The sequence below is a fragment of the Chlorocebus sabaeus genome, chromosome 20 (genome assembly GCF_047675955.1).
Source record: "Chlorocebus sabaeus isolate Y175 chromosome 20, mChlSab1.0.hap1, whole genome shotgun sequence".
Taxonomy (NCBI): domain Eukaryota; kingdom Metazoa; phylum Chordata; class Mammalia; order Primates; family Cercopithecidae; genus Chlorocebus; species Chlorocebus sabaeus.
The window spans coordinates 113,220,048-113,280,995 of record NC_132923.1 but is presented as its reverse complement, the minus strand read 5'-3'; the positions used below and the strand labels follow the sequence as shown (position 1 = coordinate 113,280,995).

The 60,948-nt window shown below is 48.7% G+C and overlaps 4 protein-coding genes across 13 annotated transcripts in view; 1 reads left to right on the top strand and 3 right to left on the bottom strand.

Annotated features, from left to right (window-relative positions):
• Window positions 1–336: 336 nt before the first annotated feature.
• On the top strand, window positions 337–4,759 carry LYPLA2 (lysophospholipase 2). Of its 2 annotated transcripts, none has more exons than XM_007980068.3 (10): window positions 337–465; window positions 1,871–1,974; window positions 2,219–2,250; window positions 2,374–2,439; window positions 2,925–2,972; window positions 3,082–3,152; window positions 3,286–3,359; window positions 3,445–3,546; window positions 3,647–3,820; window positions 3,901–4,759. In XM_007980068.3, exons 2-10 carry the CDS (start codon window positions 1,897–1,899, stop codon window positions 3,949–3,951), a joined length of 696 nt encoding a protein of 231 aa, XP_007978259.1. In that variant the 5' UTR covers window positions 337–465; window positions 1,871–1,896; the 3' UTR covers window positions 3,952–4,759. The 2 variants fall into 2 exon arrangements, with proteins under 2 accessions (XP_007978259.1, XP_007978260.1); XM_007980069.3 differs by lacking the exon at window positions 337–465 and adding an exon at window positions 1,177–1,241.
• A 57-nt stretch (window positions 4,760–4,816) lies between these two features.
• On the bottom strand, window positions 4,817–10,192 carry GALE (UDP-galactose-4-epimerase). 7 transcript variants are annotated; one of them, XM_007980063.3, is made up of 12 exons: window positions 9,860–9,948; window positions 8,487–8,578; window positions 8,037–8,162; window positions 7,768–7,883; window positions 7,269–7,382; window positions 6,872–7,048; window positions 6,247–6,360; window positions 6,091–6,157; window positions 5,912–5,997; window positions 5,724–5,801; window positions 5,369–5,483; window positions 4,817–5,225 (listed from the first exon to the last, which is right to left on the bottom strand). In XM_007980063.3, the coding sequence occupies exons 3-12, from the start codon at window positions 8,155–8,157 to the stop codon at window positions 5,167–5,169; spliced, it is 1,047 nt and encodes a 348-aa protein (XP_007978254.3). In that variant the 5' UTR covers window positions 8,158–8,162; window positions 8,487–8,578; window positions 9,860–9,948; the 3' UTR covers window positions 4,817–5,166. The 7 variants fall into 7 exon arrangements, with proteins under 7 accessions (XP_007978254.3, XP_072863804.1, XP_072863808.1 ...); XM_073007703.1 differs by lacking the exon at window positions 9,860–9,948 and adding an exon at window positions 9,535–9,640; XM_073007707.1 differs by lacking the exon at window positions 8,487–8,578 and having other exon boundaries at window positions 9,860–10,192.
• An 840-nt stretch (window positions 10,193–11,032) lies between these two features.
• On the bottom strand, window positions 11,033–35,057 carry HMGCL (3-hydroxy-3-methylglutaryl-CoA lyase). 3 transcript variants are annotated; one of them, XM_007980057.3, is made up of 9 exons: window positions 34,924–35,057; window positions 29,108–29,191; window positions 25,844–25,951; window positions 25,049–25,144; window positions 22,547–22,695; window positions 19,448–19,511; window positions 16,984–17,172; window positions 13,279–13,404; window positions 11,033–11,716 (listed from the first exon to the last, which is right to left on the bottom strand). In XM_007980057.3, the coding sequence occupies exons 1-9, from the start codon at window positions 34,981–34,983 to the stop codon at window positions 11,615–11,617; spliced, it is 978 nt and encodes a 325-aa protein (XP_007978248.2). In that variant the 5' UTR covers window positions 34,984–35,057; the 3' UTR covers window positions 11,033–11,614. The 3 variants fall into 3 exon arrangements, with proteins under 3 accessions (XP_007978248.2, XP_072863809.1, XP_007978252.2); XM_073007708.1 differs by lacking the exon at window positions 34,924–35,057 and adding an exon at window positions 34,396–34,490; XM_007980061.3 differs by lacking the exon at window positions 25,844–25,951 and having other exon boundaries at window positions 34,924–35,050.
• Window positions 35,058–58,949: 23,892 nt separating this feature from the next.
• The window catches only part of FUCA1 (alpha-L-fucosidase 1), a 22,247-nt gene continuing 20,248 nt past the window's right edge, over window positions 58,950–60,948 (bottom strand). The window contains exons 7-8 of the mRNA XM_037995800.2: window positions 59,927–60,026; window positions 58,950–59,708 (exon numbers count right to left, since the gene is read on the bottom strand). Coding sequence (XP_037851728.1) covers window positions 59,568–59,708; window positions 59,927–60,026 — 241 coding nt within the window. The 3' untranslated portion in view covers window positions 58,950–59,567. The remainder of the gene's footprint in view (window positions 59,709–59,926; window positions 60,027–60,948) is intronic.

The following is a 60,948-nucleotide window of genomic DNA, read 5'->3' as shown; positions in this document are numbered from 1 at the left end:
GATCCTGGAATAGGGCATGAAAGCCAGTGGCAGACACCCGAGACCTTAAGAAGTGTGTCCCATAGGGATGGCAAGGTGGTAAAGTTTATGCGAACAATAGTGTGAGGGATGCCTCTCCTTCCGGCAGCCCTCCTCCAGGAGGCGCATGGGTGGTGGTAGCAAGTGGGAGTCTTAGGTGCCCTGTCTCGATTCTACAAGGTGGGAGCGGGAGAGAACCCAGCGACTGCACGACTGAATGACAGGGAGTGGCCCCACTGCCTCCAACATGGCAGCTTCTATCCAGCGAAGCCGAGTCCCCGCTTCCGGGTTCCGTACTGCCGGCCAGGCTACTTCCGGCAGCGCGATGGCTGGGTTCCCGGGACTCGAACGGAAGTTCCGGCGGGGGCGGCGGAGGGGGAAGAGTGTGTGTCTGCGGGAGAAAGAGGAGAATTGCCCAAGCGGCCTCGGAAGCCCCAGGGAGTGGAGGTAGCCAGCCGGCGGCTGCGGAGGAAGGGCATGTGGGGGAGGTCGGCTTTGGGAGGGTCCCGGAGAGCGGGGAGGGGGACCGCGATAGGGGAGGATGGGGGTGGGGAGTGAGGTGCGAAGGCGCTGTCCAGTCTTGGGGACTTCGGGAGTGGAGTGGGGCTAGGCAAGGGGGTGTCTGGGTATAATGGGACAGACTTCGGGGTTGAAAGTAGAAGAACCCATTGGGGGGCGGAGGCTTCCCCAGAGTCAAAGGTACAAAACCCCATTGTGGGCAGGTGCGAGTCCCGGGTCGGGGTAGAAAATGTTACTGGGGAGGGTGACCCTTGGTCAGAACAGAAGTTCCCATTGTGGGGAGCAGGAGATCCTGGGTCAGGGTGGAAGTTCTCAAGGTGTAGAAGGAGACAGATCAGGGGGAAGGCACCCCTCCAAGGAGGGAGCCTGTGCGGGAGGTGCAAGTCCCCACGGTGGAGAAGGAAGGGAATCGCAGCTCAGGGCGGGAGGTGCGTTCCCCAGTGGGAAGAGGAGCCCCGGGTCACAGGTGAATGATCCCATTGTGGGGAGCTGCCCTCAGGGGCCAGACATGGAAGGTGAGGGCAGTTGGGAGGGGTGGGCAGGCACTTGGAGGCAGGTAGTGGAAGCTTCCGGTGAGTTTGGAGGACGCCGGCGAGTTTGGAGGATGGGGAGGGGCCAGCCAGCCTGACATTCTTTTGTGTGTTTGGGAGTCCCAGAGCGTGGTCAAGCCGGGGCTCGTTTGCAGTCAGTGGCAGCAGCAGCAGGTAGCTCCGTTTAGGGGGGCGTGGAGCACCAGTTTGGGGTTGGGTGGAGTTCTTAACGCTATCTGGGGACATGGGCAGCCCCCTGGGGGTCTGGGAATGGATGGGCCAGAAACTGCTGTAAAGGCTGGATGGGGGTTGGGTCGGGGGAGGTTGAGATGGGGGTTGGAGGCGGCACTGAGTAGGGGATGGAAGCTCCTTTCCCTGGCATTTTTCTATTTCCCATAGGGCCGGGAGCTGGGGAGGCAGGGACCCAGGGATGATTGGAGAGGAGGGGAAGGCACTGACCCCTGAGGAGTTAGAGAGGGAATGAAGCAGGCGTGCCGCTGCCTCCCCTCTGCCCCCTGCCCTACAGTCCCTGTGCCCTGCCTCTGCCTGTCTCCAGCAAGCTCAGATCCTGTGGTTGGGCCAGAACCAGAGACACATGTTCTGGGCCACTAGGGTGGCTGCCTCTGCCTTTCAACCGTGGAACTGAGGCAGAATTCCTTCCCCTGTGCCCTGGGACTTCTTGCCTATTTGTGCCCAAGACAGAACCTGGGTGCTGTGTGGGGCTGATGGCCTGGTGGCCTCTTGGGCCAGGAGTGTGTCCTGTGCCTGGTTTTGCTCTTGACCGCCACCCCTGATGTGCGCAGGCCCCCGCCGTGGAGCCGTGTGGTGTATGTGTGGTAACACCATGTCTGTGCCCCTGCTCACCGATGCTGCCACCGTGTCTGGAGCTGAGCGGGAAACGGCCGCGGTAAGGGTCCCCTTTCACGCACAGCCAGACACTGTGGGAGCAGCTGGAGGACCAGCTGGAGGGGGTGTGGGAAAAATGGAGGTGGCAGTGATGAACAGGGAGTATCCTGAGGCCAGGAGGCTCAGGGTAGTAACCTGTTTGCTACCTGGGTTCCTCCAGATCCTTGGGGGGTGGGGGAGGGGTGGGCAGAAGTTGGAGAACCTAGAAGGAACCTTCCTGTCTCCCCATTTCCATCCTTTTCCAGGTTATTTTTTTACATGGACTTGGAGACACAGGGTAAGTGACTGAGGAGGGGTGCTTCTTAAGGAGGGGGCCTGGGCCCAGCAGCGGACTGGAGAGGCCTGCACGTCCCCTTCTCTTCCTACCACATCGGAGCCTTTTCTCCTGTCCCCCCTACAGGCACAGCTGGGCTGACGCCCTCTCCACCATCCGACTCCCTCACGTCAAGTACATCTGTCCCCATGCGTGAGTGTCACCCCAGCAAGGGAGGGGCTGAGGCTGGGGATCATCTGGGGGTGGTCCTGGCATCCCAGGCCTGTTCTCTCCTGTCAGCTGCATCTTGGGCCTTGGGCTCAGGGCAGTCAGAAGTGGCATTTTCAGCCTTAGCTCCTGTGGAGCCCCCAGGAGTGGGGTCCAGCACCAACCCCCACCTCTAGGGCCTCCTAGACCTGAGCTCTCCTAGAACCCACACCTCCCTTTGCCCCTTCCCCAAGTACTCACTGACTACCTGGGACCCCGTCACACCAAGCGCTGGGCTCTGCTTCTCCATCGCTGGCGCTTTGCTCCAACCACAGCCTCCAGCCCCACGTGGCAGGTTGCCTGGCAACACCTTAAACACAGGCCCTGCCTGCTGGGAGGGCCCCCAGGGGCGGCGCGGCCCCACTCTGGGCTGTGGGCTGTGGCCTCATCGTTCCTCCTGAGCATGCTGGGCCCTCTGGCTGTCTCCCCAGGCCTAGGATCCCTGTGACCCTCAACATGAAGATGGTGATGCCTTCCTGGTGAGTGGGAGCAGGGCTAGGCAGGGGGATGAGGACACTTGGGCTGAGGGAGCTACAGGAGGCTGGCCAGCCAGGGTTTTCTATAGCTGCCTGTGCCTCTACTCCCCAGGTTTGACCTGATGGGACTGAGTCCAGATGCCCCAGAGGATGAGGCTGGCATCAAGAAGGCAGCAGAGAACAGTAAGACCCCAGCCCCTCCTCTGCCTCCTCCTTCCCCTGCCCCCCAGGAAAGCTCTGGGCGGTTCCTCAGCCTGGCTCCATTCTTGGGCCCCTTGGCAGCTTCCCCCCACCTACTCATGCCCCCTCCCCCCAGTCAAGGCCTTGATTGAGCATGAAATGAAGAATGGGATTCCTGCCAATCGAATCGTCCTGGGAGGCTTTTCACAGGTGAGGGGAGAGGGGTGGGGGTGTGGGGGGTAGGGGTGGCAGGTGAGTGAGCTGTGCCGTCACGATTCCTCTCTTCTCCCTCCAGGGCGGGGCCCTCTCCCTCTACACGGCCCTCACTTGCCCCCACCCTCTGGCTGGCATCGTGGCGTTGAGCTGTTGGCTGCCTCTGCACCGGGCCTTCCCCCAGGTGAATGTCCCCACTGACCCCCCACCCTTTGGGTCTGCATCCTCGTGGCTTGGGGACTGCTGCAGCACTAGCTTTGCCCTGAGTCCTTTCCGGCCCCCAGGCAGCTAATGGCAGTGCCAAGGACCTGGCCATCCTCCAGTGCCATGGGGAGCTGGACCCCATGGTGCCTGTACGGTTTGGGGCCCTGACGGCTGAGAAGCTCCGGTCTGTTGTCACACCTGCCAGGGTCCAGTTCAAGACATACCCGGGTGTCATGCACAGCTCCTGTCCTCAGGTCAGTGGGGGACCATTTCCCACTCCCACTTCTCTGCCTCCAGCCAGGAACCTCTCGTGATCCCCTCTTAATCCCCTCAGGAGATGGCAGCTGTTAAGGAATTTCTTGAGAAGCTGCTGCCTCCTGTCTAACTAGTCGCTGGCCCCAGTGTGGTGCCCCAGCTCATGGGGGACTCAGCAAGCAAGCCTGGCACCATCTTGGATCTGAGCCGGTCGAGCCCCTGTCCCCACCCTTCCTGACCTGTCCTTCTCCCACAGGCCTCTGGGGCAGGTGGCAAGGCCTGGCCTGGCCTTCCTTCCTGGCCTCAGCCACCTGGCTCTGTCTGCAGCAGGGGCAGGCTGCTTTCTTATCCCATTTCCCTGGAGGCGGGCCCCCCTGGCAGCAGTATTGGAGGGGCTACAGGCAGCTGGAGAAAGGGGCCCAGCCGCTGACCCACTCACTCAGGACCTCACTCACTAGCCCCGCTTTGGGCCCCCTCCTGTGACCTCAGGGTTTGGCCCATGGGGCCCTCCCAGGCCCCTGCCCCACCTGATTCTGCCCAGATAATCGTGTGTCTCCTGCCTCCACTCAGCTGCTTCTCAGTCATGAATGTGGCCATGGCCCCGGGGTCCCCTTGCTGCTGTGGGCTCCCTGTCCCTGGGCAGGAGTGCTGGTGAGGAGGTGGAGCCTTTTGAGGGGGGCCTTCCCTCAGCTGTTTCCCCACACTGGGGGGCTGGGCCCTGCCTCCCGGTTACCCTCCTTCCCTGCAGGCCTGGAGCCTGTAGGGCTGGACTGAGGTTCAGGTCTCCCCCCAGCTGTCTCACCCCCACTTTGTCCCCACTCTAGAGCAGGGAGGCAGTGGGGGAGGAGTTGTGTCTCGTCTTCTGTCTCCATGTGGTTTTTGGGTGTTTTTCTTGTGTCCTGGATTCCGATAAAATTAAAGAAATTGCTTCCTCAGTGCTCAGGCCTGGCTGACTCTATTCCAGGGGTGGATAGTGACCATCTGTGAGAACCTGCCCCAGTGTAAGAAAACTTGTTTTTATTTTTAAATACTTTGGAAAGCTCTTTCAGAGCAGTATAAATGAGTGCCTGGGAGGAGGAGGTTTTGTTCCAGAGCCTTGCCCCCTCACTCGCTCTTGGTGGTCCTGATGAACTCTTGGACCGTGTGGAAGACAAGAGTTAGAGACCTCGGCCTCCTGGTCAGTGGAGCCCTTGGCCTCATGCCTGGTGAGATGAGCGGGCCCAGCTGGGGTTTGAGGTAGGGGAGGCCGTGGCTTGGCCCCAGCAGCTCTAGGGCCCTGGGTTCCTGCCAGAGGCTAGAGAGCAGGCAGCTGCTGCTTTTCCTGGTCCTTGGTAGGGGAGGGTCCTCAGGCCTGCGCGCCAAAGCCTGAAGGATTCTGCTTCTGCCAGCGCCACAGATCCTCACCTGCAACACGGCGAGGTGTGTGCTCAGGGCCCACGGTGGAATGCAGAGCCTCCCCCCACTCCACAGCCTGCCCTGGGTGGTCATGCCCAGATCTGATCAGCCCCTCCCTGGCCCCTAACTGCAGGGGTCCAGCCAGCACTCACACATCCTGTCCAGTCCTAAGGCTGCTGTCCACCCCAGCTCCTCATGGGCCAGGCTGGGGTTGGCGTAACAGGCTGCCACATCACCTTCCCGCCGTGCCACCACCTTGTACGGGATCTGCAAGACAGGAGGTAGTTGGAGCTTAGCTGAGCCGGCCCTGGCCCAGCTGCCGGCCAGGTCTTTAAGACGCGGAAGTGCAGAGCAGCGGCTCGCCCGCAGGCACCTGGTGCTGGGTGCTAGGCAGGCTGAGGAGACTGGGCAGTGCCAGGTGCCCACAGGAGAGGTGAGCGGGAAGGGCCAAAGCTGTTGTGCTGCTGAGAGCTGGGTGGGGTGAGGTGGGTGGGGCAGGGGGCCTACCTTCTTCCCAGAGGCCTTCTCCATAGCTTGGACCATCTGCAGCACTGAATAGCCTGTGCCCGTGCCCAGGTTGTAGATCTGCCCCGCAGAGAACAGGGTTTATGGAAGGAGCTGGACTGACCACCCCTCTGGGCCTCTCTGCCTGGATCTGGTCCCTCCCCTCCCTCATTTTTCCCTTTTCTTCCTACCCGGCAGCCACACTGCTCTTTCAGCTTCCTCAAGGCTGCAATGTGGCCCTTGGCCAGATCCACGACATGGATGTAATCCCGGACGCCTGCAGAGAAGGGAGTGTGTTGGATGGGGAGTCTGTTCCCCCTGACTCTCCCTCCTGGCTCCCACTCCTAGGTCCCCCTGGTCCTAGGCTCACCTGTGCCATCCTCTGTGTCATAGTCATTGCCAAAGACATTCAGGGCCTCCCGTCGCCCGATCGCCACCTGGAGGTTGAGATCAGGTCAGTTCCTCTCAGATCCCAGGCACCAACTATAACCCCAGGGTCACTCCTGTCCCTTCCCTTCTGCCTTACCTGGGAGATGTAAGGCATGAGGTTGTTGGGTACGCCCTGAGGATCCTCACCAATGCAGCCAGAGGCATGGGCACCTGTGGGGTTGAAATAGCGCAGCAGCACTGCGTTCCAGGTCTGTGGGATGTGGGTCAGGCGGTGAGGCCAGAGGCACAAGCAGTGTGTCCCAACTGAACCCAGAGCCCTCCCTATGCCTATTCTGTGGCCCAGGCTGGAGTGTAGTGGCCTGATGTGGCCCACTGCAACCTCTGCCTTCCAGATTCAAGCAATTCTTATGCCTCAGCCTCCCGAATAGCTGGGACCACAGGCACACACCACCATGCCGGGCTAATGTTTGTATTTTTAGTAGAGATGGGGTTTTACCATGTTGTCCAGGCTAATCTCAAACTTCTGACCTCAGGTGATCTGCCCACCTGGGCCTCCCAAAATGCTGAGATTACAGGCATGAGCCACCGCGCCTGGCCAGTTGCCTATTCTTTATCTTTAGAAACAAGCAGGGGATGGGGCCCTCCACTGTGACTGCCTGAGCCTTAGCTTCCTCCTTAGCAGGGGTGTTCAGAATCCCACCCTCAGGTTCAGGGTAGGCCATCAATCAGTGGAGCCAGGGCGCTATCAAGGGGGCCCTCACCTTGTCTGCCTGGCACAGGTCCCGGATCATTTCCTCGATGAAGAACTTGGACTTGCCGTAAGGGTTGGTACAGCCACCTGTGGGGTGGGCCTCGTCCAGGGGCAGGTACTGGGGGTTCCCGTACACAGTGGCTGAGCTGCTGAACACCAGGTTCTTCACCCCATGGGCCTTCATGATCTGGCCATGGAGAGGTGGCGTCAGTGGCCTCCACCTCACACATTACTCCCACCCTGTTACTCCTCCACAGGAGAATGGGGCTGAGGTGGGGAAACAAACTGGGAGGTAAAGACCTGAGTCCAGGATGATAGAGCTTGGGCTCTGTGTTTGGCACTGCCTGCCAGGCTGGGGCCCAGCTGGGCACCCTCCTAATATCTGTGCCCTGTCCCATGCCTCTCACCTCCAGAAGCTGGATGGTCCCAGTCAGGTTAACTCTGTAATAATCCAGAGGCTTCTGCACCGACTCGCCCACAGCCTTGAGCCCCGCAAAGTGGATGACCGCCACAAAGCTGTGCTGCAGGGGCGACATGGCCAGAGATTGCTCTACTGGCCTTAGGCCTTGGCAATGCCCCCGGCCTGCCTGCCTGCGCCTACCTTTTTTTTCTTTTTTTGACAGTCTTGCTCTGTTGCCCAGGCTGGAGTGCAGTAGTGCCATCTCAGCGCACTGCAACCTCCATCTCCTGGGCTCAAGCCATCCTCCCACGCCAGCCTCCGGAGTAGCTGGGACCACAGGTATGGGCTACCACACCCAGCTAATTTTTGTATTTTTCTGTAGAGATGGGATTTCACCGTGTTGAGCAAGCTGATCTTGAACACCTGGGCTCAAGTGATCTCCTCACCTCGGCCTTCCAAAGTGCTGGAATTACAGGCGTGAGCCACCATGCCCAGCCTGCACCCACCTTTTTGAAGAGACGCTGTAGGGCTCCCTGGTCCAAAATGTCCATCTCCTCAAACTCCACAGAGCGGCCTGCCAGCTCCTGGACCCGCCGCAGGCTCTCAGGCAGGGAGCCCCCTCCTGGTAGGGTACATGTAGGCCACATCATCATGACATGGGGTGCTGTGTTCCCAGGGACTAGCCAGACACACATTCCCCACCCGGTGGTGGAGGTGGAATCCAGAGTTTTGCTTCTGCCATCCCAAGTAGTCCCAGCCCCACTGCCCTGCTCACCACGGAAGGCGTTATGGAAGTTGTCGATGACCACGGGCAAGTAGCCGGCCTCCAGCAGCTCCAGCACCGTGTGGCTGCCAATGTAGCCAGCACCACCTGTTACCAGCACCTTCTCTGCCATGGCACCTGGCCCAGGATACAGAGTCTCAGAGGTGGCTTGGGCTGCCCGCTCAGAGCTTCCTTCCCACTGGAATCCTGTCCCCTACATTCACTTTGGAAGGGGACAGCAGTGTGCCCTAGGTACCAGGCTGGCTCAGAAGTCAGCCCTGGGGCAAGTCTGGATACTATCACTTTCTGGCCTTAGGCTTTGGAAATTAGCCTATTGGCCTCAGTTTCTACCTCTGTAAAACGGAGCTAATAACTGTATAAACATCATGAGGCAGTGTGAGGGTTCAGTGAGGTGATCTTAAGGGCCCACCACAGCAGAGCTGGGGAGACTGACACAGGCACCTTATTTTCTAGTTCCACTTGTCTTGAAGTTGGAAAGATGGAATCTGAGGATCCACACTTCCTTCTCCAAGGTGACTGAGGAGTGGAGAGTCCTGGGCAGAAGGAAAATAGCAGCAGGATTGGAACTCCAGGGTCCCTGGAAGGGGTTCTGTCTGCTCAGACCCAGGCCTGTCCAATGCCTCCACCTTCGCTAGGTGTAAATTGGCACCTGGGCTCAGTGACTAATACCTCCTGCTCTAGGCGGCCCCCACCCCCTTTCCCTCAAGGGTCAGCTAGGAGGAAGCAGGAAATAGATCACATGGCCTCAAGGATGAGGTCTTTGCCAGGCAGGCTGAGGCCAGCTCAAGGGCAACCACACCGTGGTTGGTCCTGGAGTGGGCCCCACCCAACCCTCGCTCAGTCTCTGCCCATGCCAGGGCCAGCCCGGTCACTCCTGGCTCGGAGTTAGGAATCCCGCCCAACTTAGGCCTCTCTGGGTAGGCCGTGTAGACGTGGACTTGGCCAGGTGCGCACCTCCACCCTGAACAAACTTCAGGCAGAACGGGTGGGACGGGGAGGAAGCCCCAGACACTGAGGCCTTTCATTCCCAGCGACCGGGCCAGCTGCCGCCTTCCTCCACACTGCCTCTATCCCCTTCTGGGCTCACGCAGCTCCAACCCACTTGACCAAGAGCCCTCTGCGTGCCAGGCTCTGTACCAGGCACTTTTGCATGATTTTCCTGAATTCCCCCAGCATCTCGGTGAGGCAGGTGTTATCACTGGCATTTTACAGATACAAACACTAGGGTCAGAGAGGTGAAACAGTTTCCCTTCGGTCCCACAGCTGGCGACAGCGGGCTGGAATCTGGATCGCCAGGCTTGCAGCCTGGCCCCCTCCCCAGGCGGCTCGCCCTTCCCCCACCGCTCCCCGCTGGACTCTGCCCGCGGCGCGGAAGCCGCCCCCGCCCCCGCCCTGCGCCCGGCGCGGACCCCGAAAGTGGTGGCAGAGAGGCACTGGGAGGCAGGAAAGCTGGTCTGAGCCCGGCGGCGCCCCCGACCCGCGCAGTGACCTTGCTCTGCCGTCGCCCCGTCGGTTTTCCCAGTCAGTCTGCTGGAGGAAAGGGGAGCCGGGCCATGGGCACTCTAGGGCGGCTGGGTCTCAGGCTGGGCTTTGGGCCGTGGCGCGGAGCGGCGCCAAGCTAGGAGTCCCCAGGCCGGGAATGAATGAACCCCGGCCGCCCCACCCCAGGCAGCGGGGAACTGGGACAGAGGGGGCAGGCTTGCCCCGTAAGGACTCTGCCAGGAACGCGACCCGCCCCTCGGAAACTCCCTCGCTCCCCGCGGACTCCCCAGCCCCTCGCGAGCCCACCCGGCCCTCCATTCCGCCTCCCGAACCTGCTCGGGTTCCCGCGCCCCGCACTGGCTCCAGAGGCACCGCCTCCTGCGCCCGAGCGGCTGGCCCTTTAAGTGCTGACGGCCCACCCCGACCTCGCTCCTCCACGCCCCCAAGGAAACGTGTCACTCGGGTTACGGCCACTACGGGGACGCCGGGAGGACAAAAGACCTCTGCGCTGTTACTGCAACTGCGAGCCGCACGCCCACGGAAGGCGGAAGTGGGCGGTGCCACACCGCGAGGGGCGCAGCCAGTGCCAGGTCCCGGGAGCGGTTGGGTCCCTGCCGGTGCCCCGGGTCCCCAGGCCAGCTTGTTCCAACCCCTGGAAGAGGGCCGCGCTTCCGAGGGGGCAGGGGGCAGAGGGTAGGGGGCCCACGCCTGCGCCCCACTCTGACCCGTAGGTTTTCAAACTTGCCGGTGTCTACCAGACCCTGAATTCAAAATCTTGAACTACCCGATCCCACGGGACTAAGGCAGGAGAGGGTCACAGGGGGCCGTGGTGCCGGAAGTCCAGTCTGCAAATAAACCAAGGAGCTGGAGGAAGCTGTCGGGCCACACTAGCGGTTCCAGCGCCCTTGGCTCTCAGCCCTCACCGCGGCCCACACCTGCCGGGAATGCTCTGCACTCTGCCTGCCACGACGGCAGGTTAGAAAATGATTTTGTTTGTTTACAATGAAAAGTAGTAGAGCTAAAGAATAATATGCACAAAATGTGACATCCTGCGTGATGAAACCAGAGCAAAGGAGCCCTAAATGCAGGAGCGCACAGGTGTCCCCGCAGCCGAGAATCAGCGCCTGACCGCAGAGCCGGGGAACCGACAGGTGAGCGCTCCCGGGCCTGAGAACGCCAGGGAGAGGCCGGGCCACCGAGGTCCAAAGCAGCAAGTGTGCCCTCGGGGAAGCTTGTGCAATAGCCCCAGTCACAGAGGCAAAGCTCAGAAACAACCCTGTCGGGTGTTCTGGCCAGCAACTGCTGCAAGCAGCCTCCTGAGTAAGCCCAAAGCCACTGATTTCCAGTCACTATGGATTTGGGGCTCAGGTGGGGAAACAGGGAGGAAATGCAAAGATTAATAAACTAGTTCATAGTCTCCATTTTCCTCTCAGAGTGCAACATGGTAAAGTATTTTCCTCCCCCACGCTCATGTATACACACAGCTGCACAACCGAATGCCGGAATGATTCTGTGCCATTCAACCTTTAATTACATAAGCTGTTTTCAAAAATCACATTCAGCGTGGAGATTTTCCAGAGATGCTGGAGTTGGCAGATGGCCAGCACGAAGCTCTCCACTTTCCACAAATGGTCTCTGCCAGCTTGGGAAGAAGCCCCATGACCTGTGTCCTGAGAAGTCAGAGAGCAAGGGCCCCAAGGCCATGGCAGGGTGGAGCTGTGTAGAGGGCGGCCAGGTGGCCAGCTCACAGATTCCATCCAGAGAGGAGACTCAAGGATCATGCCAAGTAGGGAATGGGGTTCCCACATGTCCTCAGGGATTCAACTCCTGGGCCAGGGTCCATAATGAAGGGAGACTTCAGCCCTCAAAGCCTCTTGCTCCTACTCAGGTCTGGGCAGGAGGTCCTGCTGCCAAGCAGCTCCTCCTGCCCCTCGCCTGCTTTCTGCCAGGAGAGACCTCTGTGTAGAGCCGGCTATGAGGTACCTGCACCATTTAATCTCATTCTCATTTCTGTGTTCCCATCCATGAATCATCTGTGTGTGCACCTATTTCCATACCATCCCCAGGGCTTCAGGTGGGCAAGGGGCTCAGAGTTTACAGGTAGCCTGAGCCACTTTGGAGCTAGTTTTTCTGTTCAGGGCTTGACAGATAAAGTTCCCAGCTTCCAGAAGCTTCTGGAGATTCACACCCTTTGGGAAACAAGTTAGAGGATATGGTAAGTCATGGGCATAGCCCTCAACACCAGGGAAAACATCAGCATGGATAGACAACTGTAGTACTGAAAAAGTAAAGGTGAAGATAAACAGGCTTTTTCCTTGACAGCGGGGCACCAGCTGCCTGTGAGTTCCTGTCTCTCTGGCACCTGGATTATTCCTCTGACTCCCCCTCATGTAAGATGCCCAATCTGTATAATGGTTTGTAGTGCCACTACCAGGGCACAGATCTCATCAGTCTTGTTCAGTACTCCCTCTTCAGGGCCCAGCACAGGGCCTGGCCCACAGAGGTAAAAAACTGATACTCAAGTGAGGATTGTGAGGCAGAGAGGGAGGGATAAAAACACTAACTGAAAGGGCCAGGCAAAAACCCTCTGTTCATACAGTAGCTCATATTTGCTGAAATGCACTCGGTGTTCAGCTCTGTGCTAAGCATTCTACATAAGGTTTCTTTTTATTTTTTTATTTTTTGGAGACAGAGTTTTGCTCATGTCGCCCAGGCTGGAGTGCAATGGCGCGCTCTCAGCTCACTGCAACCTCTGCCTCCCGGGTTCAAGTGATTCTTCTGCCTCAGCGTCCCAAGTAGCTGGGGTTACAGATGCCCGCCACTACACCCAGCTAATTTTTGTATTTTTAGTAGAGAAGGGGTTTCACCATGTTGGCCAAGCTGGTCTCCAACTCCTGACCTCAGGTGATCTGCCCACCCTGGCCTCCCAAAGTGCTGAGATTACAGGTGTAAGCCACCATGCCCAGCAATTTTTCTATTATTAGTAGAGACAGGGTTTCACCATGTTGGCCAGGCTGGTCTCGAACTCTTGACCTCAGATGATCCACCCGCCTTGGCTTCCCAAAGTGCTGGGATTACAGGTGTGAGCCACCGCGCCTGGCCCTCTACATATATCTTCTTACTTAATCCTCACAATGGCTCCATGAAATAGATAGCATTATTATTCCCATATTTTAGGTTCAGAGAGATGAAATGATTTGTCTGAGGTCTCATAGCCTGTGAGTGGCAGGAGTAGGCTTTAAACGAAGTTCCATCTGATCCTCAAGCACAGATGCTAGTCTGCTTCTGTCCCACCACTGGGGCCCTGGTGGACTCTGGTAGATCCCTGGTGAGCTGTTTAACGCTACTGTCCGCGTTTTACAGAGAACAAAACAAAGCCAAGAGAGAACTGACTCATTTCAGGTCATGAACCTGACCCTTCCCAGGGCCCCTTCCATGTTCCCTGGTGTCTCCTAGGACTGAACTGTCAAAGTCACCGTGACACTCCAGCCTTCTTGTGCCCATGCGTGTGGCCTCACTCAACCCTACCCTCACAAACATTAAAACACAAACTCCTGGGCTCAAGTGACCTGCCTCAGCCTCGCAAAGTGCTGAGATTATAGGCACGAGCCACTGTGCCTGGCTAACCCTTTCCCTCTTTACTCCTCCGCACTTTAACAACCCCAGATACCCCCATCTGCTTTTGTTCTCAGCTTCAGGCCAAGCCCTGGTCAGTTCATGGCTGTTGCCACCAGGGGGTGGGCGGGCTTACCGTGTGAATGCCCAGGCCCTCTAGCATGTAGACCAGGTCCTCCGTGGCCAAGTTTCCTGATGCCCCCTGTGCATAGGGACAGCCTCCAAGTCCTGCCACAGAAGAGTCCACGACACTGACTCCCATCTGGAAACATAAGGATGGTGAAACACGGTTGGCACTGGGGACAAGAGCCCACAGAGCTGGGCCTTGCAAACCTCCCAAGCGTCTGTTGCCTGAAATTCTAGAGTCATTCTTTGCTTTGGCTTATGATTCTGTTGACACAAAAATCCCACAGAGACAGTGCTTCTCCCTTTAGTTTCTGTTACACTGTTTCCTCTGCCAGCAGTATCTTTCCTTTCATGGTGGACTCTCACCCTTTAGGTTCCAGTCTGAAAGCTACCTGCTCAGGGAGACCTTTTCTGATCACCAGCCTAACCCCCTCCCAATGCTGAGATTTCAGACCTCTGTTGTTTACTGTGGTTCATTTATTACTCCCCGCTTACCCCCTACCACCTCCAGGCTGGTCTCACTCAGTCAGGGCCTTGTCACATGAGGCCCACATCCCATCTTCCCAGGTCAGTCACCTCCCACTCTCCCAAATGACTATTTCACCTTCTCCTCTCTTGTTAAACCTCTGTCACCCCCTTCCCCATCCTCATTCTCATCTGCTGCTTTATGGAAATGGATGCAATCAAAAGAGATGTCTCCATTGACTCCCACCGTCACATCTACCCACCTGCCTACATCTGGGCCTACAGAACCACTGTCTCTCATGTTGCCTGAGATGGACCCTGAGCTCCTAGCCAAGGCCAACCTCTCCACCTTGGCATGAGGCCCATTCCCACCTGCTTCAGGATGTGCTCCAGTAAATCTATCTCTCCCTCTCTCCCGCAACCTGTTACTCCCCTCCACTGGGTCATCCTCAGACAGCCTGCGATCTCTCCCATCTTTTACAAACCTTTTTGGAACCCTCTAACCTCCCATTTCTTTCCCCCCATTCAAAGCAAAGTCCCTCAAAAGAGCTGTTCCCATTTAACATCTACCATTCCCACTTGAACCCATTTGAAACAGGTTTACATCCTCCACTGAAACAGCTCTAGTCAAGGCCACTGGTGGCCTCCATGTAGCTAAGTACAAAGGTCAAGTGTCTTCATCTTTGCACTTGACTAGCTGCATCATCTTGGACACCTTCTCTGTGTGGCTTCCAGGGCTCCACATCCCTTGGTTTTCCTCCTAGTGCTCTGGCCTCTCCTGATGCCTCGATCCAGTCTTTGCTGGCTCTTCCTCACCTCCCTGATCTTGGTTGGAGCCCTTACTGCTAACTCCTCAGACAGCTTCTCTATCTCCACTCCCTCCCAGTTAATTGCACCCAGGTTAACACACCTGCCTATAGATGTCTCGAGCTTCACAGATCAGAACACGAACTGCTGAGATCCGGTCACGCACCTCCGCCCTCCAGGTCTCCTTGCCATGTCTCTCACCTGGATTGCTGTAGGCTCCAAACTGGTTTTTCTGCCTCTATAGTGTATTCTCTACACAACAGCCAGAAGAGCCTCTTTTTTTTTTTTTTTTTTTTGATAAGGAGTCTTGCTCTGTTGCCCAGGCTGGAGTGCACTGGCACTATCTCAGCTCACTGCAAATCACTGCAACCTCCACCTCCCAGGCTCAAGTGATTCTCATGACTCAGCCTCCCAAATAGCTGGGATTACAGGCCCCCACTACCACACCTGGCTAATTTTTATATTTTTAGTTGAGATGGGGTTTCACCATGTTGGCCGGGTGGTCTCAAACTCCTGACCTCAAGTGATTCACCTGCCTCAGCCTCCCAAAGTGCTGGGATTATGGGTGTGAGCCACCGCGCCTGGCCGAGGAGCCTCTCAAAGGGAACATTCAGATCATCTCCCTCCCCGCCCCTGCCCAAGACTCTGTTAGCTTCCCAGCTCAGTCTGAAAGAGTCAAAGTCCTACAAGGCCCCCGATCTGGCCTTCCTCTAACCCTGACATCTCTGCCCCCTTCTCCTCGGTCACACTGCTCCTGCCACATGCCTCCTCCTGATCCCTGAACATGGCAAGCACACTCCTGCCTCAGGGGCTCTGTGCCTGCTTTCTGGGTGGGGCTCCCTTCCCTCCCCCTCCCCGCTAGGGGTCCGCAGGGCTCACTCCCTCGCTTCCCTCAGGTCTCTCTCAAATGCTTCCTTCTGAGTGAGGCCACTCTACAGAAAGGCCTGGCACTGCCTTAACCTGCTTCATTTTTCTCCACAGTGCTTATGAGCACCTGGCCTGCTGTATGTTTATGTGTTTGTTTATTATCTGCCTCATCGTACTAGAGCGTCAGCCTCATGAGGTCAGAGACTCTGTTTTGGTCGCAGCTGAATCCTTAATGCTAAGAACAGTGCCGAGCACACTAGGCACCGTCAGGTGAGGTTTTAATAGGTGAATAACTGGTCTGACAATGTGTTATTTACACGCCTGTAATCTTCCATCCGTCTTCCCCACCCACCATGACATGAGCTCCCAGAGGGCAGAGATTGGGTTTTGTTACTATTATTTAAGTCAGCACTTAACCTGGCACATCGATCCATATTTCTGAAATAACTGATGGAAGAGGGAGGTCAGAGGAAGCTGCTGCCAGACATCATACAGCTCAACCTGTTCCCTGATAAATTTTCAAAAACGGGATTCTGAGACATCATTGCCATGAAACAGAGAAGCACAGAGGAGCAGGAGTGTCCCGAGCCTAGTCAGGATGAAGTTTTGCCTCAGACTTACCTGTGCAGAATTCCCCTTTACCTGCCTGGCAAGGTCTAGGAGGGGAAGTCACTCTTCCTGACTGCCTGGCCGGGAAACCCATGAGCTAAAGGAAAGCCCAGGAGCCAGGGCGCAGTGTCACAGTAAGCAGAGAAATGAGGAGACCACAGAGCTATGAACCTTAACCTTGACAGCCACAACTCTGAGGAAACCGGCCCAGAATGTAACAGACTCACCTGGCTTAGACACGAACCTCTAGGGGATAATTGAGAGGAAAAAAAAAGTGTCTGGGACTGCCATCACTATCCTAGAGATGGAAGGGTAGGCCAGTGCTACAGCAAGGTAGCCGTGGTCAGACATCAAGAATGTCCCTTCTATCTGGCTGCCAGCCAATGGATCACCATTCTGGACCAGCCCATGAGAAGCAAACCTCAAGGGAAACTAAATCTGAGGGGAACGGCATTAAAGCCTCTCTCTCTGAGTGACCTCTGCTGGCCTCTCTACCTCCGGTCTCCTCACCTGCTTCCGCTACACACCCGCACACTCACAACCCTGTACGTTGTATGAGTCCTCCCTGAACCCTACATCAGTCCTGGGGTGCAGTTCTGCCCAGTCACCTTTCCTTTTCCCTCGCCAGCAGCTTACTTTATATCCTTCAAGCTTCACTCAGGCCTCTTCTGCAAATCCTCCTAGATCTCCTCAGCTGGGATGGGGCCCCTCTAGGCTTCCTGAGCCCCATGCTTCCTCCCTTCATGGCATCTGTCATAATGCAGTAGGATTGCCATGTAACTCCCGTGACTGTCTCCCCAACACAGAGGTGCACACTTCACATCTGAGCGGGGTCACCATGACAATGTCCACCATTGCCCGCTCAGAACCTGGCATACTGGCATCAGTAAATGTTTGCTGAAAGAATGATAACAAGCTGTCCTGCCCACCATGACCTTTGGGAGAATGGGCATATGATTTTGATTACCTGCAGGGCCATCAGGGTGTTGGCCAGGGCTTGGCCATAGGTGTCATGGCAGTGGACAGCCAGGGCAGCTGGAGGAACTTCCTGCATGACAGCAGACAGCATGTCTTTCATGATCCCTGGGGTGCCCACACCAATGGTGTCCCCCAGGGAGATCTCGTAGCAGCCCATTGAGTATAACTTCTTGGTGACCTAAGGAAGCAAGCAGGCACTTGGAGGATACAGAATCCACCAGCCAGGGGATCCATGCACTCAGAAGCAGGGGACCTTTGCCTGGACAGAACACTTTTGTGTATGAAGCACTCAATTCCTACCAGATGACATGCTCCTCACAACTCCAACTGGGAATGATGATCCTCTACCTATGATCAGGAGGCGGAGGCTTAAGGGGCAGAGCCAGCTGCTGGAGCCAGCCCACAGTCCTGAAGCTCCAACCCCTGTGCTTTCCTCCCTACCTGTGCCCCTCACACTTCAGTCTTTCACTTACCACCGTCACATCATACTGTCAGACCCAGGTGCTGGAATCAGTGAAGTTGATTCCTTCTGTGTCATTTTATCCTCAGCAATAAAATCCATGAAATCATGGGTCTGAGATGCTAGTTACATTTTTTTTCTTTTCTTTTTTTTTTGAGACAAGGTCTCACTCTGTCATTCAGGCTGGAGTACAGTGGTGTGATCTCGGCCTCTCAGGCTCAAGCAATCCTCCCACCTCAGCCTCCCAAGTAACCTGGACCACAGGTGTGCACCACCATGCCCAGCTAATAGTGTATATATAATGTATATAATATATAATACATGTATTATGCATATAATTATATATTATGTATATAATTGTATATGTAATATATAATGTATATAATTATGTATATAGATATATACAATACATATGATATACATTATATGGTATATGTCTATTATATAGACATTATATAATTATATAAAATTATATACATTATATTATATATGTATAATAATATATATATTTTTTGAGACCGTCTCGCTTTGTCACCCAGGCTGGAGTGCAGTGGCACAATCTCAGCTCATTGCAACTTCTGCCTCCTGGGTTCAAGTGATTCTCCTGTCTTAGTCTCCCAAGTAGCTGGGATTATAGGCACCTGCCACCACGCCCCGCTAATTTTTTGTATTTTTAGTAGAGACGGGGTTTCACCATGTTGGCCAGGCTGGTCTTGAACGCCTGACCTCAGGTGATCCGCCTGCTTCGGCCTCCCAAAGTGCTGGGATTACAGTCGTGAGCCACCGTGCCTGGCCAATAGTTATATTTTTTAATAGAGGTACATCACTATTTAAATTTTTAGAAGCCCATTTGCACACCTCTAAAACCAATGCAAAATGGGTCCATATTGGAATAGGTCCAATCTGGGTCCAATTGGAATAAGCCATACTGGAAGAGAGTTGGCCCCTAATCCCATATGACTGGTGAACTTAAAAAAAAGATGGCCTCACCCAAGGAGCTGCTGCCAGCATGGGGCTGCTGGACAAGGTGCAGAGGGATGTGGCGGGGCAGGGGGACCAGAAGACACCAATGATCTGCTAGATGAATGAAATGGTGATGTTGTTTCCCCCAGCGGCCCTGCACAGAATGGGGCAGCAGTGGCTGGCCTTTAGGGGGCAGCAGGGTGCCGGGGAAGGAGCAGACCTTTGAAGTCACGAGATGCTGGGTTAAAGTCCTAGTTCTGCTGCTTACTAGCTGTGGGCCTTGGCAAGGAACTTAACTTTTCTGAGCTTCAATTTCTGCTTCTGAAAAATGGTGATGACCATTTGGTCATATGGCAAGAACTGGTGAAACTGAGGCTAAGACCTGCAGCAGGGCAGCTGCTCTCAAGAAACAGTTGCTACTGTTACCATTCCCCCTATCTGGATGCCACAAAGTATCCTGGGAAGAAGCGGGCTTTGGAGGGAGACAAAATGGGGTTTGATACCTAATTTCACCATTTGTAACCTGTGGCAAATTATTTAGTGTCAGATTCCTCAACTGTAAAAGGGAATAATAACACCAAATTTGCACAGTGGTTTTGAGGACTAAATGACATAAGTTCTTGGGCTGGTCAAACTCAATTCCTGTGCTGTGTTCTTCTCAGTGCTGACCTGGTGACTGTTCAGAGGACATCAGGGTTTTGGCCTTTCAATCACTACAAGGAACTGTGGGAACTCCTGGGTAAGGAGCCTCTCCTCAGAGAATCACCTCAACGACCAGACTGGAAACTGAATCAGAGGTTTTCAGGCTGGGTAGAGGCCAGGGGCTTCAAGGACTACACGTCCAGCTAGGAGGGGGTCCTTCAGGGAGCAAGTGCAGGGCTCTGCTCATGGGGGGAGCTTAATGAAGGAGCTGGGTGAATGAATGAAATCAGGAACCTGCAGGAAAGGGTGGGGAGAGGAACCTATGCGCTCAGGGGCAGACAAGGTGGCCAACCCTCACCAAACCCCCCACCCGGACACATGCACACACCTCAGCTACTTTAGCTGGGGAGATCTTCCCTTCATAAGGGCAGCCAAGCACACAGGAGACGTACCTGTGGGAAGACAGGGGAGGAATGAGGTCAGTGTCCTGAGCTCTTTGGCTAGCAGAACTGAAGCAGGGCGTTTAACACACATTTCTGATCAGTGTGCAATCAACACCTGCAGCTGGGCGGAGGAAGGGCAGGGATGGTACAATTCAGTGCCAGCAGGAGGCAGTAGAGAGCAATGGCAGGGAACTGGGGGACAATGGACCTACAGTTCAGGAAGCAGAAGTTGCACAGGCCTCAGGAGTGGCAGCCAAGGATTTACAATAAGCGGAGGAGGAGGAGCTAGACAGGGCAAGGGGAGTAAGTAGCTGGGTTGTATGGTGGGGAGACGGAGCAAAACTACGTGCCAGAGGAGCTGGGGCCAGTACTCCAGAAGGAGACCAAAGACTGGGTAAAACCAAACTCAGAACAAGAGCTAAGTTGGATATGAGTCAGTAACAGGCTGCGCTGGCCTGAGGGTCAAGGGATGAGCTGCCCCAGTGAGTTGCTAGAGGATTCATTCATTCATTTATTCGCCTGATGTTTACTGAGTTGCCTGCTATGTGCCAGGCACTGGCATAGAGCAGTGGGCAAGATTGATAAGGTTCCTGCCCTCTCAGAGCTTATCTCAAGTTAGGGAGATGGCCAATAAAAAAGCAACCAAGTAAGTAATGGAGAAACTCTCAGAAGTGATGTGCTACAGAGGAAAGATGGGAAATGATAGAACAAGTGGAGGCCAGCTGTAGTGAGGGTCCAGAAAAGACCCCTCTGAGGACAGGATGTTGGAGCCGAAAGAAGCGGGGGGTCTGTGAGAAGAGCATTCCAGGCAGAGAGAAGAGCCTGGAGACAGCCGTGAGACAGAAGAGCCAGGCGTGCTCCAGACAGAACAAAGGATAGCTGAAGCAGAGAGAGCAAGGGGAAAGGAAGTATGAGATGAGGAGGTCAGCGAGGTGGGCACAGGTCTGATCATGGGTCTTAGGGCTATGGTAAGGAGGGTGGATTTTGGATGTAGGTGACTTCTATTCCCACCCACCCTCTTGGAGCTGAGATGTCTTCAAAACCCTTTAGAGTCAAGCAAAGTATTCTGCATATTAAGAGGCATAATAAACGTTCAACAGATAAATAACTTCAGACTCAAAGATCTCAGTGTACTTTTCCATTTTGATGTTCCCACTTATTCTCCAACCACTGCTGAGCAAGAAAAAGGTGAGAGAGATGCTTAGAAAGACACAGATCTGGAAGTCGGACTGATGTTACTGGAGCCCCTGCTTCCCCATTCATCCACCTGCCCGTCAGTGACTGAGTGCCCACTGTGTGCTAGGCCCCGAGCTGGGAGAGCGGAGCACCCCAGGGACTGGGAGAGATGTGGGCTTTGCCCTCATGGAGTGCACAGTCTAGTGGGGTGGGGCAGGGAGGGAATTTAACAAGCAGCTAAGTGCTACATTTAGAGGATGTCCCGACACTATGGACGCCCAGAGAAGGGCGCTAACTCCAGCTGAAGGACTGGAGCAGCTTCTCAGAGGAACTGACTCCCACAAGAAGACCTGAAGGATGAGCAGGAGTTATCTCCGAGAAACATGATGTGGAGGAAGTGTTCTTTTTTATGTTTTGGAGACAGAGTCTCACTCTTTCACCCATGCTGGTGTGCAGTGGCATGATTCTGGCTCACTTCAGCTTGGACCTTTCAGGCTCAGGTGATCTTCCCACCTTAGCCTCCTGAGTAGCTGGGACTACAGGCACATGCCACCATGCCTGGCTTTTTTTTTTTTTTTTTTTTTTTTGTAGACCTGGGGTTTCACCATGTTGCCCAGGCCCAGGCTGGTCACAAACTCCTAGGCTGAAGCAACCCGCCCACCTTAGCCTCCCAAGGAAGGTTGTTCTGAGTCTACAGAAAGCACGTGCAAAGGTCCAGAGGCGAGAGAGAGTGGAGGCATGTGACAAACGGAAAGAAGTTCCAGTTGGGCTGGAGTGTACCATGAGGAGGAAGCAGGGGCCAGAAGGGAACTTGAACAGTAGGGCTACTAAAAAGAGCCAGGACCAAATCATGCAGGGTTTGTTAGCCTCATTAAAAAGTCTGCACTTGATTAGTCACTGAAAGCTTTTTAACCGGGAGGGATGTGATCAGATGTGCACTTTTGTGGGATTTTTTTTGTTTTTGAGACAGAGTCTCGCTGTCACCTAGGTTGGAGTACAATGGTATGATCTCGGCTCACTGCAACCTCCGCCTTCTGGGTTCAAGTGATTCTCCTGCCTCAGCCTCCTGAGTAGCTGGGATTACAGGTGGCGCGCCACCATGCCTAGCTAATTTTTGTATTTTTAGTGGAGACGGGGTTTCCCCATGTTGGCCAGGCTGGTCTTGAACTCCTGACCTCAGGTGATCCTCCTGCCTTGGCCTCCCAAAGTGCTGGGATTATAGGTGTGAGCCACCATGCCGGGCCTCTGGCTGCAATTTGCACAGCAGTGTGACCTTAAAGTAGACTATTCACCCTTCCAGGGCCTCAGTTTTGTCATTTATAAAGTGGGGATAACCTACTCCCTGCTGGGCTATTATGAGGTTTCAGTTATTACAGATAATACATACACAATGCCTGGAACCACTGATATTAGAGACATGATGTTGGAAACACAGAAGCCCAGGTAATTCTCCAGGGATGTGTGAAGAGCTAGTTATAAAGCCAGGACTCAACTGATCTCCACAAACTCCAGTTAGTGTCCCGTCCTGCTCGATTCCTCTAGCATGATAGCAGTAGTGCTATCATGGCTCACTGCAGCCTCGAACTCCTGGTCTCAAGCCATCCTCTGCCTCAGTCTCCCAAATTGCTAGGACTACAGGTGCATGCCATAATGGTCAGCTGGTAAACTGACCCAAAATTCAGATTTGAGACAAAGTACTTGCTAGGATTTCTTCTGACCACACTTATTTGGGAAAAGACGTCTAGGTGTAGAGTTTGGGCTGCCCCCAACCAAGATAAGAAGTTTGTGGCAGGAGGACCACTTGAGTCAGAGTCTAGCCCCATTCCAGAATGGTATAGAGGAAACGATATCAATGTGCTCCGACTCACCCCCGCACAGAAATATTGGCTGATTGTGCTGCCTTCAAGATTGCGTCAAACCTCTGAAAACTCTCCTCCATGGAACAATTGATGTTCTTCTTGGTGAAAAGCTCTGAGGCAGCTCCAAAGATGCTTACTTCCTTGGCTCCAGCAGCAACCTGCCAACATCCAGGTGAACTCCTTTCAGCACTTTTCTCTTTTTTTTTTTTTTTTTTTTTGAGATGGAGTCTTGCTTTGTCACCCAGGCTGGAGTGTAGTGGCACGATCTTGGCTCACTGCAACCTCCACCTCCCAGGTTCAAGCGATTCTCCTGCCTCAGCCTCCTGAGTGGCTGGGATTATAGGCCCCCGCCACCACGCCTGGCTAATTTTTATATTTTTAGTAGAGACAGGGTTTCACCATGTTGGTCAGGCTGGTTTCGAACTCCTGACCTTGTGATCCACCCGCCTCGGTCTTCCAAAGTACTGGGATTACAGGTGTGAGCCACTGCGCCCTGCCAGCACTTTCTTGTTTAAGGAACACTGACACAGAGTGGCCAAAAATTTCTCTGAAGGTAAATTTTATGTTATGTGAATGTTATGGGTTGATTTGTGTCCTCCTAAAAAGACATGTTGAAGGATTAAAACCCAGCACACCTCAGAATGTGACCTTATTTGGAAACAGGGCATTGCAGATATAATTAGTTAAGATGAAGCCATACTGGAATAGGGTGGGCCCCAATCCCATACGACTGGTGACCTTAAAAAAAGATGGCCAGCTGGGTGTGTTGGCTCACGCCTGTAATCTCAGCATTTTGGGAGGCCGAGGCAGGCAGATCATGAGGTCAGGAGAGCGAGACCATCCTGGCTAACACAGTGAAACCCCGTCTGTACTAAAAATACAAAAAATTAGCCGGGGGTGGTGGACGCCTGTAGTCCCAGCTACTCTGGAGGCTGAGGCAGGTGAATTGCTTGAACCTGGGAGGCGGAGCTTGCAGTGAGCCGAGATTGTGCCACTGTACTCCAGCCTGGGTGACAGAGCAAGACTCTGTATAAAAAAAAAACAAAACCAAAAGATGGCCATGTAAAGACACAGAGACACAGAAAAGGTGGCCCTGGGAAGATGGAGGCAGAGACTGGAGAGATGCATCTACAAGCCAGGCAATGCCAAGGACTGCTGGCCACCACCAGACCCCAGTAGAGAGGCATGGGACAGATTCTCCCCGAGGCCTCAGAAGGAACCAATCCTGCTGACACCTTGATTTGGGACTTCTGGCCTCCAGAACTGTGAGAGAATAAATTCCTGTTGTTTTAAGCCACCCAGTTTGTAGTGCTTTCTTTTTTTTTTGAGACAGAGTCTCGCTCTGTCACCCAGGCTGGAATGCAGTGGCATGGTCTTGGCTCACTGCAACCTCCGCCTTCTGGGTTCAAGTGATTCTGCCGCCTCAGTCTCCCGAGTAGCTAGGATTACAGGCGCCTGCCACTATGCCCGGCTAATTTTTTGTATTTTTAGTAGAGATGGGGTTCCACTGTGTTAGCCAGGATGGTCTCTATCTCCTGACCTCATGATCTGCCCACCTTGGCCTCCCAAAGTGCTGGGATTACAGGCGTGAGCCACTGCGCCCAGCCTGTAGTGCTTTCTTACAGTAGCAGTAGGAAACAAACACAGTAATTTCTCTTAATTAAAAAAAAAAACAACTTTGACTTTCCCCAAGGAAACCACCACCACCGCCATCACCACCCTAGAAGTCACTCTTGAGAAAACGTTTTTTTTTTTTTCTTTTTCTTGCTCTGTCACCCAGGCTGGATGAGTGCAGCAGTGTTATCATGGCTCACTGCAGCCTCAAACTCCTAGTCTCAAGCCATCCTGTGCCTCAGTCTCCTGAGTAGCTAGGACTACAGGTGCATGGCATCACAGCCAGCTAATTAATTTTTTTTTTTTTTTTTTTGTAGAGACAAGGTCTCCTTATGGTCTGGTCCATAAAGCTGGTCTCAAGCTGGTCTCAAGCTTCTGGCCTCAAGCTGTCCTCCTGCCTCAGCCTCCCAAAGTGCTGGGATTATAGATGTGAGCCACTGTGCCCAGCCAAATAAAGGTTTTTGCCTAAATCCAGAACCGACATCTCCAAAGATGTTCTTGTCTAAAACTGTAAGAAAGTTGGCAGATGCCAGCAACTACTGTTGAAACTTGTGGAGAGCTTGGTTACCTTTCTTTAAAGAAGTGGATAATCAAAAGAGCTATCATTTATTAAGCAGTTACCTTTTATCAGGCTCTTGCTAAGCAATGTACATGCATCCTATCTTCTGAAATGCTCACAACTTCAGGTATTATCATTTAGCCCTATTTTATAGGCTTGTCAACTTGTCAAGATCACAGAACAGTGAGTGGCAGGGCCAGGTCTGCCCCAGGGTCTGGTTGACAGACAAGCTGTTCAGATGGACATCCCAGGACAGGGGACTGAGGCCCCAAGACAAGGCAGGGACCAATGCCATCAATCTCATTTCAGGAGCCCCCACCAACAAGCTATCCTCTTACCGCTGCCTCGAAGCCTTTCAAATTGGGGGTCAGGACTGGGTAGGTGATGCCAGGAAACTTCTGAATGCCCTTCAAGACTTCAGCATGGTCAGCCATCTAGGAACCAAGGGAGACACTGTCAAGTCATCACCAAGAGCAGGCAGAGTTCAGATAGAGAAAACCTTTTCATCACAAAGCCTCTGATCTCCAGAACTCTTAGAGAGTAATTCCTTCTGCAGAGCTGAGTCTCTCCAGTACTTTCACTGTTTGACTGCTGCTGAGTCCCAAGGGCCCGTGGTTTGGGTGAGATCCCAGTTTCTCCATAGGGCCCATACTGCCAGCTTTACATATGCAGAAACAGCAGGAATACTACTACCAGTCATTTATTGAGAACGTACTCTGGGCCAGGCACTGAGCTCAGCTCTGTGTTAAACACTCCTTTGTAACAGGATGTATCTTCTCCACTTAACTATCTTTGTGAAGCAGGAGTTGTCAGTCTTCCTCTTTTACAAAGAAACCACAGACAGGCATAGAGGGTCTTAGACTTTAGGGCTAGAAGAGGTCATCTCTAATATCGAGGAGGCGAAAGGCCTTAGCAATGTCACTGAGCAAGTCAGATGAGCAGAGCCAAGACTGAACCCAAGGCCCTGAATCCTGGGCCATGTTCTTTTGCTGCAACACAGTGCTATGAATCACCTGAGACCTCTCAAAGCCAGGGGCTTGGAAACCTATGTTCTTGACTTCTACTTGCTTCAAAAGCAAATGGAAAACTTTTCATCCCTGGAGAAAGGCCTCTCATTGAGGGCTAGGGCTCACCTGGGGAACCCACTTAGGAGACACAAAGCTGGTGGCTTCTATAACAGAGAGTCCTGCTTCAGAAAGCATGTCTATCAGCTTGATTTTCACTGCAGTAGATACAATATTCTATAGTGGAGAAACACCAGGTCAGCAAAGTTAGTATTAAAACAGCCTTAGAATGCAGTACCTGTTAGTTCAAATACTATTGATAATTTTTTGCAGTGAATGCAGCTTCTCACCTGAAAAAGAGTAATTTACATGGAAACATTATTCCGCCATGCAGGTTTTCCCATAAGTAAATGTGTGTCAATTTATAATCCCATCATAAACAAATTGAGAGCAATGTGTGACAGCCTGAAAGGGCAGAGATGACTAACCCTCTGGGGGGTATGGGATGGGGCCCCGAAAGTATCACACCCTCCTCTCTTCTGTCTCCCAACTGGCACAGGACTTCAGCCTCATGTGTTCAGCGCACAGCTTCTTTATCTTCCTCCCCACCATGTCCAGTAGCTCACCAGATTCTATGGATTCCTCTTTCCAAATCTACCATCATTATTCTGTATATAACATGGCATGGTCTCATGCCACTAATTCATCCTACACAGGAATCCTCCTAAAATGCAGCTTCCAATCTTCCATTCTCCTGCATCAAAAGCTTTCTATGGCTCCCTAAGATTTACAGGATTAGGCAACAAATTCTAAGAACTCCAGGTCCAGGAGGACACATTGGCTCACGCCTGTAATCCCAGCACTTTGGGAGGCTGAGGCAGGTAGACTGTTTAAGCTTAGGAGTTTAAGACCAGCCTGGGCAATATGGCGAAAAATACAAAAGTTAGCCAGGTGTGGTGGCACGTGTGTGATCCGGCTACTCAGGAGGCTGAGGTGGGAGGATCGCTGGACCCTGGGAAGTCAAGGCTGCAGTGAGCAATAATTGTGCCACTGCACTGAGTGACACAGATCAAGACCCTGTCTCAAACAAAAAGAACACACAAAAAAACTCCAGGCCCTTCTCGCTAGGTCCTCCCCTCGCCTGCCTTCTCCAATTTCTCTCCCACTGCTATAACTTAATCTATTCCATATATATATATATATATATACACACACATAATTTTTTTTTTTTTTTTTGAGATGGAGTCTTGCTCTACTGCTCAGGCTGGAGTGCAGCGGCACAATCTCGGCTCACTGCAACCTCTGCCTTCCGGGTTCAAGCAATTCTCCTGCCTCAGCCTCCAGAGTAGCTGGGATTACATGCACATGCCACCACCACGGCTCATTTATTTTAGTAGAGATGGGGTTTTACCACGTTGGCCAGGCTGGTCTCAAACTCCTGACCTCAGGTGATCCGCCTGCCTCAGCCTCCCAAAGTGCCAGTATTACAGGCATCATGCCCAGCCTGTTAAATAATTTTTGAAAAGCCCTCCATGTTCCAGGCATTGTGCTAGGTGCCAGGGATATAGTGGTAAGCAGAACAGATAGGATTCTGCCTTCCAGGAACTTACACGCTATTGTTTCCAACAAGCACTCACTATTAAAGCTAGGATGGACGTGCTAAAAGAAAAAAAAAAGGAAAGAAAAAAAGCTTTTCTTATTGAAAAATAATCAATATATGATTCTTTCAGAAAAACATGCCCAAAACAAAAGAAAACTACCCTTAGAACCTCCCGGTGATAACACTATTAACACCCTGGTGTGTAACTTTCTAGATCTGTGCAGTCCAATGTCACTAGTCACATGTGGTTATTTCAATTTAATAAAAACTGTGTAAAAATAAAAATTCCATTCCTTGGCCACACTAATCACATCTCAAGTTCTCAAGGACCACATGGGTGTAGTGGCCACCACATGGAAAAGCTCACGTCCAGAGTATCTCCATCTTCACAGAAAGTGCTGGTCTAGGTCCTAGAGTAGATAAATGTTCCCATATGTATACAAACTTTTTTCTTACATAAAAGTGTAAGATAAAAAAATACATGGCAGGGCGCAGTGGCTCATGCCTGTAATCCCAGCACTTTGGGAGGCCGAGGCAGGTGGATTACCTGAGGTTGGGAGTTCAAGACCAGCCTGGCCAACCTGGTGAAACTTCGTCTCTACTAAAAATACAAAAATTACCTGGGCATGGTGGCGGAGTCCTGTAATCCTCGCTACTCGGGAGGCTGAGGCAGGAGAATCACTTGAACCCGGAAGGTGGAGGATGCGGTGAGCCAAGATTGTGCCACTGTACTCCAGCCTGGGTGACAGAGTGAGACACTGTCTCCCCCTTCCAAAAAAAAATAACACACACACACACACACACAAACACGCACACGCACTATTTTTGTTTGGAGACAGAATCATGCTGTCACCCAGGCTGGAGTACAGTGGCACGATCTCGACTCACTACAACCTTTGCCTTCCGGGTTCAAGTAATTCTCGTGCCTCAGCCTTAGGATTACAGGTGTGCGCCATCACACCCAGCTAATTTTTTTTTTTTTTTTTTTAAAGTAGAGACAGGGTTTCACTATATTGACCAGCCTGGTCTCAAACTCCCAGCTTCAAGTGATCTGCCTGCCTCAGGCTCCTGAAGTGCTGGGATTACAGGCATGAGCCACCACCATGCCCAGCCACACGCACTCTTTTATAACCTGCTTGAGTCACTTTATATATATCTATGTTATTAATGGCTTCATAATATTTCATTTTATAAGAAGTCCATAATGTATCTGACCCAACTTTCCTCATACGAAACATTTAGATTGTTTCCAACAGTTCTGCGCTTACCAACAGGTTTGTAAGGAACACCCCCAAGGCTAAATCTCTACATTTGGCCTTCATGACTTGCTCTGGATAAATCCCATTACATGGAATTGCTGGGTCTAAAGGCATGCCCTCACCTTCACTCCACACCACCTACCCCACCCCACTGGGCTGTGGACCTGGGGACACCAAACCTGTTGCACCACCATTCAATTTATGTATATATATGTATATATATATTTTTTAATAAGATGGAGTCTTGCTATGTTGCCCAGACTGGTCTCAAACTCCTGGGCTCAAGCCATCCTCCCACCTCAGCCTCCCAAGTAATTAGGGATGATAGACATGAGCCACCCACCCAGCTTGCCCCACCATTTTAGATCATTTAACTGTCACAGATGCCTGTCCCTGTTTGGCCTCCTCTACTCTCCCCTAACTTGTGCAGAGGAATCACATCTTGCATAGCTCTGTCCAATGCCACTGCACCTACCATACGTTATACTCAAAGTAGATGCTTGAAACACTTTTCTGGCTCATTTCCATCTTTACCTTTTCATTTTGTAGACCGTCTCGGGGACCAACTTCCACAATTTTCACTCGCTTTGGTAAAGCGTCCATAGATGAGGTGCTGACCTTTGGTTTAAAAGAGGAAACAAAAAGTATGAGGAAGAGATTGCCACAATTCCCAGGGAGACCAATATGAAAGAACGGATCTATCTTCACTAATAATGACACAAGAAGAAATATTTCTCACCATTTAATTTACATTTGGTCTATTTTAGAATTAAGAACAAAAAAAATATTTCACTTAGCAATAGGAACAAGCAAAAGATTCATGCTCCCAGTACAGGTTCTCCTCTGAAGTCTGGACTCCTTTTCTACTGCCTACCTGACAGCTCTATTTACATCTCTTCAATTTAGCAGTACTGAAACAGAACTCTAATTTCTCCTAAAGCACATCTGACTCCATCCTTTCCATCTCTGTAAAAGGCATCGCATGTACCCTACTGCTTAAGCCAGAACTTGATTCATCGCTTTCACCTATTCACCATGGCCTACAGGACTCTGTATGCTACTGTATGTACGTCAGAAGTAGTTTAAAAAGGCCGGGTATTGGCCGGGGGCGGTGGCTCAAGCCTGTAATCCCAGCACTCTGGGAGGCCGAGGCGGGCGGATCACGAGGTCAGGAGATTGAGACCATCTTGTCTAACACGGTGAAACCCGTTTCTACTAAAAATACAAAAAACTAGCCGGGAGTAGTGGCGGGCGCCTGTAGTCCCAGCTACTCGGGAGGCTGAGGCAGGAGAATGGCGAGAATCCGGGAGGCGGAGCTTGCAGTGAGCCGAGATCGCGCCACCGCACTCCAGCCTGGGCGACTGAGCAAGACTCCGTCTCAAAAAAAAAAAAAAAAAAAAAAAAAGGCCGAGTATTGCAGTGGGGGGCAGTGGCTCATGCCTGTAATCCCAGTACTTTGGGAGGCTGAGGCAGGGGACCACTTGAGGTTAGAAGTTTTGAGACCAGTCTTGGTGAAACCCCGTCTCTACTAAAAATATACAAAAAATAGCCAGGTGTGGTGGTGCATGCCCATAATTCCAGCTACTCAAGAGGCTAAGGCAGGAGAATCGCTTGAACCAGGGAGGCAGAAGTTGCAGTGAGCCAAGATGGTGCCACTGTACTCCATCTTGGGTGACAGAGCAAGACTCCATCTCAAAAAAAAAACAAAAAACAGAAAACAAAAGGCCAGGCACTGTGGCTCATGCCTGTAATCCCAGTACTTTGGGAGGCCAAGGCAGGCAGATCACTTGAGGCTAGAGGTTCAAGACCAGCCTGGCCAACATGAAGAAACCCCGTCTCTACTAAAAATAGAAAAATTAGCCAGGTGCGCTGGAATGGACCTGTAGTCCCAGCTATTCAAGAGGTTGAGGTGGGAGAATCGCTTGAGCCCAGAAAGTCAAGGCTGCGGTGAGCTATGACTGTGCCACTACACTCCAGCCTGGTCAACAGAGCAAGACCATCTCAAAAAAAAAAAAAAAAAAAAAAAAAAAAATTAACTGACTCTATTTGTCACTTGATGCTTTCCAATTAAAAAAAGAAAAGACTCTGTATAAGTTGGCTCCTCTGACCTCCTGGAATCATCACTTGCCCCTACTGTCCACTCCCAACCTTCACCCAACAGGTTGCTAAGCTCCCTGCCTTCTCTTCCTTCTGCCCCAAGGCTGCTTATCTGGCTTTAAAAACAAACAAACAAAAAAAAACCTAGCTCTTCTCACATCTCTCTCTCATCTTTCAGTTGCAGAGAGGCTTCCTCTGACCACCCTTTGCAAAGCTGCCTCTCTTCCCACCCTCATTATTTTCTATTGCAGAGCTGTAATTATTTCCTTCAAAGCACAATAAAGAATGCCTACTCAATGTCTCTTCCAGTAGAACATAAGCTCTTTGAGGGACCTTGTCTGTCCCAACTCCACTTCATCCCTAGTGTTTGGCACTGTGTTTGGTACAAAGCAGGCACTCTTTAAAGTCATTAAAATAACAAATAAACCATGAAGGACATAGCTGTCCCAGAAGAGAGCAATTACTAAGTGTGGGGAGGAATAGTCAGTCCTGGACTTTTCGGGGTGTGGGCGAGACGCAGGAGGGCTCTATTCTGTTACAGTCATAGGCTGGATGATGACAAGAATGGGTCTAAGGGGAGGTGACACCCCCAGTAGCTGAAAACATTTTTTACAAAATGCCTTGAGTCTCCTCTATATAAAGTCTGCTCCAAATCTTAGTCTTCCCTATCAAGTAACACAAGACTTTTTCTTTCCCTTTTCCCTCTACCTGTCTTGATACTGTAACTTTTCAAATCAACTTTGTTATATAGACTTAATCCGGATAAATATACCACAATGGGGCAAAGCGGGAGGCACAATGTGTAATCTGCTAAGGATCTCAACCCCCTGAAGCCCTTCAGGAATTCCCTGCTAGGAAGCAGCTGGAACATGTACAACTCACCTGACTGGCCTTGTTTCAGCCAACAAAGCTTCTTAGAGACTAAGGCAAGGAGCCACTGAATTTCATGAAGTCAACAGGCTAAATTGGAAGGTCCCTGCAACTTGAATCTCCCTCCAACAGGGCTGTTCAGCCTCTGCTAGTATATCACCCTAAAACTATCTCACTGGAACATAAGTTTCATGAGACAGGGACTTTGTTTTATTCAATGCTGTATTTCTAAGGCCCTGGGACATAATAGGGGCTCAATAAATAACAGTTGAGTGTTGCTGAAAGAATCTAAAACCTGGCCGGGCGTGGTGGCTCAAGCCTGTAATCCCAGCACTTTGGGAGGCCGAGACGGGCGGATCACGAGGTCAGGAGATCAAGACCATCCTGGCTAACCCGGTGAAACCCCGTCTCTACTAAAAAATACAAAAATCTAGCCGAGCGAGGTGGCGGGCGCCTGTAGTCCCAGCTACTCGGGAGTCTTGAGGCAGGAGAATGGCGTGAACCCGGGAGGCGGAGCTTGCAGTGAGCTGAGATCCGGCCACTGCACTCCAGCCTGGGCGACAGAGCGAGACTCCGCCTCAAAAAAAAAAAAAAAAAAAGAATCTAAAACCTGCTTCAGGCTGAGCGTGGTGGCTCACGCCTATAATCCCAGCACTTTGGGAGGCCGAGGTGGGCGGATCACCTGAGTCAGGAGTCCAAGACCAGCCTGGCCAACATGCTGAAGCCCCATCTCTACCAAAAATACATAAATTAGCCAGGCGTGGTGGCAGGTGCCTGTAATCCCAGCAACTCAGGAGGCTGAGGCAGAAGAATCGCTTGAACCCAGGAGGAGGTTGCAGTGAGCCGAGATCACGCCATTGCGCGGGGACAAGAGTGACACTTCATCTCAAAAACCAAAAAGAATCTAAAACCTGCTTCCAAGTTGCTTTTATTAGAACATTATAGGCCGGGCGCGGTGGCTCACGCCTGTAATCCCAGCACTTTGGGAGGCCGAGGTGGGCGGATCACAAGGTCAGGAGATCGAGACCACGGTGAAACCCCGTCTCTACTAAAAATACAAAAAATTAGCCGGGCGCGGTTGTGGGCGCCTGTAGTCCCAGCTACTCGGGAGGCTGAGCCAGGAGAATGGCGGGAACCCAGGAGGCGGAGCTTGCAGTGAGCCGAGATCGCACCACTGTACTCCAGCCTGGGCGACAGAGCGAGACTCCGTCTCAAAAAAAAAAAAAAAAAAAAAAAAACAACATTATAAACTCAATTACACTTCCTTCCCCGTAACAGCTCTTCACAAAATAATTCAGTTTTTAAACACTTAACATTTGCCAGGCACATACAAGAGCCATTTACATATTTATTTCTTTATTTGAGATAGAGTCTCATTCTGTCTCCAGGCTGGAGAGTAGTGACGTGATCTCAGCTCACTGCAACCTCCGCCTCCTGGGTTCAAGTGATTCCCCTGCCTCAGCCTCCCAAATAGCTGGGACTACAGGTGCACACCACCATGCCTGGCTAATTTTTTGTATTTTAGTAGAGACAGGGTTTCACCAGGTTGGCCAGGCTGGTCTCGAACCCCCAACCTCAAGTGATCTACCCACCTCGGCCTCCTAAAGTGCTCGGATTATAGGCACGAGCCACCATGCCTGGTGAGCCGTTTACATATTAACCCACATTGTGTTTACATATTAACCCACATTGTCCTCTCAACAATCTTATCAGGTAGGAACTATCGTCATCCCCATTTTACTGTAAGAAATCTAAGGCCCCACTCGGGAGGCTGAGAGGAGAATCGCTTGAACCTGGGAGGTGGAGGTTGTAGTGAGTTGAGATTGCGCCACTGCACTCCAGTCTGGGTGACAGATGACAGAGCAAGACTCTGTCTCAGGAAACAAACAAAGAAAAAAAGAAATCTGAGGCCCAAAGATATTAAGTAACCTTCCTGAGGCGACATAGAGAGCTAGTCACTGGGGCAGCATCTAAACCTGGCAGTGTGGCTCTAGAGCACAAGCTCCTAACCTCCAGGCCACTGTTGCCTCTTTACCACCGTTCGGTCCGCAGTCTTCTCTTCTCCTGGTTAAACATCCCATTCCTCCTCTGTAAAGCTCTGCTCAGAGAGAGTCCCCCTAACCACACAAGTACTGTGCCACAGTGTCCTGAGGTATGGTATACCTACATCAACATTAACAGCGAATACTGACTAAACCCAGTGTTAAACCACAGGCATTAGAACCTCAAGGCAGGGACTATTATTATCCCAACTCTATAGGTGAAGAAACCAAGCCTCAGGAAGATTACTCAAAAATCACAATTAGAAAGTGACAGAGCTTGGACTTGAATCCATATCTGGTTCTAATACTAATACTGGTTCCTATGCTTGGAACCCCATAGATGGCCATCTCATTACACCAAATATTTCTTAAAAGCATATTAATATCTACTATTTCATTTAATTTTCTTAACTTTCTAAGTTGGAATTGCCATCTTCATTTTACACATGACCAGGTGGTGCAGGTGAATGGCCTAGTAAAGATATTAACGTGGCTTTCTGAGAGGGACCCACTGCCAGGAGTGTATTTTTCCCTCTGTACAGCTATAACTCCTTCTCAACTCTCTAAGGGAAAAACACAACCACCGACCGATCACTTATTAGGAGCCAGAACACTGCCAACTGTATTGCTCACATTTTCTCTAATCTCAAAACAACCCCAAGAGAATGTTGTCCGTTTTACAGTTGAAAGAGCTGAAGTTTAGAGAAGTAAATAACTATGTCATTAAGCCTAGAAAGTGGCAGAACTATTGGGACACCCTAGCTTGAGCTTTTATTTTTTCTGTTCCATACAGCTAGGTCTCCTACATTTTACCTGCGCCGAGAATGGGAGAGGGGAAACATCAGGATCGAACAGGATCAAAGTGCAATTCCAAGGGAATCACAGCTTGGCTCCAGTCAACGCAAATCCCGCTCGGTAAGCTGGGATAGTTCCCCAAGCATCTCTAAAAGCAACAAGAGTTGGAAATGGAGGCGAGGGAAATGGAAGGGTGTTCGTGATTTTCACTAATGAAGAGTTAGAGAGGTCTGAAGCTCAATTAGAGGGAGAAAGGGGCCAGGGTCATCGGAAAGGGCCCTGGGCGGGGAATAAGGACGCCTAGGAAGGCGTCCCAGGTCTCCACGACCTAGACAAATCACTCCATCTCTCCGGACCTCAGTTTTCCCATCCCCTTCAAAGGATGTGAGGGGAACAGGGAGGGTCCAGGACTCCAACGCCCTCCCGACTCTGGCCTGAAAGCTGTCCGGCCTCGCCTCTAAGAGAGCAGCCACCACGGGCCAAGCCCCCGACCCTGACAGTCAGAGTGCCAACAGGGCCGCCGCCTCGGCGGATCGGGGCACTTACAGCCCGAAGGGACGCCAAGCCCACCACTCGCCGCGGAAGCGCCTTCGTCATTGCTGCCATCTTGGCCCAGTATGCCCCGCGGCAGTCCAGCTGGGTCCCGCGTGACCGACGGTCCGCTTGGTGGGCGAGGCCCCGCCCCCGCCCCCGCCCCGCCCCTCCGCCGTGACTTCCGAAGCTGGCTCCACCCCCAGCCTCTCTACGTTTTGATTCCGAGAGCCTCTTACATGCCAGGCCAGGTGAGACGCTGGGAATATAAAGATGAGCAGAATTAGCCTGGACATCATGTTAAACCTAGCACTTTGGGAGACCGAGGCGGGTAGATCACTTGAGGTCAGGGGTTCGAGACCAGCCTAGCTAATATGCCGAAACCCCCGTCTCTACTAAAAAAAAAAAAATTAGCCGGGCGCGGTGGTGGGCTCCTGTAATCCCATCTACTTGGGAGGCTGAGGCAGAATTGTTTGAACCCGGGAGGCGAGGTTGCAGTGAGCCGAGATCGCACCACTGCACTCCAGCGTGAGTGACAGAGCAAGATTCTGTTTAAAAAAAAAAAAAAAAAAAAAAAATGGCCGGGCACGGTGGCTCACCCCTGTAATCCCAGCACTCTGGGAGGCCTAGGCGGGCGGATCACGAGGTCAGGAGATCGAGACCATCCTGGCTAACACAGTGAAACCCTGTCTCTACTAAAAAATACAAAAAACTAGCTGGGCGTGGTGGCGGGCGCCTGTAGTCCCAGCTAATTGGGAGGCTGAGGCAGGAGAATGGCCTGAACCCGGGAGGCGGAGCTTGCAGTGAGCCGAGATCGCGCCACTGCACTCCAGCCTGGGCGACACAGTGAGAGCCTGTCAAAAACAAACAAAAAAACCAAAACCAAACAAACAAAAACATGAACAAAAATTAACCAAATTCTGTGGCTTCTTGTGTTTAGAGTGTGGGAGGTGTGAAGAGACAGATATTCATAGTTACACAAACAGTCGTGACATTTCTAACTTGCACTATAAGAAGCAGCTTTACAATTGGCCACTCACTGTTCCGAGTTCTTAGCACGTATTAAGTCACACATCACTATCTTCAGGATTCAAACACAGGCAGGCAGCTCCAGAGAGTCGGGCATCCTTAGACTTTCACACCTTAAAAAAATGATTAAGATCTATCTAGATGTACTTTCTGAAAGGCTGAAAAAAGAAATCTATCCAGGTGAAGAGAATACAAGAAAAACTTTCCAGATGGTGTAGCATTTGCAATGGCCCTGAGGCAAAGAAAATGCTTAGAATACTGTTCTTTGTTTTGTTTTGTTTTGGTGTTTGGTTGGTTTTTTGTTTTTGTTTTTTGTTTTTTGAGATGGAGTCTCACTCTGTCACCCAGGTTGGAGTGCAGTGGCGCGATCTCGGCTCACTGCAACCTCCACCTCCCGGGTTCAAGAGATTCTCATGCCTCAGTCTCCCGAGTAGCTGGGATTACAGGTGTGTGCCACCACGCCCGGCTAATTTTAGCGTTTTTAGTAGAAACGGGGTTTCACCATGTTGGCCAGGCTGGTCTCAAATTCCTGACCTCTGGTGGTCCACCTGCCTTGGCCTCCCAAAATTCTGGGATTACAGGTGAGAGCCACCGCCCCAAGTCAGAGCACTGTTTTTCAAATTATGTTGTACCCCACTAATTGGTCACAGTATCAATTTAGCGGGTACAAACTTTTTTAAAAAAATAAATAACTAGAATTTTATTGATTGATTGATTGATTGATTGAGACAGAGTCTCACTCTGTTGCCCAGGCTGGAGTGCAGTGGCGTGATCTTGGCTCACTGCAACCTCTGCCTTCAGGGTTCAAGTGATTCTCCTGCCTCAGCCTCTGAAGTAGCTGGAATTACAAGTGCCCATCACCGTGCCTGGATAATGTTTGTATTTTTAGTAGAGATGGGGGCGTTTCACCATGTTGGCCTGGCTCGTCTCGAACTCCTAGGCTGAAGCAATTCACCCTCCTCGGCCTCCCAAAGTGCTGGGATTACAGGTGTGAGCCACTGTTCCAGGCCCAGAATATAAAATATTGCTCTATAAAAGAATGATCTAAAAAATAAAAATAATAAATAATAAAAGGGAAAAGGTTGGGTTCAGTGGCTTATACCTGTAATCCCAGCACTTTGGGAGGTTGAGGTGAGAGGATCACTTGAGGTCAGGACTTGAAGACCACTCTGGCCAATAAAGTGAGACCCCAAGTCTATACAATAAATAAGAAAAGTATTAGAATACAATGTATAAAAGTAGTAAAGCTAAATACTGCTTTGCAAAACTTTTGTTCATTATATATATCAACAGGGTTGCAATGTAAAATAAATTTCTTTCTGGGGGCTGCACTCAGAAATGTTTGAAAACATCTTTTTACCAAGATGAAAAGAAGGCTGGAATGACTGGAGAGCGGGGAGAGAGTAGGAAGGGGACGTCCTACTAAGATTGGAGAATTTGACAGGAACTGTCCCGCAGGGTTTTGGTGAACACACTAATAACAGCTGTCCTAATAGCAGTGATTTTGAATGGTTTAGAGCAAGGAAATCTGACTAAATTTGCATTTTTAAATAGTTACTGGGTGGATGCTAATTGGTGTGTCTTTGGTATTCTCAGGAAAGGCAGAGAAGGCACTTTCCTTGACTTTAAGGAGCTCAGATTTTATCTAAAGAAAAAACAAGACATGATACATATTCTGTTAGGTTTCAGCAGCACTGGAAATTTTCTCTATCATGACACTCAGAGCATTACCCACAGAATTCTTAAACCTGTGCTAGAGGGCTGCAGTTGGCCCAAACATACTGGCATGGTATTATTTAAAATATGACTTTCAAGACTTGTATACTGAAAATTATAAACCATTGGTGAAAAAAATTAAAGAAGACATAGTGGTAGGACATCCCATGTTCATGAATTGGAATGCTTAATACTGTTTTTTAGTTTGTTTGCTTTTGTTTTGTTTTTTAAATTTTTAATATTTATTTATTTATTATTTTTTTGAGACAGAGTCTCACTCTGTTGCCCGGGCTGGAGTGCAGTGGCGCAATCTGGGCTCACTGCAAGCTCCACCTCCCGGGTTCACGCCATTCTCCTGCCTCAGCCTCCCGAGTAGCTGGGATTACAGGCACCTGCCACCATGCCCGGCTAATTTTTGTACTTTTAGTAGAGACAGGGTTTCACCATGTTGGCCAGGCTGGTCTCCAACTCCTTAACTCAAGTCATCCACCCTCCTTGGCCTACCCAAAGTGCTGGGATTACAGGTGTGAGCCACCACACCCAGCTTTTTTTTTTTTTTTAGATGGGGTCTCACTTACTCTCTTGACCAGGCTGGAGTGTAATAGTGCAATCATAGCTCACTGTAGCCTCAACCTCCTGCGCTCAAGCCATCCTCCCACCTTAGCCTCCTGAGTAGCTGGGACCACTGGTGCGTGCGCCATCACACCCGGTTAAGTTTTACATTTTTTGTACCAATGAGGGTCTTGCCATGTTGCCCAGGCTGGTCTTGAACTCCTGGGCTCAAGTGATCTTTCTTGTCTTGGCGCCCTAAAGTGTTGAGATTAAAGATGTGAGTCCCAGCACCTGGCCAAGAAGACTTAATATTGTTAAAATGTTAATACTATCCAAAATGATCTACAGGTTGAATGCATTCCCTATTAAAATCCCAAGGATTTTTTTGCAAAAATAGAAACATTCATCCTAAAATTCTCATGGAATCTCAATGGCCCTTGAATAGCCAAAACAATCTTGAAAAAGGACAGTTGGAGGACTCAAACTTCCTGATTTCAAACCTTACCATAGTAAACAAAAGAGTGTGGTACTGAAATAAAGACAGACGTAGACCAATGAAGTAAAATAGAGAGCCCAGATACAAACTCTTGTATATACGGTCAAGTGATTTTTGACAAAGGTGCCAAAATCATTCCGTGGAGAAAGACAGCCTTTGTAAACAAATTATGCTGTGGAAACTAGATATCCACATGTGAAAGAATAAAGTTGGACCCTTACCTGATACCATATACAAAACCTAACTCAAAATGGGTAAAAGGCCTAACCATAAGAACGAAAACTATAAGACTCTTGGAAGAAAATGTAGGAGAAAAGGCACAGTCATAAAAAAACAATGAAATTATGTTCTTTGCAGCAACATGGATGGAGCTGGAGGCTATAATCATGAGTGAATTAACTCGGGAACAGAAAACCAAATACCACATGTTCTCACTTATAAGTGGGAGCTAAACATTGAGCACACATAGACATAAATGTGGGAACAACAGGCCAGGCATGGTGGCTCACGCATGTAACCCCAGCACTTTGGGAGGCTGAGATGGGTGGATCACTTGAGCTCACGAGTTTGAGACCAGCCTGGACAACATGGTGAAACCCCATCTCTACTAATAATACAAAAATTAGCCAGGTATGGTAGCAGGCACCTGTAATCCCAGCTAATTGGGTGGCTGAGGCAGGAGAATAGCTTGAACTCAGGAGGTGGAGGCTGCAGTGAGCTGAGATTGTGCTACTGTACTCCAACCTGGGCAACAGAGTGAGACTGTCTCAAAAAACAAAACAAGGCCGGGCGCAGTGGCTCATGCCTGTAATCCCAGCATTTTGGGAAACCGAGGTGGGCGGATCACGATGTCAAGAGATCGAGACCATCCCGGCCAACATGGTAAAACCCCGTCTCTACTAAAAATACAAAAATTAGCTGGGCATGGTGGTGCGTGCCTGTAGTCCCAGCTACTCAGGAGGCTGAGGCAGGAGAATCGCTTGAACCCTGGACATGGAGGTTGCAGTGAGCCAAGATCGCACCACTGCACTCCAGCCTGATGACAGATGGAGACTCCATCTCAAAAAAAAAAAGTGGGGGTGGGAACAATAGACATTGCAGACTACTGGGAATGGGGTAGGGAGGGGGAATGGCTTGAAAAAATACCTATTGGGTACTGTACTCTCCACCTGGATGCAAGAGACCCACGTAACAAACCCGCACACGTACCTCCTGTATCTAAAATAAAAGTTGATTTTTTAAAAAGAAAAAATATGTAGGGGAAAGAGCTTCACAGCATTGGATCTGGCAATAATTTCTTAGCTATGACACCAAAAACACAGGCAACAAAAGAATAAAAATTGGCCAGGCTTGGTGGCTCATGCCTGTAATCCCAGCACTTTGGAAGGCTGAGACGGGAGGATCACTGGAGCCCACGAGTTAAGATCAGCCTGGGCAGTATGATGAAACCTCATCTCTGCAAAAAAAATTAACTGGGCATGGTGGCATGCACACCTGTAGTCCCAGATACTCCAGAGGCTGAAGTGGGAGGATCTCTTGAGCCTGGACAGGGAAATTGCGGTGAGCCAAGGTCATGCCACTGCATTCCAGTCTGGGCAACAGAGCAAGACTTGTCTCAAAAAAAAAAAAAAAGAAGAAAAGAAAAAAATTAATAAATGAGACTTCATCAAAATTAAAAAGTTTTGTGCATGAAAGGACACTACTCACAGAGTGAAAAGGCAACCCACAGAATGGGAGAAAATATTTGCAAATCAGGTATCTGATAAGGGCTTCATATCCAGAATATATAAAGAATTCTTAAAGCTCAACAACAACAAAAAAACCAACCCCAAAATGGGCAAGGACTTGCACAGAGATTTCTCCAAAGAAGATATACAAATGACTGATAAGCACATAAGCTGCTCAACATCACTAATCATTAGGGAAATGCAAATCAAAGCTAGAAAGGGATACCACTTCATACCAGCTACAATGGCTATTTTTTAAAACAAAACCCTGAAAAATAACAATTGCTAGCAAGGATGTAGAGATATTAGAACACTGGTGCATTGCTGATGAAAACGTAAAAGTTGCCACCACTGTGAAAAACAGTACACCTCAAAACATTGAACATAGAATTAACAGTCAGGTGCAGGGGCTCACACCTGTAATCCTAGTATTTTGGGAGGTCAAAGTAGGTGGATCACTTCAGCTTAGGAGTTCAAGACCAGTCTGGGTAACATAGTAAACCTCGTCTCTACAAAAAACACAAAAATTGGGCCGGGCGCGGTGACTCACGCCTGTAATCCCAGCACTTTGGGAGGCCGAGGTGGGCGGATCACAAGGTCAGGAGATCGAGACCATCCTGGCTAACACGGTGAAACCCCGTCTCTACTAAAAATACAAAAAATTAGGCAGGCGTGGTGGCGGGCGCCTGTAGTCCCAGCTACTTGGGAGGCTGAGGCAGGAGAATGGTGTGAACCTGGCAAATGGAGCTTGCAGTGAGCCAAGATCGCGCCACTGCACTGCGGCCTGGGCAACAGAGCAAGACTCTGTCTCAAAAAAAACAAAAACAAAAACAAAAACAAACAAAAATTACCCCAGTGTGGTGGCACATGTCTGTAGTCCAAGCTACTCAGGAGGCTGAGGTGGGAGGATCACCTGAGCCTGGGAGGTGGAGGCTACAGTGAGCTGTGATTGCACCACTGTACTCCAGCCTAGGTGACAGTGAGACCCTGTCTGAAAAAATATAAAAAATAGGCCGGGCGCGGTGGCACAAGCCTGTAATCCCAGCACTTTGGGAGGCCGAGACGGGCGGATCACGAGGTCAGGAGATCAAGACCATCCTGGCTAACCCGGTGAAACCCCGTCTCTAGTAAAAATACAAAAAAAATAGCCGGGCGAGGTGGCGAGCGTCTGTAGTCCCAGCTACTCGGGAGGCTGAGGCAGGAGAATGGCGTGAACCCGGGAGGCGGAGCTTACAGTGAGCCGAGATCCAGCCACTGCACTCCAGCCTGGGCGACAGAGCGAGACTCCGTCTCAAAAAAAAAAAATATATATATATATATATATAAAATAAAAATAAAAATTACCATATGATCCAGGAATTTCACCTCTAGGAATATACTCAAAATAATTGAAAATAGGGAATTAAACATATATACATATACCAATAGTGTTGCTATGTTGCTCATAAATACATATTCTTGTATATACAGAATATAAATATATTTATAAATATATATATAGAATATACAGAATATAAATTTATTTATAAATATATATTTATATTCTGTATATACAAGAATATATATTTATGAGCAACATAGCAACATTTGTATTGTTATACCAATTTACATATAAATATATATTCTGTGTATACAAGAATATATATTTATGAGCAAACATAGCAACATTATTGGTATGTGAATATCTGTTTAATTCCCTGTTTTCAATTATTTTCAGTGTATTTCTAGAAGTGAAATTCCTGGATCATATGGTAATGTCTGTTTTTATTTATCTATCTATTTATTTATTTATTTATTTTTTGAGACTGAGTCTCACTCTATCGCCCAGGCTGGAGTGCAGTGGTGCAGTCTCAGCTCACTGCAACCTCCGCCTCCTGGGTTCAAGCAATTTTCATGCTTCAGCCTCCCGAGTAACTGGGATTACAGGCACACACCACCACACTTGGCTAATTTTTGTATTTTTAGTAGAGATGGGGTTTCACCATGTTGGTCAGGCTGGTCTTGAACTGCTGACTTCAAGTGATCTGTCCACCTTGGCCTCCCAAAGTGCTGGGATTACAGGCATAAGCCACCCCACCCAGCCTATGTTTTTTCTTTTTTTGAAGACAGGGTCTCACTGTGAAACCTAGGCTGGAGTGCAGTGGTGCAATCTCAGCTCACTGCAGCCTTCACCTCCCTGGGCTCAGGTGACCCTCCCACCTCAGCCTCCTAAGTAGCTTTTATGTATATATAAATTTACATATATAATTTTAATGTATTAACATATATTTATAAATTATTATATAACAAATTATATAAGTATATCATATATCATATACATTTATGTTTTATTTATAATTATATTTTTTTATATAATATATTTATATATAATATATATGTATATATAATATACTTATTATATATGATCTCCTATTGGTTCTGTTTCTCTGGAGAACCCTGTCTAACATAATGAGCAATAATGTGGCTCATAGTAACATAGCAGGACGAGCCATAGACAAAACTCGTCATCCACCGGATTAAAGAAGGAAGTGGTTTATTTGGCCGGGAGTGTCAGCAGATTTGCGTCTTAAGAGCCGAGCTCCCCGAAAAAGAAATTCTTGGCCTTTTTAAAGGCTTACAACTTTAAGGGGTCCACGCGAAAGGGTCGTGATAAATCGAGCAAGCGTGGGAAACGTGACTGGGGGCTACATGCATCAGCTAACAGAACAAAAAGTTTTACAATGCTTTTTTTCATACAGTGTCTGGAATTTACAGATAACACAAGTAGTTTAGGTCAGGGGTTGATGTTATTATTACTTTTTTTAACTCCTAGGGCTGGGTGGTGGTGCCAAGGTTGTCTGGCTATTTATCTTTTGTTTCTTTCTAACTTTTTGCTTTCTCTCCTTCCTCCTGTCTTGTGAACTAGGCAAGGTGTGGGGAGAAGGGCAGCCTGGAGTAGCAGTGGTCTCCTTCCTTAGTAACATTATCTGTGATGGCCAAAAGGTGTAAAGAACCCATATGTTCATTAACAGATAAATGGATGAACAAAATGTGCTGTATACCTACAATAGTTACTCATTCTTAAAAATATATACAATTCTGATACATATTACAACATGGATAAACCTTAAAAATATTCTGCTAAGCCAGACACAAAAGGGCAAATTTCATGATTCTACGTATGTGGGTGTGATGGTTAATTTTATGTGTCAACTTGACTAGGCCACAGGGTATCCAAATATTTGACTACACATTATTTCTGGGTGTGTCTGTGAGGGTTTTTCTGAATGAGGTTAGCATTTGAATCAGTAGAGGGAGTAAAGCAGATTACTCCCTCAATGTGGGGGGCATCATCCAATCCTTCGAAGGCCTGAATAGAACAAAAAGGTGGGGAAAGAATTCTCTCTTCTGCATTGACTGGGACTTACACTACACCGTTGGCTCCCCTTGTTCTCAGGCCCCTGGGCTTCCACTGTAGCTACACCTCACTGGCTTTTTTTGGTCTCCAGCTTGCTGACACCAGATCATGATATTTCATATATATACATATATATATACACATACATATATATATATTTATTTATTTATTTATTTATTTATTTGAGATGGAATTTTGCTCTTGTTGCCCAGGCTGGAGTGCAACGGTGTGATCTTGGCTCACTGCAACCTCCACCTCCTGGGTTCAAGCAATTCTCCTGCCTCAGCCTCCCGAGTAGCTGGGACTACAGGCACCCAACACCATGCCTGGCTAATTTTTGTATTTTTTAAATAGAGACGGAGTTTCACCATGTTGGCCAGGCTGGTCTTGAACTCCTGACCTCAGGTGCTCCAGCAGCCTCCAAAAGTGTTGGGATTACAGGCGTGAGCCACTGCATCCGGCCTATATATTTTATTGGTTTTGTTTCTCTGGAGAATCCTAACTATTACAATGAGGACTTACAATAGTCAAATTCATAGAAAAAGAAAGTTGAATAGTAGTTATCGGGGGCTAGGAGTGGAAAGAAATTGGGAGTTATTGTTTAATGGGTATAGAATTTCAGTTTGGGGTATGAAGGAGTTCTGGTTAGTGGAGATGGTTATATAACAATGTGAATATACTTAATGGCACTGAGTTAAAATGGTAAACTTTATGCTATATGTATTTTACCACAATAAAAAAAATAAGTAACTGCATAAGAAAAAAAAAAAAGATTTAGGGGAGGCATACCCTTGCCAGCTCCCCAGTCCCTAGTACTCCTAATTGTTACAGACACGAGGCTTCCCTCCTTCCCCTATTTGCCCCCTAAAAGCCCTTGTTGGCAAATTCTGCAAAAGCAAATAACTTATAAGCACAGCTCTGAGGCAAATGTCTAAACTAAAGGGCAGAGATTTTATCTGGTTGTTGAATGTGGTGTCTCCAATACCAGGCACATTTGGTGGCATTAAGTAAATACTGAAAGAGTAATATTAGCAACTGTAAGAGACTTGGCTCAGGGTCACCCTTAGTTGGAATCTTATTTTAACCAAGATGTTTCCTTTTTTGCATAGTAACCCACCTTCAGTTACAAAGCTTACAATAATTATTAACAATAGCAGCTACCATTTATTAAGTATCTTTTCTATATTGGTTGTGATATATAGTAACTTTTCATGAGTTATCAAACTCTGCAACATAAATATTTCTCTTTCCATCTGAGAGATGAGGAAACGGAGGCTTAAGAGATATTAGATAACTTTTCTAAGATCATGTATGGTAGGTAAGTTCAGACCCAAATCTGACCCTAGAGAATGCTTTCTTTGCTACATGCTAACACTATTCCCTCTTTACTCTTCCTTTTTCTCCAAACTGCTAAAAGAGATGGCTGCTGTGACTAAGGCACAAGTTGGTGCTAGGTGCTGAGACCGCAGTAGTAAATAAGATTCACCACAATTCTGTGCACCTTTCTCAGACCTTCAGATTTTATGGTAATAGGTTTTTTCCCCAGGACTTTTTCTTTCTTTCTAAATTTGTTTGTTTGTTTTTTTTTTTTAAATGAGACGGAGTCTTGCTCTGTCACCAGGCAGGAGTGCAGTGGTGTGATCTTGGCTCACTGCAACCTCCACCTCCCAGGTTCAAGAAATTCTCCTGTCTCAGCCTCCCAAATAGCTGGGACTACAGGTGCCCACCACCACACCTGGCTAATTTTTGTATTTTTAGTAGAGATGGGGTTTCACCATGTTGGTCAGGCTGGTCTCAAACTCCCGACCTCAGGTGATCCGCCCACCTCGGCCTCCCAAAGTGCTGCAATTACAGGCGTAAGCCACCATGCCTGGCCTCAGATTGCATTTCTAATGAACAACAGCAAATCTCTGTTTACAGCTTTTCCTTAACAACAGCAGATGACCTCTCTTCTGCAAGTGGGAATAATAACGTTTAAATTGCAACATCTGCCTTTCTGCAAATGCTGTGAGAGCAATAGTAGACTTTTTACATTAGTGGAACTTACTCAGTGTGAACTTTTATGAATGTTTATGATATTCTAGGCCATAAAGCAAATTGCAAAAAATTGGTGACATACATATCCTATTAACCATAGTTAATGACAAACGGATAACTCTGTGTGTGTGTGTGTGTGTGTGTGTTAGAGACAGGATCTTTCTCTATCACCCAGGCTGGAGTGCAGTGGCACAATCACAGCTCACTGCAGCCTTGAGCCTTTGGGTTCAAGCGATCCTTCCACCTCAGCTTCCCGAGTAGCTGGGATGACAGGCACATGCCACCATGCTCAGCTCAATTTTTTGTTTTGTATTTTTTGTAGAGATGGGGGTCTTACTATGTTGCCTAGGCTGGTCTTGAACTCCTGGGCTCAAGTGATCCTCTCACCTTGGCATCCCAAAGTGCTGGGATTACAGGCATAAGCCACCATACCCAACTGGATAACTCATGTTAAGAGGAGACAAGATTATGTTGAAAATGAAGCCCACAGCAGCAGGTCATCCACATCAATTTTTAAGGAAAAAATTTTATCTTGTTTGTGCTCTAATAGAAGAGGGCCGATAATGAACAGCACAAACAATAGCCAACACCATAGACATCTCAATTGGTTCAGTTTACATAATTCTGATGGAAAACTCAAGTTAGAAATAGAGCAATTAAGTTAGACATAACAAAACCTTATGCTTGGAAAGTATGGGGAAAAAAAACCCTAACTCATGAGTCAAAGAAAAAAATCATAATAGAAATTATAGGCCGGGCATGGTGGCTCACACCTGTAATCTCAGCAATTTGGGAGGCTGAGGCAGGTGGATCTCCTGAGATCAGGAGTTTGAGACCAGCCTGGCCAACATAGTGAAACCTTGTCTCTACTGAAAACACAAAAGATTGGCTGGGCGTGGTAGCAGGTGCCTGTAATCCCAGCTACTTGGGAGGCTAAAGCAGGAGAATTGCTTCAACCCGGGAGGCGGAGGCGGAGGTTGCAGTGAGCCAAGATTGTGCCATTGCACTACAGTCTGGGCAACAAGAGCAAGACTTGGTCTCAAAAAAAAAAAAAAAAAAAAAAAAAGAAAGGAAAAGAAAAGAAAGAAATTATAATAGTTCGGGTGTGGTGGCTCACGCCTGTAATCCCAGCACTTTGGGAGGCTGAGAAGGGCGGATCACTTGAGGTCAGGAATTCGAGACCAGCCTGACCAACATGGCAAAACCCCATCTCTATTAAAAATACAAAAATTAGTTGGGGCCTGGTGGCTGATGCCTGTAATCCCAGCTACTACAGAGGCTGAGGCAGGAGAATTAATTGAACTCAGGAGGCGGAGGTTGCAGTGAGCCGAGATCACACCACTGCACTCCAGCCTGGGTAACAGAGCGAGAGTCCATCTCCAAAAAAAAAAAAAAAAAAAAAGAAAGAAAGAAATTATAATATACTTAGAATGATAATGGAAATATATTAAAAGACAAATGCTTGTATTGGAAAAGGTAGTTGAAGATTAGCGAATGAAGTTTCTAACTCAAGATGTGAGGCCGGGTGCAGTGGCTCATGCCTGTAATCCCAGCACTTTGGGAGGCTGAGGCAGGCAGATCACCTGAGGTCAGGAGTTTGAGACTGGCCTGGCCAACATGGTGAAACCCCATCTCTACTAAAAATACAAAAATTAACTGGGCATGTTGGCGTACGCCTGTAGTCACAGCTACTCGGGAGTCTGAGGCAGGATAATCGTTTGAACCTGGGAGGCAGAGGTTGCAGTGAACTGAGATCATGCTACTCACTCCAGCCTGGGTGACGGAGCAAGATTTCATCTCAAAAAATAAAAATAAAAAGAAACGAAAAGAAAAAGGTGTGAGAAAAAGAACAGACAAAAAGTAAGTAAAATAAAAGACAAGGCCGGGCGCGGTGGCTCAAGCCTGTAATCCCAGCACTTTGGGAGGCCGAGGCGGGTGGATCAGGAGGTCAGGAGATCGAGACCATCCTGACTAACCCGGTGAAACCCCGTCTCTACTAAAAAAATACAAAAAACTAGCCGGGCGAGGTGGCGGCGCCTGTAGTCCCAGCTACTCGGGAGGCTGAGGCAGGAGAATGGCGTGAACCCGGGGGGCGGAGCTTGCAGTGAGCTGAGATCCGGCCACTGCACTCCAGCCTGGGTGACAGAGCAAGACTCCGTCTCAAAAAAAAAAAAAAAAAAAAAAAAAAAGACAAAATACAAGGTAGAAATTTGTTTGTTTTTTGACACAGCATCTTGCTCTGTTGCCCAGAGTACAGTGTGGTAGTGTGATCGCAGCTCACTGAAGCCTCAACCTCATGGGCTCAAGTGATCCTCCTGTCCCAGTCTCTCGAGTAGCTGGGACTACAGGCACACACCATCACACCCAGCTAATTTTTGTATTCTTTTGTAGAGAGGGGTCTCGCCATGAACTCCTGGGCTCAAGCGATTTGCCTGCCTCAACTTCCCGACGTGCTGGGATTTCAGGCATGAACCACCACACCTGGCCTGAAAAGGTAGAAATTTGAGTAAAATAAGAAAATATTACAACAAAGAGGATCATCCAACAACAACAACAACAACAACAAAGAAACTTGGTTCTTTGAGTCTAATAAAATTGACAAGCTTCACAACAGATCACAAAAAAGGCATGCACATTGAAGGGGGTCCAGGGCTGCTCACTGGCCTGACTCCAGGGGAAAACCTTCCTACTCCACTCTCTCTGGCTTCCAACATCTGCCAAGAGCTATCTCCACTCCCCTTTTTAAATTTATTTTTTATTTTTGAGACAGAGTCTTGCTTTGTCATCTAGGCTGGAGTGCAGTGGAGCAATCTCAGCTCACTGCAACCTATGCCTCCAGGTTCAAATGATTCTCCTGTTTCAGCCTCCTGAGTAGCTGGGATCACAGGTGCGTGCCACCATGTCGAGCTAATTTTTGTATTTTTAATGGAGATGAAGTTTCACCATGTTGGCTAGGCTGGTCTTGAACTCCTGACCTCAGGTAATCCACCTGACTTGGCCTCCCAAAGTGCTGGGATTATGGGCATGAGCCATTGTGCCCGGCTGTTTACTGCCTTTTAGAAGAACGCTGAAGGCTGGGCATGGTGGCTCACACCTGTAATCCCACCAATTTGGGAGCCTGAGGCAGGTGGATCACGAGGTCAGGAGTTCAAGATCAGCCTGATCCAACACTGTGAAACCCCGTCTCTACTTAAAAAAACAAAACAAAACAAAAATTAGCTGGGGTGGTGGCAGGTGCCTGTAATCCCAGCTACTCGGGAGACGGAGACAGGGAACTGCTTGAACCCGGAAGGTGGAGGTTACAGTGAGCTGAGATCACACCAGTCACACCACTGCACTCCAGTCTGGGCGACAGAGCGAGACTCCGTCTCAAAAAAAAAAAAAAAAGAACAATAACAACAACACTGAAATGTTTAGTGTACAAATTTATGGACAATAAATCTGAAAACTTTGTTGAAATGGATAATTTCCTAGAAAATCGTAACTGAAAAGAAGTGGCCTAAAAATAAAAGAATCTTCTCATCCACTAGGATGGCTGTAATTGAAAAATAGATAATGACAAGTGTTGACAAAAATGTGGAGAAATTGGCACCTTCATACATTGCTAGTGGGAATGTAAAGTGGTACAGCTGTTGTGGAAAACAGTTTGGTGGTTCCTCTAAATGCTAACCACAGACTCACCATATGACTTAGCAATTCCACTCCTAGGTATACACCCAAAAGAACTGAAAATCAGAAACTCAAACACGTACTTGTACACCAATGTTCACTGCAGCATTATTCACAAAACCCAAAAGGCATAAACAATTTAAATGTCCATCAACTGAGGAACGGATAAACATACAATGAAGTATTATTCAGCCTTAAAAAAGAGTAAAATTTTGATATCTGCTACATCATGGGTGAACCTTGAAATATTATGCTAAGTGAAATAAGCCAGACACAAGATGACAAATATTGTATGATTCCACTTACATAAAATATCTAGATTGGCAAATTTATAAAGACAGAAAGTAGATTAGAGGTTCCCAGCCGCTGGGGTGGTGTGGGGAGAGGAATGGTGAGTTGTTCCTTAATGGTCATATAATTTCTGTTTGGGGTTGTGAAAAATTTTAGAAATAGGTTGCAGTAACGGTTGTGATACCAAAAGGAAGTGCTGGGAAGGGAAGAGCATGGTCCCTATAAATGATATGGAAAGGAGGGAAGGAAGTGCTGGGTAGAGGTGGATGTGAGGAAGTGGTCCCTGGCTACGGCTCCACCCCTACAGACTTAGGTGAGGACAGGCATTTTTGTTTTCCTGCCCAAATGTTGCATTTTCCAAGACCACCCGGTCTGCCACGCCCCCATCCTGTGCTATAAAAAACCCCAAGACCTTAGCAGGCAGACACACAGGTAGCCGGGCGTGGAGAGGATCACATCAGTGGACGAACACACAGTCGACTGGACGTCCAGAGGAGCACATCAGCAGGCACTGGCACGCCAGCAGGCCACTGACCAGCAGAACGACGCGGAGTTTGGCTGGGACCGTCGAAGGGGGTCCCGGGCTGCTCAGTGGCCCCACTGCAGGGGAAAACCTTCCTACTGCACTCTCTTCTGGCTTCCAACATCTGCCAAGAGCTATCTCCACTCAATAAAACCTTGCACTCATTCTCTAAGCCCAGGTGTGATCCAATTCTTCCGGTACACCGAGCAAGGACCCGGGATACAGAAAGCCCTCTGTCCTTGTGACAAGGTAGAGGGTCTAATTGAGCTGGTTAACACAAGCCGCCTATAGACAGCAAAACTAAAAGAGTAACCTGTAACACATGCCCACTGGGGTTTCAGGAGCTGTAAACATCTACCCCTACATGCTGCCCTGGGGTTGGAGGCCCACAGCCTGCCTGTCTGTACGCTCCCCTAGAGGTTTGAGCAGCCGGGCACCTAAGAAGCGAGCCACACCCCCACCGCGCGCCACACCCCCACCGCGCGCCACACCCCCACCGCGCGCCACACCCTCATCGCGCGCCACACCCTCATCGCGCGCCACACCCCCACGCGCGCCACACCCCCACCGCGCGCCACACCCCCACCGCGCGCCACACCCCCACCGCGCGCCACACCCTCATCGCGAGCCACACCCCCACGCGTGCCACACCCCCACCGCGCGCCACACCCTCATCGCACTCCCTGCGAGGGGGAAAAGGAACTTTTCTCGTTTCAGTTGCACAACATTGTGAAAGTAATGCCACTGAGTTGTACACTTAAAAATGTTTAAAATGGCCGGGCACGGTGGCTCAAGCCTGTAATCCCAGCACTTTGGGAGGCCGAGACGGGCGGATCACGAGGTCAGGAGATCGAGACCATCCTGGCTAACACGGTGAAACCCCGTCTCTACTAAAAAGTACAAAAAACTAGCCGGGCGAGGTGGCGGGTGCCTGTAGTCCCAGCTACTCGGGAGACTGAGGCAGGAGAATGGCGTAAACCCGGGAGGCGGAGCTTGCAGTGAGCTGAGATCCGGCCACTGCACTCCAGCCTGGGCGACAGAGCCAGACTCCATCTCAAAAAAAAAAAAAAAAAAAAGTTTAAAATGACATGTCTTATGTTACATATATTTTATCACAACAAAAGAAGTCAAACATAGAGTTACTCTATGACCCAGTAATTTCGCTTCTAGGTATACGAGGGGACTTTAAAAACTTACTGGAAAATGGAATCAAAAGATTAAGATAAAAAATATAAACCTCATTTCTCAGTATAAGCTCTATCAAGGGCAAGACATTTTTGTAAAGCTATGATATGCATTTAGTCTGTCTTTAAAGGGCCGAGGGTCCTGGGAATTAAACCATGTCAATGCAGTCTTTTTTGTGTTATTAACTGAAGAAAAATGGGTGCCCTTTAAATTTTTTTTAAGATGACAGATTACAAAAGAATAAGAAGTCAGGAGGCCAGGCGCGGTGGCTCACGCCTGTAATCCCAGCACTTTGGGAGGCCAAGGCGGGTGGATCACGAGGTCAGGAGATCGAGACCATCCTGGCTAATGCGGTGAAACCCCGTCTCTACTAAAAATACAAAAAATTAGCCGGGCGTGGTGGCGGGCGCCTGTAGTCACAGCTACTGGGGAGGCTGAGGCAGGAGAATGGCGTGAACCCGGGAGGCGGAGCTTGCAGTGAGCCGAGATCACGCCACTGCACTCCAGCCTGGGCGACAAAGCGAGACACTATCTCAAAAAAAAAAAAAAAAAAAAAAAGTCACGAGCATTGTTGTGAGTTGGGGAAGTACTTGGTGAAGCTCTCCCTGGCCTTTTTGTTTGTTTGTTTTTGAGACAGTCTCACTTTGTTGCCCAGGCTGGAGTGCAGTGGCACAATCTCGGCTCACTGAAACCTCCTCCTCCCAGTTTCAAGTGATTGGGAGGCCAAGGCGGGCAGATCACTTGAGGTCAGGAGTTCAAGACCAGCCTGACCAACATGGTGAAACCCCGTTTCGACTAAAAATACAAAAATTCGTCGCCCATGGTGGCACACGCCTGTAATCCCAGCCACTCAGGAGGCTGAGGCAGGAGAATTGCTTGAACCTGGCAGGCGGAGTTGCAGTGAGCCGAAATTGTGCCACTGCACTCCAGCCTGGGCGACAAAAGTGAGACTCCACCTAAAATAAATAAATAAATAAATAAATAAATGCTCTGCTTTATAAAGCTGAGGTGGTGAGTTTTTAAAAATTATTTTATTATTATTATTATTTGAGACAATGTTTCACTCTTGTTTCCCAGGCTGTAGTGCAGTGGCTCCATCTTGGCTCACTGCAACCTCTGCCTCTGGGTTCAAGAGATTCTCCTGCCTCAGCCTCCTGAGTAGCTAGATTACAGGTGTGTGCCACCACGCCCAGCTAATTGTGTATTTTTTTTAAGTAGAGATGGGGTTTCACCATGTTGGCCAGGCTGGTCTTGAACTCCTGACCTCAAGTGAACTGCCCACCTCGGCCTCCCAAAGTGCTGGGATTACAGGAGTGAGCCCCACGCCTGGCCTAAAAAATTATTAAATAAATAAATAAATAAATAAATAAATAGAAGCTCTGCTTTTGCCTGCAGCTGATCTGGGTGCAATTTTTTTTTTTTTTTTTTGAGGAGGAGTCTTGCTCTGTCGCCCAGGCTGGAGTGCAGTGGCATAATCTCGGCTCACTGCAACTTTCGCTCCCTGGGTTCAAGCAATTCTTCTGCCTAAGCCTCCTGAGTAGCTCGGACTACAGGCAAGCCCCACTACGGCCGGCTAATTTTTATATTTTTAGTAGAGACGGGGTTTCACCATATTGGCCAGGTTGGTTTCGAATCCTTGACCTTGTGATCCATCCGCCTTGGTCTCCCAAAGTGCTGGGATTACAGGCATGGGCCACCGCGCCTGGCCTATCTGGGTGCAATACTTTTAGCACCTATTCATGGGAAAGTTTGCTGAACTTTTTCAGTCAGAATTGTGTAAGCCGAACCAATTAGATGTCTATGATGTTGGCTATTGTTTGAGCTGTTAATTGCCAGTTCTCTCCAGTTGGGGCACAAAGTAAATTTTTTCCTCGAAAATTGATATAGATGATCTGCTGCTGCAGGCCTCACCTTCAACATTGTCTTACCCTTTCTTAAAATAAGTTATCCATTTGTAAACTGCTGATTTATTTGAGGCATTGTTCTCATAAACTTTTCATAAAGCATCAGTGATTTCACCTTCCTCCACCGAAGCTTCATCATAAATCTGATGTTTGGCTGGGTGTGGTGGTTCACACCTGTAATTCCAGCACTTTGGGTGGCCGAGGCAGGTGGATCACCTGAGGTCAGGAGTTCAAGACCAGCCTTGCCAACCTAGTGAAACCCCGTCTCTACTAAAAATACAAAAAATTGGCTGGGCGTGGTGGCAAGTGCCTGTAATCCCAGCTACTCGGGAGGCTGAGGCAGGAGAATCTCTTCAACTTGGGAGGCGAAGGTTGTAGTGAGCCATGATCGCACCACTGCACTCAAGCCTGGATGACAGAGCAAGACACCGCCTCAAAAAAAAAAAAAAAAAAAAAAAAAGTTGATGTTTGTTATTGCTTCAGTTTTAGCAGAATTCATGTTGCTCTGATAGGGGCACTTTTCAAACTGATGTCTTTTTTCTTTTCTTGGTACCTCAAAGTAGATCCTGTGGCAGTAGAGGGGATAGAATAGTGTGAAGTTCTTCGCAACTGTGTACAAATTTTCCCTTCTGCTCTGGTGCCTGGGAAGGCTTCTGTTCAGGTTGGCCTGTCTGTCAGGCACGGGGGTAAAATGTTGTGCTCACCCTGTAGACAAGAACAATGGACGATGATATAAACGTAGATAGCTGTGGAAAAAAAAAAGTAGATCCTGTTTCAGACATGATATGAGTTTATTTTGGTGCAAAGGAATTCTAAAATCAATGCAGTTTTTTCCTTATATACATTTTCCATGAACTTTTTGAAGATCCCTGTCTACCTAAGATAAAAAATTATGTCCATGGCCGGACGTGGTGGCTCATGCCTGTAATCCTAGCATTTTGGGAGGCTGAAGCAGGCAGATTACCTGAGCTCGGGAGTTCGAGACCAGCCTGGACAACACAGTGAAACCGCATCTCTACTAAAATACAAAAAAAAAAAAATTAGCCAGGCATGGTGGCATGCGCCTGTAGTCCCAGCTACTTGGGAAGCTGAGGGAGAAGAATTGCTTGAACCTGGGAGGTGGAGGTTACAGTGAGCCAAGATTCTGTCACTGCACTCCAGCCTGGGTGACAGAGCAAGACTCTGTCTCTTTAAAAAAAAAAAAAAAAATGTCCACACAAAAACTCGTACACAGATGTTTGCAGCAGCATTATTCACAATTAATCCAAAAGTAGAAACAACCAAAATCTATACAATAAATACATGGTATGTCCATATGATGGAATATTAGTGAGTCATAAAAATAAAGTACCTGATATATATTACAACATGGGTGAACCTCGAAAACATACGCTGTGTGAAAGAAGCCTGACACAAATGACCACACATTGTACGATTCCATTTATATGAGGTACCCAAAACAGGCAAATTCATAGGTAGAGAAAGTAGATTAATGATTGTCTAGGGCTGGGAAATTTGTTGCATGGAAATGGGGAGTGACTGCCAAAATGTGTGAAATTTCTTTTGGGGATGACAAAAATATTCCAAAATTATTGTGGTGATGGTTGGACAATTCTGTGAACATACTAAAAACTATTGAATTGTACACTTTTAAATGAATGAGTTTTATCATATAAATTATATTTCAATAAAATTGTTTTCTAAAAGGCAAGAACATAATGAAATAAAGGGAGGAAAATTTCCTAAGATGACTGACAATGCAGTCACTTGAGTCTCAAAGGCCCACTCAATCTTTCTGCCCGCTGGAGGTTGGCCACCTGGGCCTAAGGCCCAAGAAGTCCTCACTAGTACAGAGTCTGGATCTTGGAGAAGGTCTCCTTGGCTGCATCACATGGTAGGATTGCCTCTACCTTTAGGAACCATGGCTAGAACACTTCTAGCCCATTAACAGATTGCATGCATCACTTTTGACAGCTTCCGAGGATAAGCACAGTGCAAAAATAGTTTGTCACACTGGGATTTTGTGACAAATGAGAGTAAGCGGCCTCCCAAGGTCGCTAGCTGAAGAGTTGAGACACACTGTGGACCCTTATAAGGCGTTCAACCCACTCTTCATTGCAATCCATCCTGACCTTGCCTGGTCATTTCAACGCTGAATGACTTTAGATGTTTGAGTTGAGGTCAAATCTTTTAAGGCATTCAATTTATTATTTCCATTGTGGAAGACCCTCCAACATGGATTTACTGGATACAGATTTATTAGCAACATCTGATACAGTCTGGAAGACTTAAGAATTGGGGTCAGGCATGGTAGCTCACGCCTATAATCCCGGAACTTTGGAAGGTGGAGGTGGGAGGATGGCTTGAGGCCAGGAGTTCAAGTTTAAGAGCCAGGACACACCTTGGACCTCCATTTTGTAAGGGGTTCCATCCATGTCTTCACAGCAAACCATCTGCGCCTGTCACTCTCCACAGACCTATTCCACCTGCTTAGGGAAGGGAAACAACATACCTTGGACCTTAATTTGTAAGAACTTGAACCTAACTCATCTCCATCGTAACTATTCTAGAATCCGGAATCATGTCCAGCAGCACAGATTTACTCCAGATATTAGATGCGGTCTGGGTCTCAGAGATGGGAACACAGTTTGGGATTTGATTTTATAAGGAGTTGGATCTACCTGTCTCTCTTGGAACTAGACTGCAATCAAATCAAATAGCGTGGATTTACTTGAGACATTGGATGCAACATTGAATATTTAAGGATTAGGGACACATTTGGGACTAAATTTTGAAAGGAGTTTCTCCAAGTTTTCACAGCAGCCATTCTTGAATAACACCCAACAAAGTTGATTTACTCAAGACATTGGGTACTGCCGGGCGTGGTGGCTCACGCTTGTAATCCCAGCACTTTGGGAGGCCAAGGTGGGCGGATCACTTGAGGACAGGAGTTCAAGACCAGCCTGGTCAACATGGCGAAACCCCGTCTTGTCTAAAAACACAAAAAAATTAACCGGGCGTGGTGGTGTGTGCCTGTAATCCCAGCTACTCGGGAGGCTGTGGCAGGTGAATCGCTTGAACCTGGGAGGCAGAGGTTGCAGTGAGCCAAGATCATGCCATGCACTCCAGCCTGGGCAAGAGAGCGAGACTCTGTCTCAAAACAAAAAAAGAAAAGAAAAAAAAAAGAGCTGAGAACATTTCCAGGGCTGCAATTTTGAGATTTTGCCAGGAGTTGGAATTTTTCGTGGATTCACTCAACAGGATTTGCTCAATACATTCCAAAGTCAGCAAAGCTGGGTCAAGAAACCTCCAAAAGGTCTGAGAGAGGCCATCTGGCACCATCTTGTCGCCCTTGCATCCCCTTCCTTTGGGAAATGGAAGTTGGAAACTTGGGGCCGTTGGAGCTGCAATGGTTGGGTGCTTCTTGCACAACTCTTGCTAATTTCATTTTAGTTACTTTATATCTTTTGTTATTATAAATGGAATATTTTCACTGTGTTCTAGTTTCTGGACTGTAGAAATGCAATTGATTTTTGTTTCTGATACAATAACTTGCCAAAGTATCTCATTAATTCTAACGATTCATTTGTATATTATTTGAAGTTTTTTTTGTTTTTTTTTTTTGAGACGGAGTCTTGCTGTGTCACCCAGGCTGGAGTGCAGTGGCCGGATCTCAGCTCACTGCAAGCTCCTCCTCTCGGGTTCACGCCATTCTCCTGGCTCAGCCTCCCGAGTAGCTGGGACTACAGGCACCCGCCACTTCGCCCGGCTAGTTTTTTGTATGTTTAGTAGAGACGGGGTTTCACCGTGTTAGCCAGGATGGTCTCGATCTCCTGACCTCATGATCCGCCCATCTCGGCCTCCCAAAGTGCTGGGATTACAGGCTTGAGCCACCGCGCCCGGCCTGAAGTTTTCTATGTGGGCAGTTTCATCACCTGAGAACAATGACAGTTTGGTTTCATCCTTGCTGCTCTTTATATCCCTTTACTTCTTTTGCCTTTTAAATTTTATTTATTTATTTAGAGACGGGGTCTTCATCTGTCACCCAGGCTGGAGTCCAGTGGTGTGACTGATCCCAGCTCACTGCAGCCTTGACCTCGCAGGCTCAAGCAATCCTCCTACCTAAGCCTTCCAAATAGCTGAGACTACAGGTGTGCACCACCACGCCTGGCTACTTTTTGTATTTTTTGTAGAGGTGGGGTTTTGCTATGTTGCCCAGGCTGGTCTGGAACTCCCGAACTCAAGAAATCCACCCACCTCTCCTTCCCAAAGTGTTAGGATTATAAGCGTGAGCCACTGTACCTGGCCTTCATTTCAGCCTTCTTTTTAACATAAACATTTAACACTATATTTTCCTGAGGCACTATTATTTTTAAAGCTACATCTTACAAGGTTCAATATATAGTGTTATTATCATTCCAAGTATTTTCTAATTCCCCGAATGGTGCCTTCTTTGATCAATGAGTTGTTTTTTTTTTTTTTTTAGAAGTGTGCATGAAGTTGCTTTAAGATTGTGAAGAACCATATCAGCAATATTATCATCAACTTGCTCTCTAACTCTGGGCAGAAAGCGATCTAATTAAAATTGGCCATGCTAATCTACTTACACTAATGTGTACTTTTCTCTTTCACAACCAGGCTTCATTTGCCTCACCAGAACTACATATTTGGAATTCTTTATATCTCATGGCACAATCCATAAATTTACGAGTCAGTAACACAATGAGTTATTTAGTGTATTTTAACATTTACAGTTTTTTTTTCTTCTCCAAGTTTTTGTTATTGTTCTTTAATTATATTGTAGACACACTAAATAGCTATATGATGCTGCTTCTTTGGTATCTGAGATTTGCAAATGTTCCATATGTGCTTGAGAAAAACATGTATTATTTAAATGTTGGGTAAAGATTTCTAAATATATCTACTTGGCTGGGTGTGGTGGCTCACATGTGTAATCCCAGCACTCTCAGAGGCTGTGAGGTAGGTGGACCACTTAAGCCCAGGAGTTCGAGACCAGCCTGGGCAACATGGTAAAACCCTGTCTCTACAAAAAAAAAAAAAAAAAAAAAAAAGAATTAGCTGGGCATGGTGGCGTGTGCCTATAGTCTCAGCTACTTGGGAGGCTGAGGAGGGAGGATCACTTGAACCTGGGAGGTGGAGGTTGCAGTGAGCCGAGATCACACCACTGTACTCTAGCCTGAGCAACAGAGCAAGACTCTGCCTCAAAATAAAACAAAACAAGATTTCTAAACATATCTATTAAGGAAAAATGAAATAGAAAACTTGATTAGATCTATAACAAAGAGGCTGAACTGGTAGTCAACTCAGAAGAATGGTATTAGAAGTGAGAAGCAGAAAAAACACAGGAATTACATTTTTTTGTTCAGCATTAAGGAGATTTTGCAAGATTTAAAAAAAAAACCACACAAATCAGAAACTGATCATAAAGCTATAAGCAGTCTAAGTTGAAACTAGGAAAAGAAAGCTATCCCATGTTTTTTTGGTAGAAATGATGTGATGCATACATTTTTTTTATTTGATCATATTTAAAAAGACAGAGCAGAATCACATTCATTTTCTTAATAGTATCACTGTAAACATAGAGAATTTTGTTTGGTGCTCTTAGATTGCTCTGGGAATTTCTGAAGAGTTGACCATAGCAGCTTGGTTAGCCTTTTCCTTTCCCCCAAGGCTCTCCTGCCCTTTGCATAGTGTTGGTGACAACTGATTCTAACTAAATAGCATGTGGCTGAGCTTGCCAAATCCTTTCCACCTCCTCCCATAGGCAACAGGGTGACTTGGCTGAAAGGCATTGAGTAAGCAAGTAGGTTATCAGAGAACAGAGGGAAGATTCCATTGTAGATAATTCCAAATATTAGAATTGATGAACTCAGAGTTTAACTGCTCAGTCCCTTCTTCTGCTGACCTAATACAGATATAATCGCAATGGATCTCAGATCTTTGGTCCACTAAGACATCGGGGTAACGTACTCAGTTCCTTTGATTAAAATGTGTTGGAAAAGCCATCTCTGGGTGGAGAAGAGAAGTTCGTTGATTATAGTGATGGTATTATAAGAGGAAACTGAAGCAGCAAAACAGCAGGCAGCGCCTCTTTCTTCTTGCACTCAAATGATTACTTCACTCCTGTCAGCTTTATAGTCCAAGCAAACTCTGCAGGAACAGCAGAGGGTGGCAACTGGGGCAGAGAGATGAGCAGACCTTTATCTGGATCTGTGGACCACTTCAGATCTCCTTGAATTCCCAGCATCATTATCTGCAGAAAACAAAAGGGAATGAAACCAACTGGTAATGCACTAATGAGTAGAGAATACAGGCTGACTATGGTGGGAAACGGCCATGCTGGGCCAGGGCAGGAAAGCCAGTCTAAAAGAGGTATGAGTATGGGAGAAACCTGGCAGGGAAGGAAGAAAGGATGAATCTGCCAATTCCTTTACAGAAAGTTACATCTTAGGACTGACTGAGCCTCCTTACCTTCGTAGTTGAGGTAGTTATGGGAGATTCAAGGTTTAAGACTCCATTTTCTGGCCAGTGCAGAAAAATGGCATAAACAGCTAATCCCTTTGAGGTATACCTGGGAAAACAGAAACAACACTGTCAAAGATACCTGGCTTGTTATCCTGATACACAACTTTATGCACTCCCCCCTTTTAATGTTAATGTTAATTTTTTTTTTCTTTTGAGACAAAGTCTCGCTCTGTTGCCCAGGCTGGAGTGCAATGGTGTGATCTTGGCTCACTGCAATCTCTGCCTCCTGGGTTCAAGTAATTCTTGTGCCTCAGCCTCCCGAGTCACTGGATTACAGGTGTGCGCCACCATGTCTGGCTAACTTTTGTATTTTTAGTAGAGATGGCATTTTGCTATGTTGACCAGGCTGGTCTTAAACTCTTGGCCTCAAGTGATCCACCTGTGTTGGTCTCCCAAAGTGCTGGGATTACAGGTATGAGCCATTGCGCCTGGCTCCTTATTTTTTTTTTTTTTTTTTTTTTTTTGAGTCAGAGCCTCGCTCTTGTCCGGGGTGAAGTATAGTGGTATAATCTTGGCTCATTGCAACCTCCACCTCCCAAGTTCAAGCAATTCTCCTGCCTCAGCCTCCTGAGTAACTGGGATTACAGGTGCCTGCCACCATGCCCAGCTAATTTTTGTATTTTTAGTAAAGATGGGGTTTCACCATGTTGGCCAGGCTGGTCTCGAACTCCTGACCTCAGGTGATCCACCCGCCTTGGCCTCCCAAAGTGTTGGGATTACAGGCGTGAGCCACTGTGCCCAGTCGAATTTCTCTTTTTTAGTGATGGAGTCTTGCTGTGTTGCCCAGGCTGGGCTCAAACTCCTAGGCTCAAGTGATCCTCCCACCTTGGTCTTCCAAAGTGCTGGGATTACAGGCATGAATCACTGCACAAGGCCACTCATTCCCCTTTCAATTACCTACCAAATCCCAGTCCTTGAGTCTGTCACTGCTAATAGGGAGCACCAATAACTTATACCAATGAAGGTCT

Coding starts and splice junctions, on each gene's coding strand:
- LYPLA2 (XM_007980068.3), top strand. CDS start 1,897: ATGTGTGGTAACACCATGTCTGTGCCCCTGCTCACCGATGCTGCCACC. Junction 2,973..3,081: donor AAGATGGTGATGCCTTCCTG/GTGAGTGGGAGC, acceptor TCTACTCCCCAG/GTTTGACCTGATGGGACTGA. Junction 3,821..3,900: donor TGCACAGCTCCTGTCCTCAG/GTCAGTGGGGGA, acceptor TAATCCCCTCAG/GAGATGGCAGCTGTTAAGGA.
- GALE (XM_073007707.1), bottom strand. CDS start 8,157: ATGGCAGAGAAGGTGCTGGTAACAGGTGGTGCTGGCTACATTGGCAGC. Junction 7,884..8,036: donor CTTCCATAACGCCTTCCGTG/GTGAGCAGGGCA, acceptor GTACCCTACCAG/GAGGGGGCTCCCTGCCTGAG. Junction 5,802..5,911: donor AAGAGCAGTGTGGCTGCCGG/GTAGGAAGAAAA, acceptor TCTGCGGGGCAG/ATCTACAACCTGGGCACGGG.
- HMGCL (XM_007980057.3), bottom strand. CDS start 34,983: ATGGCAGCAATGACGAAGGCGCTTCCGCGGCGAGTGGTGGGCTTGGCG. Junction 25,952..29,107: donor ACGGTCTACAAAATGAAAAG/GTAAAGATGGAA, acceptor TCTCCACTATAG/AATATTGTATCTACTGCAGT. Junction 22,696..25,048: donor TGAAAGGCTTCGAGGCAGCG/GTAAGAGGATAG, acceptor GGATGTTGGCAG/GTTGCTGCTGGAGCCAAGGA.